We start from the raw sequence: 72,089 nt of genomic DNA, 5'->3' as shown, positions 1-72,089 counted from the left end.
GATTTATACAAGAATGCCAAATGTCCATTATTTCCGACCAAAAGTTATTTTTAATTGAAGTAATATACTTTTTAATAAAATTTGCATCTGCTTCCCAAATCTTATAATGTCCAATTTTCCTAAAAATATTAAAATATAGTATTTTCCACGGGTGAGCACTTTTTTCTTGGGACTTTTTAATCCAAGTTAATTTTAACGCCTTGGAAAATAGTGTTAAATTAGGTAAATTTAAACCACCATATTCAACACCACGACTAAGAGTAGCCCTGGATATTTTAGCTCGCCTACCACTCCAAATAAATTGATTAATAATTGCATTAAGACGATTCATAAGTGCACTAGGAGGGGATGGCAAGGAGGAAAATAAATGGATTAGTTGTGAGATTGCAAGATTTTTAACAATTGTGACTTTACCCAAAAGAGATAGTGATCTACAGCCCCATGAAGCAAACAAGGAAGAAATTTTTCTCAATTTATCTTCATAATTTAAGACCACCATGTTTTCTAAATTAAGGTCGAAGATCAGTCCCAATAATTCAAAATTATTTTCTAACCATATTAAATTAAATGTGGGGCATATTCTGTCACTGCATCCCTTTTTTGACCCAAACCAAACAGCCTTTGTCTTGCCTACATTCAATTTCAAGCCTGAAACTAAAGCAAAATTCTTCAGTACCTGGAAGACAGTACGTAGAGAGGATTCTGAACCATCTAATGTTAAAAATGTGTCATCTGCATACTGACTTAATAATAATGTTTTATTATCAATCTTTATTCCTTTAATATCACGATTGTTTTTCAAAGCCTGGGCCAGAAATTCGACTGCAATAATAAAAATGTATGGAGACAAGGGGTCTCCTTGCCTAACACCCCGGGATACTTTAAACATTTCACTTGCATGTCCGTTATTTATAACACATGAGACAGAATCCTTGTAAAGACATTTAACCCAACTCCTCAAAGAAGCACCAAAATTAAATTTTAAGAGAACCTCATCAATGTAGCTCCATTCAATAGAGTCAAAAGCTTTTTCGAAATCCAACAATAACAACAGACCAGGAATTTTGTTAAGCTCAGTGTACTGCAACACGTCATACAAGTAACGAGTATTTTCACCAATGAACCTATCTTTAATATATCCAGTTTGAGAATCACTAATAATATCTGGAAGAATCGTTTTAAGTCTCTCGGCTATACAGCCTGAAGCCAGCTTGTAATCTGTATTCAATAATGAGATCGGACGCCAATTTTTTAGAATGGATTTGTCCTTATCTTTCTTAGGAATTAAAGTGATAACACCTTGTTTTTGTGTAATCGACATGTAACCAAGAGACAATGAATAATTAATAGACTTTACTAGGAAATAATGAATATCGTTCCAGAAAAACTTATAAAATTCACAAGGAAATCCATCACTACCTGGTGTCTTATTATTTTCCATTTTTTTCAAAACTGATAGAATTTCTGTATAAGTGATCTCACCATTGCACTGTTCTTTTTGAATTTCAGACAAACTGGGGGATAGGACTGAAAAACAATTATCAATCGGTACAGTAGGTTTCGAGGTATAAAGGTTTTCATAAAACAATTTTTCAGTGTACAAAATTTCCTTAGGGTCTGAAATTGACCGGTCATCATCCACTTTCAAATGTGTTATGGTTTTATCAATATAATTCCTTTTTTCTAAGTTTAGAAAAAATTTAGTATTACGCTCACCATGCTCAACCCATTGAACTTTCGACCTCATTATTGCACCCTGGGTTTTAATTTTCTGCATATTTTCCAGCTCTTGCTTCTTATTCTCTAATTTAATAACCAAATCATTTGAGTTTTGTATATTTAATTCTTGTTCCAAGGCGTTAATTTCATTCTCAATTTTTTGAAAATTGTTCACATTTTCTTTTTTCCTATAAGTACTGTAAGCAATCGTCGTACCCCGTACTTTAAGTTTTAACATTTCAAAAAATAGTTGGGGGTTAATAGAGAAATTCCAGTCATTGTCTGACCCTACGGTGTCACCCTCCCCAATTTTGTATTGCTCAACAACCTCTTCGATTGCCGTTTTAACCTTTTGTGTATAAACATTGTCATGCAATAGTGAAGTATTAAATTTCCAGAAACCTCTCCCTCTTTTTTGTAAGTAAAAATTACAAATAATTGTAGTCGTACTGTGATCCGAACGGTACCCGTACGAAATATCTGAATTTTTAACAAAAGAGGAAATGTCTGGGGAGACCAAGAAATAATCCAAACGACTTTGCTTTAGATGCTTTTTTTTGTGCCAAGTGAATCTTCTAGAATCTGGGTGGGTGACTCTCCAAATATCAATCAAATCAAAAGCTTTCTTTAGATTGTCAATTTCCAGGCTTGCTTTTGGGTTATTATAAGATACATACCCACTACAGTCCAAATTAAAATTGGGTGAGACATTCCAGTCCCCACAAATAATTATACTCAAATTCCCGAAGTCATCCAGGATATTCTGTATTTTTTGGTAAAAAATTGGATTGTCCTCATTGGGGCCATAAATGGTACCCAATGTGAACCGTTGTGAATGAAAAGTTAAATCGAGAAATAGAAAATTACCACCAGCGTCGCCTCTACATTTATGTATCGTATATTCATCAACTTTGTTAAAAAAAATTCCCACACCTCGGGAATTACTTCGATACGCACTAAAAAAACACTTCTGCCCCCATTCCGATTCCCATATATCCTCGTCCCCGATTTTGCAGTGTATATCTTGCAAACAATAAATATTAAAATCTTTGTTTTTTAACCAACAGAAAACATCCCTTCGTTTTTCTGGAGTAGAGCACCCCTGAACGTTTAACGACAATACTTTCAAATCACTCATTATAATTTACATATGGTATTTTCCTATAACATAACCCCACACTAAAACTTAAAGCCATCCACTTACAAAAAAAACACAAAAACCACAAAGAAACAAAAAAGTAAAACTGAACAAAGTAAGAAAAGAAAGGGGGAAAACTCTCCCCCTCCACCAAAAAGGCAGATGAAAATAAAAAACCAAGAACAAAAACGCACTGCTGGTTGAAAAAAGGCTCTAATTTAAATAAGAGCAGTATCAAGTTGTTTTGTTGTTGCTAGTCTCACTATGAAAACTTAATCTAATATAAACCTGCGACTAAAATGTTTGATTCGCCAAGTTCACGAGAAGTTTTACTCTGAAAATTTTAAACAAATTTTAGAACGCATTGCGAATCTTTTTCTTTTCTTTTCTTTTGCAGCCAAAGCTGCTTTCCAAACTAAAGCATTTTAAATAGCGTAATTTACGTTTTGCAGTATTAATATTTCCCCTGATAACACATTTTTTTAAAGCATAGAACAATGACATACAATTAACTGTATCACGTGATTCCGTGTAATATTACACCCAGCAGCTATGCTATTTTGTTGTACAAATATGGCATAATACGTATGCAATAAAACAGAAAAGGCGTGTAACTAAAAAGTAACATAAAGTCGGTTAAATAATATATGTATATGTATACTTAATATTACTCAATGAGAAAAAGGATATTAATCTCAATCTTCCAACTACCAGTTGTACCCGATCAACCTTTATCAAGTTCACAAAGCATGTTGGTCAACTGCTGAACTCCATTGTTGTCACCTGCATGAATAAGTGCTGAAAAGAACAGCGTACAGCTGGATATGAAATACGCAAATAGTTTTCTCGCTACACAGATAAAATTATGAAATGTTTTATTCTTTAAATATTTTTAGTTGTCCATCTTCCCGGTACTTTATTATTGCTGGATAGGCGATAAACGGTCGCGAATCTGGTTTTTCACTTTTCAATTTCCGTAGCATCGGCAACACATTTTTGCGAGCGGCCCGAGTAGCAGCACAGAAATCTTCTGATATAAACACACTATTTCCTTTATACGGCTTATTTGACAAACACTTTGCCGCATTACGGCGTACATTCTCCTTAGACTGGAAACGTAGAAATGACACATAAATGGGACGAACTCTATCTCTCCTAGTCGTAAAAGTCGGAGTCCTGTGAGCCCGTTCAATCTGTATGCTCCCGTCTAGCTTCATGTGATTCTTAATAAAATCTTGAATGAATTCTACACAATTTGGTCCTTCTGCCATTTCAGGAATATTGTAGAAGATTAAGTTATTGCGGCGCAGCCTATCATCTAAATCATCTTGACGGGTTCTCAATTTACTACCTTCACTTTTACTAACCTTGTCCATTTTCAAGTCGTTAATCTCAGCATGTGCGTGTTCTAGAGACTTCGTCAAGTCCACCTGTTCTCCACGTAAATTGACTAGTTCACTCTCTATTTCTTCTAATTTCAAGAATTTATCCTCAATTTTATCCAGTCTACATAATATTAAATCCAATTTTTCGGAATCTGTCAGTTTCGGTCTCTCCATACAGCTAGTAGTATGCATGGCAATTTCTTCGTCACTTTCTACACGACGTGCCTTGCGGGGTGCTCCATCCATCTGTGGACTAATGACGTCATCAATATGGCTGTCAATCCCTGTTGACTCACCAACAGGACTGCGGATATCCCTTGGACATTTCTTTCCTGTTTCACGGACATTCCCAGCCAAATTTGGATCTTCACTCCCGGACATCACTAACAATCACTTATTAGCACGTTATTTCGTTATAATTGTCACAGGTATTTAAAAAAAAATAGAACTCGACGAGACTAGCACGGTGTCTGGTGTTACCTAAAACCGGCGCATGCGTTAAAACCACACTTGTCAGGGGGGAAACTCGTCTCGTCTCTATATCTCGTCCCCTTGAGGTACGGGATCGGGAAAGTCACTTTAACTTTACAGTCAAATAAGACACACACAACGAAATACGTTTCAGCTCTCGTCTTAGTCGGTCTGTCGAGCACTCTGTAAGACACAGCGCCCTGGGGAAAAGTCCCCAAGACTCTCACAAGGCTGAACCAAGACTCGCCCAAGACTGGACTGCGTCAAGGCTCGCCCCAAGACTCTCTCGGACTCTCAGACTGCTCTCTCTCTACTGCGTCTATCGTGGAGTATTCGCCAAGACCAACTCAAACTCTCTTTATTCATTTTCAAAACTCTAACCAATTACAAAACAGTAAAAAGACTCTAGGGCGTAACCTTCAATCATAAAGCCAATCACACTAAGTACTGAATACGTCATATCTTTCTTTTGATTAATCGTTCACTACATTAATAACTATGAATGTCAGAATAGCGACGGTATCTTGTAATTAGTTCCAAATCACTGAGCCAAGTTCCGTCCAAAACTTCAAATAGGCCTACACGATGACAGACATAACACAGCAATTCGCTAATAATCAGTTAATTAAGTCGGTTAACAGATACGCAAAAACAAATTCATGACACATCCCTTCACCCAAACTGAGATATGCCTCTCGGCATTACACGTTCATAAATCAAAGATACCATCCTCTACTCATCGTCATACAGGTTAAATACAATACTAATAAAAGGTATAAATCAAAAGAGTAAAACACACTAATTAAGTACAATGATTATAAAGTCTAAATACAATGGTTATAAAGTCTCAAATATCAACGGTTATAAATCAAAAACAAGGGAAAGGCTACCAAACGACTCACTTTTCTCAAACGGGTCGCCGAGGGAAACCCTTCGCTGCACTGTCTCTCGTTACTAAGGTTACAAACTCTATATCAAAAGGTCAAAAAACTAAGGCGTGGCGGTGTAACCAAGCGATCAGCCAATCGCTGCAGTCGACAGCATGATCACGTGATTACCAGGGATGCGTCTCTGGTTAAAGCATTGCAAAGCGGTAACTAATAAACAATGAATAAAAAAGCTATTAATCAAACTCCTGTCATATACGGTTATAAACTTCAACTGAACTCAAAAGTCATTAATCTAAACAAAAGTCATACGGCGTGGAAACAGAATGCAAAGACAAAGCCGCTATCATAACACATTACTTCTCGTAAAACGATAGAAACTACTGAATTACATAAACCTGTCAATCATGAACAAAAGCTTGCGATATCAAACAATACGTATATAAGCGCACCACACTCCCATCTCAAAAAGACATTAAAAAACGTTACAAAGGTACTCTCAACTCAAAAAGCGTCAGAACTATTCCGGAAACAACACATAAACAACAACTCTTAAAACGTCGGTATCTCTGTACTCGACAAATCTCAAAACTCTTAAAAAAACTCATTGGGGCATTACTTTCCCCATCATATTCCGTACTCATAAACTCCTTAAAGCTCCATAAAACTCCACAAAACTCAAAACACTGTGTTGCAAATACTTGTCCACTGAAGCGCGCTTAAATCGTTATAAAGGACCTCGCACGTCACCAAATATCAGTTCGAAACAAAGATCTGGGCACCTACATACATACAATTCGACATCACAAAAAAACGGTAAGAAAAAGATAGAAAAAGCAAACAATACATTACATTACTGAGCAATAGGGTTAGGGTTGTGGAAAAGAGTTCAATGTCCTTGAGTTACACAGTGTCAGTTACAGTGTCCAACGAGCGGTTCTCTAAGCAAATAGCTAAAGTCAAAGTCTATAAGCGTCTCTTCCCTTGTCATCGCGTTAGTCCGGGTCGTTCTTTCATCTTCTTGTCTTTAATGTCGCTCAATTCTTAATTATACAGTCCTATACGATACTCGTCCTTCCAAAGGGGTTCTGAAGTCTTCATCTCTTCAGCGTTGTACATCGGTGCCATACTGTTAACGGTGTTAGTCGTCAAGCGCGGTTTCGTCTCTGCCATCGAGCCAGTTAGTTCGGTTCACAAGAAAGACACATCTTCGCCAATTACTTCTCTTCACAGGATGTCAATGTGCGTAAGACGCAATGCCCAGGGTTCTCACACCACGTATCACGGGGGTAAATCTTCTTCTCTCGGTGGGTCTCCACACTTGTCAGGGGGGAAACTCGTCTCGTCTCTATATCTCGTCCCCTTGAGGTACGGGATCGGGAAAGTCACTTTAACTTTACAGTCAAATAAGACACACACAACGAAATACGTTTCAGCTCTCGTCTTAGTCGGTCTGTCGAGCACTCTGTAAGACACAGCGCCCTGGGGAAAAGTCCCCAAGACTCTCACAAGGCTGAACCAAGACTCGCCCAAGACTGGACTGCGTCAAGGCTCGCCCCAAGACTCTCTCGGACTCTCAGACTGCTCTCTCTCTACTGCGTCTATCGTGGAGTATTCGCCAAGACCAACTCAAACTCTCTTTATTCATTTTCAAAACTCTAACCAATTACAAAACAGTAAAAAGACTCTAGGGCGTAACCTTCAATCATAAAGCCAATCACACTAAGTACTGAATACGTCATATCTTTTGATTAATCGTTCACTACATTAATAACTATGAATGTCAGAATAGCGACGGTATCTTGTAATTAGTTCCAAATCACTGAGCCAAGTTCCGTCCAAAACTTCAAATAGGCCTACACGATGACAGACATAACACAGCAATTCGCTAATAATCAGTTAATTAAGTCGGTTAACAGATACGCAAAAACAAATTCATGACACATCCCTTCACCCAAACTGAGATATGCCTCTCGGCATTACACGTTCATAAATCAAAGATACCATCCTCTACTCATCGTCATACAGGTTAAATACAATACTAATAAAAGGTATAAATCAAAAGAGTAAAACACACTAATTAAGTACAATGATTATAAAGTCTAAATACAATGGTTATAAAGTCTCAAATATCAACGGTTATAAATCAAAAACAAGGGAAAGGCTACCAAACGACTCACTTTTCTCAAACGGGTCGCCGAGGGAAACCCTTCGCTGCACTGTCTCTCGTTACTAAGGTTACAAACTCTATATCAAAAGGTCAAAAAACTAAGGCGTGGCGGTGTAACCAAGCGATCAGCCAATCGCTGCAGTCGACAGCATGATCACGTGATTACCAGGGATGCGTCTCTGGTTAAAGCATTGCAAAGCGGTAACTAATAAACAATGAATAAAAAAGCTATTAATCAAACTCCTGTCATATACGGTTATAAACTTCAACTGAACTCAAAAGTCATTAATCTAAACAAAAGTCATACGGCGTGGAAACAGAATGCAAAGACAAAGCCGCTATCATAACACATTACTTCTCGTAAAACGATAGAAACTACTGAATTACATAAACCTGTCAATCATGAACAAAAGCTTGCGATATCAAACAATACGTATATAAGCGCACCACACTCCCATCTCAAAAAGACATTAAAAAACGTTACAAAGGTACTCTCAACTCAAAAAGCGTCAGAACTATTCCGGAAACAACACATAAACAACAACTCTTAAAACGTCGGTATCTCTGTACTCGACAAATCTCAAAACTCTTAAAAAAAACTCATTGGGGCATTACTTTCCCCATCATATTCCGTACTCATAAACTCCTTAAAGCTCCATAAAACTCCACAAAACTCAAAACACTGTGTTGCAAATACTTGTCCACTGAAGCGCGCTTAAATCGTTATAAAGGACCTCGCACGTCACCAAATATCAGTTCGAAACAAAGATCTGGGCACCTACATACATACAATTCGACATCACAAAAAAACGGTAAGAAAAAGATAGAAAAAGCAAACAATACATTACATTACTGAGCAATAGGGTTAGGGTTGTGGAAAAGAGTTCAATGTCCTTGAGTTACACAGTGTCAGTTACAGTGTCCAACGAGCGGTTCTCTAAGCAAATAGCTAAAGTCAAAGTCTATAAGCGTCTCTTCCCTTGTCATCGCGTTAGTCCGGGTCGTTCTTTCATCTTCTTGTCTTTAATGTCGCTCAATTCTTAATTATACAGTCCTATACGATACTCGTCCTTCCAAAGGGGTTCTGAAGTCTTCATCTCTTCAGCGTTGTACATCGGTGCCATACTGTTAACGGTGTTAGTCGTCAAGCGCGGTTTCGTCTCTGCCATCGAGCCAGTTAGTTCGGTTCACAAGAAAGACACATCTTCGCCAATTACTTCTCTTCACAGGATGTCAATGTGCGTAAGACGCAATGCCCAGGGTTCTCACACCACGTATCACGGGGGTAAATCTTCTTCTCTCGGTGGGTCTCCACACTTGTCAGGGGGGAAACTCGTCTCGTCTCTATATCTCGTCCCCTTGAGGTACGGGATCGGGAAAGTCACTTTAACTTTACAGTCAAATAAGACACACACAACGAAATACGTTTCAGCTCTCGTCTTAGTTGGTCTGTCGAGCACTCTGTAAGACACAGCGCCCTGGGGAAAAGTCCCCAAGACTCTCACAAGGCTGAACCAAGACTCGCCCAAGACTGGACTGCGTCAAGGCTCGCCCCAAGACTCTCTCGGACTCTCAGACTGCTCTCTCTCTACTGCGTCTATCGTGGAGTATTCGCCAAGACCAACTCAAACTCTCTTTATTCATTTTCAAAACTCTAACCAATTACAAAACAGTAAAAAGACTCTAGGGCGTAACCTTCAATCATAAAGCCAATCACACTAAGTACTGAATACGTCATATCTTTTGATTAATCGTTCACTACATTAATAACTATGAATGTCAGAATAGCGACGGTATCTTGTAATTAGTTCCAAATCACTGAGCCAAGTTCCGTCCAAAACTTCAAATAGGCCTACACGATGACAGACATAACACAGCAATTCGCTAATAATCAGTTAATTAAGTCGGTTAACAGATACGCAAAAACAAATTCATGACACAACTGGAATTTACAAAGACGCACCACACACTATTATGTGATAACTGAATAAATGGTATAAACGAAAATGAACGCATATAAGTACTTATTCATAGGATGTAATGTCTACATCCAAATTTAACTAGGCGGATACTGATTAGCGATTGAGGGAGTGTATAAACTCCACACAACCCATCAGAACGATGTGTAATGAGGTGGGATTAGTGTTGGATTGCCCTGTGGTGAGGTAATTCGTGTAGTTTTACGGAGTGGATCATGGTTAAACTACAATACGGGTTACGTTAAATGTAATAGATAATATACCTGAATTACAAAATAGTGTGTATAGGTTTGTCATGCAATTAGTTCAAACGAGTCTAATAAATCTGTACGATTTAGTCATTTCAGAACGATTGAAATGTCATATTCTCGAAACCTGAATAGCTGCCAGGGATAGACGAAGTGTTGCGTGAAAGTACCAAAAGAATCCATGAAATACCATTTCACACAACAATGGTAGTGATAAATCACGAGACATGATGATGATGATGATGATGATGATGATGTCACCCGAGTAGGACGTGGGGTCACAGTGTTCCGCTTTACAAGCCTTTCCGAAGTTTGTAGAACTTGTACACGCTAAAACACAACGATAGTATACTTGTGAATACAACTACTCTGCATAGGTGAGCTACATTGACATTTTTATTGAAATCCAAAAGAAAAAAATCAACCTTTTTGGCTACCGAGTGCCAACTCGGTGTTGGCAAAAAGCAAGATGGCTTCCCAACCCGATGCCGAAGATAGACCAACCCAGTCGCTTGCCGGCCTAACAAGAAAACACACCATTAAGTGCGAATCGATTGATGGGACTAGGATTGAAATTTACTTAGAAGCTATTGCCGGGGTTACTGGACCTAAGAATATTGTAGTGGCATCAAGAGTGAATGGTTCCGTGTTTGTTTTTCTTACCTCGGTCACCTGGGTGAATGACATCTGCACTAGAGGTTTGGAGGTCAGTGGATATTCAATACACATAGAGCCACTAATTAAACCTGCAACAAAGATCATTGTCTCCGGTGTACCACCGTTTATACCTGACGCACTTATTCATAATAAATTATCACGATTTAGTAAAGTTATAAGCACTATTCGATCTATACCACTGGGATGTAAGAACGAGGCCCTAAAACATGTAAAATCTTTCCGGAGATACGCATTTGTACTACTGATTTCTGACTTATGGGGTGAACTATATGGACAAACGGATATACAATTCCAAGAAAAAAGCTACAAAGTTTATTTGTCAGCAAACCCAATGAGATGTTTTAAATGCCAGCAAACAGGTCATATACAACGAAACTGTCCAAACTTACGACAGTCAATTGAAACACCTGACAACAATACAACCATTGACGTCACTGAGCACCCGAACAACAAAACATCTGCCCACGTAGATCAACAGCCAACCAATGACCAACTTCGGAACCCATGAGCAACAATGAGATAACCAACAAAGTAAACACCGAGCCAATCAACAGCAACAAAAGCACACCAAATAATGTAACCGATCAGGCTATTATAACACACGAGCCAAATGAACACAACAAAACCCCGGACGTACACATCGAAAATGACCAACCTGAAACTGATCAACAACCAATGGATACTAGTATTGACACCGAAAGAGCAACCAACAACAACGACAGCACTGATTACAAACAACAATCCACTAGCAACAATACTGATACTCAAAATAACCACCGTGATGATGATGACGAAAGAGATAGGGTAATAACCCCTACTCCAACACCTCCCTCTACACCTTTCCTTTTCGATTCGCCATTGCCTCCATCACTACGGCCCCCTGCCACGCCACCACTGGTAGAGCCTGAGATTGTACCGGACAGTATCGGCAGTACTCCATACTCGCCGATTACGACACAGAACATCGCCACTCTATCGGAGAACACTACCCAGGAAACAGACGACAACGAATCAGTAATATCCGATTTGTCAGAAATATCTCAATCTTGTGAAGCATCTATTACATCGATTAAGGAATTTCTGGAAGACGTCAAACATTCAAAAAAGTTCATAGAAAAATGTATTGAATACAACCCAAACCTCAGAGAACTGTCAAAACAACTAATGAAACACCGATCATCACAGTCACTAATAAAATAACAACAAGCTTGAATCTACAAAATGATCACTAAAATAAGAAGCCACCTGAAATCAACCGGAAGAGCCACCGCAGTTAAGGACAACACGCCACCTTTACAACCAACATGTTAATACACAAAGTTTACTTCATACTTTTAGTCACGTCCATGGCTCTGTCGTGTTTAACCCTTAACGTGCGTGGATGTAGGGACTCACACAAACGTTTCCAAATCTTTGAGGTTTTAAAACATAATAACACTGTAGACGTCTACCTATTACAAGAAACTCACACGAATCCTAGAGATGAGGCAACTTGGCCGTTGATATGAAGGGGAAAATACATTCTATCGCACGCCACTACGTACAGTGCGGGGGCAGCTATTTTATTCGCTCCAAATTCTAACATAGAAATAACCAGCAAATCTGAACCAATCCCCGGACACTTAATACACGCTAATGTAAGGATCAACGATATCCAAACCAACATCATCAACATATACGAACGAAGATCCAATAATTATCGGCGGAGATTTCAACTGCACTATTAAACCAGACCAAGACAGAATTCACAGCACCTAACTCGCATCTCGCACAGCACGATATTTATCCAACCTTATAAGTAAACATAAACTCATGGACAGCTGGCACTATCACCATGGCAACAGCAGAAACTATACCTGGCATAGGGACAATAGCAAAACACTCCTCGATAGAATCTACATAAACACATGAATGAAAACACGCATTAAGACAGTGGCAATTAAAAACTCGTCACTCGCATTCTCCGATCACTCACTTGTTAAACTAGTACTGTCACAAAAGCAAATAAAAACCTGCAGTCCAATCTGGTACATGAATATTCATATCTTGAAACACCAAGATACACAGATATTATTAAACATTTCTGGGCACAATGGCGCAAGGAGGAAGGCAACCATAATTTAATTACGTGGTGGGAAATCGGAAAGTGGAAAATAAACTGCCTACCCAGCAATACTGCACATCTAAGCACACTGACTTAAAGGAGAAAAAACCCGAGCTCGAAGAAGAGATTCAAGAGCTTGAAAAAAACATTCACCTGAATAATGAGATACTTAACGAATATAACGAAAAGAAAAGAACTCTTACACAAATAATCCAAACAGAAAGCAAAAGAGCGGCTGTACGGGCAAGCCATAAACTACATGAGAACAGTGATATTTCCAACAAATTTTTCTTCAACCTCGAACGTATAAGAGCAAAATCAAAATCTATCATTCACCTAAAAGACCCACATGAAATACGCAATATAATATACAACTTTTATCAATCCTTGTACACCCCAGATATCGTTGACGACACATTCCAGACACAACTCTTGACCCAATTACCACAACTCGATCAAACCGACCGTGAAAATCTGGAAAGCGAATTTACGTACGACGAACTTACCAAAGCACTTAGCCAACTCTCAACAGACCGCATCGACGGCTTACCGTGTGAGTTTTACCGAACCTTCTGATGACTATTATTTTGAATTACTACAATGCTGGAACGCTTTAGAAAAAATACGTAAAGACAAACCCAGCAACCTCGTAGCTGCCCTTAATGAACTGCTCTTCCAAAACCCCATGATTTTACACCCAATACGTGGCTGCGCCTTTACTCTAACACATCTAGCCGACGCCAGTATTACCAAAATCAGAGACCTTGTCAACATGGAGGAAAAAAGATGGCTACGTACTGCGGACTTCGTAGGAAAAATAAGAATTAAATCCCTACGTATACTCGACCTTACGCTCAAAACCACCCACAATGCAATACCCATGTGCTTAAAAGCAATTATTAATAACCACTTTAGACGCGAACAACCAATCGACACACCAGGTGAACGGTATACATTTCAATTACACCATCCAATGGACTTAAACCTCCCCTTATACAAACTGGGAAAAGGATCCATATATAGTTACATAACCCTTGTAAATTACGCAAATCGCCTACCCGAAAGATTAGACACTGTAGGGAGAGACTTGCTCAGCTTGCCGGAACTGGGAATTCTTCTTCCTCATCGTACTCCACCAACACTCTATTTTTTTGATTTGAAGTACTCCGTCCATATAAGAAGCTTTTAGATCCAGCAAATGAATCAGTGTGGTTTCACCGCAGAAACATTAGCATTTGTTCAATATACCCATTTACAGTGCCCCTGTCTGCGCGTATTATTCATGGGCACCCTTGTCTAGCCTTTACACTTCTACATGTGCAATGACTTTAGGGTTATTGTTTGTTATATATGCTTCAAGCCATATGATTGATCTGGAAAATCCATTAATGCACCCACTGATACATATTCCATATGGCTTGGGTTTATCGTACCCATCTAGATGCTACAAACATCCGGACCTTTACTAAAATATCGTCTTCGTCACAGCCTATGACGGCTTCTAAAAAGAACACCGACAGGATCCAACAACTTCAGTAGGAGTCTCACTGTTTCCTGGGTCACATCAAGTCCACTTTGTATACACTTTAAATGTATCCATCGGTAGCCTGGTAATTGGTTAGATCCCTGAATTTGTCCCTGAATAAAACTGACCACGTCGTCGATATTGGTGAAATGTTTTCTCCCGAAAAGTCCTAGCATTCGCAACCATCTTTTGAGGAACCAGATACTTAAAATTACATTGTGCCTGTGCGCTAGGTTGACCAATATTTCGTTGTAGTTGAGACTAAGGCGGAAGTAAAATGTAATGAGTTTATCTCTGTCCGCCATTGCTGCAGCATATGACACCAGCTGAGACAACTATAAAATAAATTCGGTATAAAAATTATGAAAGCTCAATGGGGACATTTTGTACACGGAAAAAAAATGATAATAAGTCGAGATCTCGAGATAATAAGTCGAGATATCGAGATAATAAGTCGAAGATCTCCACCATTGAAAGAGGCTAACCTTGTTCGGTCTTGTTTGTAATGTAAGTAACAGTTTTAACTCTGCGAATATTGCTCTACTTTGCAAGTATGTCCAGCAAGTTTCTTGGCAGGCACTCAGTATGCATAACTAACTGCACAGACCGTTTTTAATGTCACGCAAACACGTGTACACGTGTTTCATTCATTGGATTAGTTTTAAGGTAGCGGGACTATTATTTGCATACTTGTTTTCATCTTCTAATTGTGACTAAATGACTACAAATAGACCCGGAAAAGTATATATTTTTAGAATCGCCAGGCTTCAAGATTTTCACAAGTGTATTTTGCATGCCCGTATCTGAATTCTACGACGCGTTACTCAATCAAAGGTGAAAAATTACTTTTTCTGTAAAAAAAAAAATTACGCATTTATGCTGGCGATAAGAAGTATTTTTTTCACTTTTCCTAGTTGTTCAATAGTCTGGTAAATTGAATGTGTCTGGTTAGTTTTATTCAAGCAACGCGTTTTAAAAAATAGTGTCCTGAATTTCAATTACTGTTTTAGTCGCATTGCCCCCAACTCAAACCACAACTCGTTGGTAAATAATCGATGAAATAGTTTGTGTGGACACATTCAAGTTCCTCTCATTGTCACCTTAAAGCTGTGAAAATTTGGTGTTAATCCGACGACAATAAGTATACGTTATTTTTTGTCAAAGACCTTGTATTTTGAAAAACATAAACTCATAGAAAACGTCCATGAAGTATCAGCAAAGATTTTCAAGATTGTTTATCAGCACAATCAATTTGTTTCCCCATCAAGGTCTGTTTTACCATGTGTAGGGACATCCAAATGTGTAAGGCTATTGGAAACCAAAAAAATAAAGGAATGGGATAGCTATAATTGGATAAATTCGGCATATGAAAACACCAAAATCAATGATTTTTTTCAGTGGCTGTGTGACCTTGTGTCTGACACATTCATATGCAAATGACTAATCTGTGAAACAAACAGGGGCGGAGACAAACCACTCAAATGTTTGGAAACACTCATTGTGTGTCAGATAGCTACTGATAACACATCCTAACATTGCTTTGTCTTGAGTTTATCTTTGAAACTTATAGGCACACAGATTAAACCTGTGTTGTTGATTTTGGAAAACACTACTGAGGCTGCCTTGCTTCCCTTCAGAAAATCTACATTTTAACCAACTTACATGACATTCTATGTTATATTGACTTTATCATATGAAAGTTTATAGTGCATTTCATCAATTAATAAATAAATGTGAAAATCGTAATTTTCAACACAAATAATAGTCTCGCTACCTTAAATGATCGGGCGGGGGTAATTAAAACGTGCATGCAGTGAACGCAATGCATACGTTTCGATGGGGAGTATAAGTATATACCCACAAGCGTAAAATGGTTTTGCCAATTGCGGTGCACCAACATATGGAATATGACCGAGATTCCCGTGTGCAAAGCCTATCGCTATCTGTATGACTATTCCACCAGTATTTCAAGAACCACTGGACGGATTTCAATGAAACTTGATACATTGATGCTCTAGGACAGTGCGCAGGCCTGATTAGTTCTGGGTCTGCCCCCTGGGCAAATCTTTGCATAAACAATTTCTAATTTGCATAATAATTGGTCAAATTTTAGCTTTCCGCAGGTGGGGGGGGGTAGCACGAGAGGGCGCAGTCCGATCTGGATGAAACGTTTCGAAATCAGTCGTCTGTAGGCCACCGTCAAAAAGCAAACAACAACGTCCTTTTTACGATTTCTTTACAGAATAATCCTCAGCAAAACTTCGAAACATTTCATAGAAAAATACAGGCTCTAAAAGTATGTCTATTGCAATACAATTCAACCGACAGCCAGTTTAACACTACAATATCTTGCTGGAGCCTGAGTTCAACGCGTGATTTTCACCAATACTCTGATATCTAACATCAAGGCTTGGATGGTTAACAACAAACTACAGCTAAATGATGGTAAAACAGAAATATTGCTAATCCGTTCAAAATGGTATCTCTTGCATGGTATCAACATTGGATCAACACTCGTTAAACCGGTTAAAGCGACTCACAACTTTGGTGTCATCTTTGATGATTCACTTCAGTTCAGTAAACACATCATCAGTACATGCCAGAGCATATACATGCATATCAGACGCATAGGACTCATTCGCCAACATCTATCTGAGCATACCTGTCGTAAACACATTCACTCTATTATAACCGCTAAACTGGATTACGGCAATGCCTCACTCTATGGCTTACCAAAATCACAGATACACCTGCTTCAGAGGGCTCAAAACTGTGCTGCCCGTCTAATTACACGTACCAAAAAAATTGATCATATCACTCCTGTTCTTCGTAAATTACATTGGCTGCCAGTTCACTATAGGATGCACTTCAAAATGTTACTACTCACGTTTAAGTCACTACATGGATTGACACCATCCTACATATCGGACCTTATTCACAAAAATCAAAACCAGAGAACCCTTCGCTCAAGTAAGAAACATACACTTGCCATACCTAGAACTCATCCCAAGAATTATGCTGACCTGTCATTCGCCCATTCCTCGCCATCTTTATGGAATCAATTACCAAATGACATCCTTTCTGCACCAAATGTTAACATCTTCAAAACCAAAATACAAATCTTACCTTTTTTAGCAAGCCTATCTGTGAAACTAAGCGTCATTGAGCATCACTGCGATGGATACTAGGCGATATATAAACTTGTATTTATTATTATTATTATTTTATTGCGTTCAAAATTGTTCCATTTCAAACTGCGCATGCACAAACATTGTGGTTTGTCAAAATGCATACTAATTAGGTAACTTGTCACTGACAAAAGTCATTGAGAACATTTTGAGCAATTTCGAGCAATATTACTCGAGTGAAATATAAACGTGCCTCTGCATTTTCCATAAATTTCGTTACTTGCTATGATAAGGGTAAAGAAACATTTTGCTCGAGTCTTATCAAAACCGTGTCTCCAAAAACACCTTTACATCAGTTTTTCGATTATTATTTTTCAGCTCGTAACAATAGAATCAGTCAATTTAGAACTATCATGTATGCTATCGGAAAGCATTTTACCGAAAAGACGATATTTTTTCATTGCTCATGAGTATTCATTTATGCAAATGAGACAATTATTACGACCAGTCGTGTCATGCACCCCCCTCTCCTGGCTTTCCGTTTATATATCATATACTAATCTTCAAATTACTATGAAACTTGCTAATACATGGATGTCATAGAGCAATGCACATACCTCGCAATTTTTGGGCTAGTATCGTGTATCTTAAATACATGTACCTAATTTGCATACTTAGTGTTTTATTTTTAATTTATATATAAATTAATTAACAACAGAACATAATTACATAACACATGTGGTAAATATGTCTGTACGATATAACTCGTCCATTAATCTGAACTTTCCTTATACGTTTAATACCAGCGGTTTTGCCATATTTTTGACACACTTTTCCAAATAGATTGTAGATTATTTCTATATATTTGTATTAATTTTCCCAAATGTTAATAATATTTACACCTCATTGATGTAGCAAAGCATATTTGTAACATAAGCGAAATACACTTCCACACACCATCACCACATTAACCAATCGAATGAAAAAATACTTGAATATTTATTTTAGAGCTAGTCAAATTTTGCGAAATAGTAATTAGTTAGAATTACCAGGCACGCAATAGACACATTGTAGAATATCGAAATATGGATGATAAACAGCAACATTCAACATAGACGCATAGACATACCTGCAACATAGAGGCGATACAATTTGAAATTTCTGTATATGTACGTCCGACTTTCTTCTCACTAAAAAAACGACAGTGATTGGCCATGATGTGTGCGTATATAACTTTGCCTGTATTATAAATGAATAATTGTTTTCTTTATATTTAATATTTATTCATATAAATAGGCCAATTGGCCAATTGCTCCTCGTCGATGTGTGGTATGTGATTACATCCACTGCAGCATAGTAAATTGTACGCTGATGAATGTATTAAATACCGGGAATCGTTTGGAATATAAATTCTGAATCAAGAATTGTTGGTTATTCTTCGATTGTAATCACACAACGCCCACTGCTGATATTATACACAGGATAGAATAAAGCTAGATGGTCAACTTATTAGTATGAAAATTAAACCACTTTCTTTATTCAGTCATTGAGTATGGTATATACGTGTACGTCCTGTTTACCCACAACTGGGTGAATAAAGAAAATACAGTGTTTCATAATCAAACATTTGTTAAAGCCCGTTTTTCTTTTACATAACTTTAAATGGTTGCACCATATACAATATTTCCCAGTCAATAAAACAGGGGGTGACTAGTACGAGGCTACATTTTTGATTGCATTGTCATGAATTTGTTTTCGCGTATCTCTTGACCGACTTAATTAACTGATTATTAGCGAATTGCTGTGTTATGTCTGTCATCGTTTAGGCCTATTTGAAGTTTTGGACGGAACTTGGCTCAGTGATTTGGAACTAATTACGAGATATCCGTCGCGATTCTGACAGTTTATATTCATAGTTATTAATGTAGTGAACGATTAATCAAAAGATATGACGTATTCAGTACTTAGTGTGATTGGCTTTATGATTGAAGGTTACGCCCTAGAGTCTTTTTTACTGTTTTGTAATTGGTTCGAGTTTTGAAAATGAATAAAAAGAGTTTGAGTTGGTCTTGGGGAGCAGAGCACGATAGACGCAGTCTGAGAGTCGAGAGTCCAGTCTTGGGCGAGTCTTGGTTCAGCCTTGTGAGAGTCTTGGGGACTTTTCCCCAGGGCGCTGTGTCTTATAGAGTGCTCCAAAAGATCAACTAAGACGAGAGTTGAAACGTATTTCGTTGTGTGTGCCTTATTTGACTGTAAAGTTAAAGTGACTTTCCCGATCCCGTACCTCAAGGGGACGAGATAGAGAGACGAGACGAGTTTCCCCCCTGACAAGTGTGGAGAACCCCGAGAAGAGATTTTCCCCCTGATAGCATACTGAGCAGAAAACGGAAATCCGTATACGAGTCAGTCTTAAACCGGTATCCACTGTCGACAAAATGCAACAGCGCGTGTCTGGTGCGCTTAATGATGATGCTGATGATAAAAAAACAACAACTGTCAATAAATTAGTCAGGCAGTCATATTGATTCAATTCTGCTGAGTTATCTTCTGTCAAATGATGTACTATATTCACAACACAACTGGAAGTAAAGAACGAACTGCATATTGAAAAACAAATTTAAAATTGAAATAATTATTCAACTATACAAACACACTATCATACATTTTATTAGCCATCAGGTGTTTACGATTTAACATAAAATAAAGTGAATAACGATTGACAAAAATAAAATTGACAGTCGTATTAGAAGTATTAGAGTTTTTCATAACAAACCAATTGTACAATTATGCAAATATGCACATGAACTGCATAATGCAGGTTGTTTACAAAATAACTTCTCAAATTATGTTTATAAGCAGAAAACAAATAATGTCTAGTGTTTGGTTTAACTCTCCAAGTTTTACACCTAAGTTTATGAGAGAGTAGATGTCGCATGTCTCATATTCACACATTTCGAACCAAAAATCAGCCATACACAACATGGATAAACTAGACAAAAATGACACTGTCCATATCAACCATATAATACAGATTAGAACACGCTATTATTGGTTACAACTAGTGTCTTTGTTATCAATCATATAGAGGCAGTCGGAAGTGAAGAACTGTGTACAGCTGACGGGATATTTAACTGCACTGATGGTTTCTCGTGTATCGAGAAAATCCAAGTCTGTGACTTTTTAGCTCAATGTCAAGACCAGTCAGATGAAGCCCTGTGCCGTAAGTACAATTTATTTTAAACAAAATCGGCCACTGTCTTAAGTGATCAGTGTGAGTATCACCAATGTTGCGAACCTCTTCAGTGTATTAAGTTCTGTAAATAGCATAATCTTTATTCGTAGACTTCTAAAGCCTAAAACGATATTGACGTTTTAAATGTCATTTGTGTCACCCATTTAGATCACACAAGGGCTTCATCACTTGGTGTGCGATTTATAATAAGTTGCACTCCTGTGTACAATAATTTTTCAAAATGAATATTTAAATTTACAGCAAATTCCAATTATTATGAAGTAACACGATACTCCTTTAATAATGCTGCTGCGACAAAATATCTGAAATATTGAGGTATAAGCAAAGCACAGTATGGTGTTTAGGGACATATGTCGCAATTAACTTCAATGAAAAGAATAGTCATAGAAATAACAGACTTGGAACATTAAATAGTAATATCGGTAAGGGAAGAATGTTTTACAAAGTGAACATACTCCTTACCCTAACTAGGTCATGGAATATATATAAATATTTATAATTCCAGAGGAATAACAATCTAACCAAAAAGAAAAAAAAACATGTAGAAATCATGGATATGAGGTTATTACGAACATCAACAGAACTACGCGAAATCAACAGAACTACATGCGATGAAATCAAATTTATTATGTCAGAGACGATCTTGCCAACTCGTACGCGCGCAGAAAATGTTATATATGGTACATAATGGGTGGTCGACATCCAAAACATTAAGAAAAGAATAAGTGAACTTCTTTGTGTGGAGTCCGGTCAAACCCTGGTGGCAGCCATGTTTGTTTTTAATATTAGAGGACGCTTACGGGCGTAATCATTCCATATTTGGAATTCGCATTTCCTTATATGGTAGGATGAAAATACTACGCAAAATTACGGCACGCTTTAACTTATGGCGTTACGCTGACAGATGTATAATAATATGACAGAACCCCACACCCTCCCCGTGGCTTTCGTTGCGTATGGAAGTTATTTTCACGAGTGATGCGGTGTATCCTGCGGCCGTACTTTCACGAGCGAAGCGAGTGAAAGTACAGCAGAATACATCGCATCTCGAGTGAAAATAACTTCCATACGCAACGAAAGCCACGGGGAGGGTGTGGGGTTCTGTTATTATTACATATGTTCCATACTTGATTATTTCGTATAATAAAGAAAGAACGTGCAAACCGGGATGGAATTTAGGTCGGGGAACCCCATTGCCCATTAATATGTTCCAATATAAGTGTTACGCCCTAGCAGCGCGTGTCAGTGTAGAACGCGCCCGGAGAACGCGTGTCACTGTTTGTTTGAAATTAAAATAATCAGACGTCTAATCTGAGTCACTGTCCGAATAAATAACTCGTTGACGTTTAGTTGGGGCCACGGCAGAACCAGAACTTGAACTGGACGACTATGATACACAGTTTATGTTGAAGTTAAAAGTTCCGCCACAGAATTGTGCATTGGCAAACATGCCGTGCAACTGCGGTACTCCACAGACGGGGTGACTTTCGTCGACAGCGGTTGTCGCTTAGCTGCACCACAGTCCTTCGTTGATGGACTGTGGCTGCACGCTACACCTTCGTGTGTGATGTTGCTTGCTGGTCGTGGATTGACTGAGTCTTGATTACCGGTTAAAATGTTGCTCTTTTGGCGTTGGTAATTTTTATTTGGAACTGAGTAACGCCGCAACGTCACCAGCAGAAACCTGGTATCTCGATGCTGATGGTTGCGGCTGCATACTAATCGCTGATTTTACTGCTGGTAGATCTTCTGAGAGCCCTTCAAGGTTTATAAAACTCAGTTTCCAGGTGATCAACATACATTAAGTTCTCCCAATCGTAGTATTCCATGTGATGTACACCTGACATGCCAAAAATGTTGTTGAACGATTTGAACTGGATAAAAAATAGCAGACGAAAATGTGTTTACAAAATAAAAATAGTTCGGTAGCCAATGAAAATACCATGTTCATTTGCATATCGACCGTGAAAATACCGAAAACATTATTGCATGGGTGATATGCAAATTAGTTTGGGCCAAAATAAGTGACTGCCTAAAAGTACCATTACTCTTGTTCAAATTTCATGTCACTCGGCAAGTATATTCATGTACCCCAAGGGGAAAATATCGTACTTCTAAATATTGTTTATTCCGAAAAACTGTACTCCTGAAGGGACTACTTTGTTTGCTCTCGGACCTCATTTGCATATGGTTTGTGGAAATACCGATTTTGATTTCAAGGACGAATCAAAACAAACTGCAGTACATATGTAATAATAGTTATTATTGAAAAGTGGAAATAAACTATTATCTATATATTTGTGAGGTTTATTACCATCTAAAGCGAGAGGAAGTTGATAGTCACCCTAACATTTTAACTTCGGAAGGACTTTACATACAAGACGAGTCTTCGCTGATAAAAAGATTTTGCAAACGAAACTTGTATATGCCAGCAGTAAGGTGGGTGGCTTGTAGGAAGTTGTAGTATTCAGAATTGTAAGTTGTATTTATTGCCGTCTGAATACAAACAGACTGTTGGGGCAGACATCATAAATAGTTTTTTGTTGATGAAACGTATTAAACTTGTATTTTATCCATTAGCAAATATTAAGTTCTTTGAAATAAAACTATTCACCTGATATCATTATTTGTTATGATATATAACATAGGTCACCGCCTATACAACAGCGCAATAACTGTTTGTGATGGTGTTGGTCTGAACAATGTTGGTGATGGAGTGTTTTCGTGATATCATAAATCAATCCGAAAAAATAAATATATCATACCTGATTCGATCTATTAAAACAGGCTTATTGGTTTTCCATTATTTTGTATACCGTCAAAATGGATTGTTGCTTCGTAGCTTAGACACTTTATAAGGTAGTACATACAGTGGTAGAATCAGTCAGCTTGGCTTGAACAAGTGGGTATATTCAATCCACAAAGACCCCACTGTCTGGCTCGAATAAAGCAAAGCAAAGCTATGTATACTTCATTGTTCACCATACGAGTAATGGAGACAATGGGACTATTCACTCTAAATACGATAAAGATATATTCAGCCACAAGTACAATATAATTTAATGCCACCATATTATCTTGTATTCACAGCAAATACATGTGATTTTGAGAATAGTCAATGTGGGTGGTATGAAGATACTATTGGCGATGATTTTGATTGGGTCAGATCACAAGGTAACACAGAAATAGTTCCCAGATATGCCGAAGCATTCAACAACACTAATGGTAAGTACCAAATTTCTAAAAAAAAATATTTATACATAATATGCATGAAATTGTACTTTTGTGTGAATATATGTGTTCTCAGACTACTACTTATCATTCTTAATATGGACCATATATTGAGTTTATATGCTCAAATGGAAGGGACCAATAAATGCTTGGGATACGGGATTGACGCGAAGCTAACAAAACAATCTCCAAGTATTAGATTAAGTGTTAAGTCAAGAAATCTATTTTGCCAAAGAAATATACCTGACATATTATATAATCTGGAACAAAAAGATTTAACAGATCAACCTAGTCGTGTATTTTTGGATTTTAAAAATAAATTGTAGGGGAAAATGAAGAAAACGGTACACTCAGTGGAGGTGAATCATTTACTTGTTATACAAGTACCATAACTCATGTTTTGTATCGTGTATAGCATATTATCTGTGTTCAAAATATATTACTTCAAATACATATGTCTATTATTATAGGGCATTATATGTACCATAGGAAATCCATGGATTCAGGGAGACCGCAAAATCAATCAGGGACAGCTAGTTTAATGGGTCCTATGTTTTCCTCTGCTGCATCCGATTGCAAGGTAAACTTTTGGCTGCACCTTTATATCGTTAATATGAATAGACTGAAAATGTCCATTGTGCGAGGTAATACAACTTCGAACTTATGGGTGCCCCGTTATACAGATCATCAATGGAACAACATTACAGTAGGAATCGGAAGGCAAACCACTCCCTGGCAGGTATTGTACCATATTTAATTCCATGAACAAGGAATCAAATAAATAGGTGACATTTTAAAATAGGTGATATTCTACCTCATATATTGTATTGCATTGGACACAAAAAACAATAAACGACATAACGTTTCACCCTTTATCACTGCGGGCTGAATATTTGTTGGAGTATTTGTCGGCTACATATAGCCGAGGATTATTTCTTCATAATTATCTCTATTAACACATTATCGTGAACTCATTGGTAGTGACAGTCCACATACCAGCTAATTACATATAGTCGTTTTACATGTCTGCGGTCTCGTTCCATTTACTGACATACTTCAACGAGTATTTACAAATATTCACACGATCTATATCTTATCTGGGGAAAATCTACGTCACTTCAAATGTTTTGCGAATAGTGCATCACAAAGATTGCTAATTCCATTTTAGGTCGAGTTCGTCATACGACAGCGTCTTTTTTATAATGAGATAACGGCAATCGATGACGTTAAATTTGTGGACTGTGGGTGGTCAGAGCCAACTCAGTCTTGTGACACTGGTAGTCATTTTTGGTGTACAAATGGTGCTTGCATTGACGAGGATTTATTGTGTGATCTTGTAGATAATTGCGGAGATAACTCAGATGAAGTGAGATGTGGTGAGTAGTATATCAAAAATAGAATAGATATGTGTAACTAAAGATTTAGGTTCTGATATTGTGAATAATTCCGGTGATAACACAGATGGAATGAAATGTGTAATCGATGCAAATTTTTTTTTACGAGAGTCGGAGTTGAAAGAAATAATTTTAATATAATATAATATAATATAATACTGGTCGGGTGAGCACGTCGTCTCCAGGGCTCCGTGCGTTTTCGCCCGGTTTTGGTGTGTTGCTTCTGACTGAGTTATTATTTTCGCTATAGGCGTTCTTTTTGGTGGTTATAGTCACTACGTGAGTAACTTTCTGCTGTATTTATCATTGTTTGGTGTTTTTTGGAGTGTTTTTGCCTTTGCCTTGGCAATGTGGTCGGCAAACAAGATGGCTGCCGCTCACACAAGGCCACCGTCAACACCAACAGGTCACCTTACTAGAAACCATGCGGTACGGTGTGAAAACATTGATGGCATTCCGGTAGAGACTTATGTGGAGTCGGTTGCAGATTTAGTCGGGCCAGTAATATTGTGGCAGCATCCCAAATGAATCGACCAGTTATTGTGTTTTTAAATAAGGTCACATGGGTCGACATGGTTTCTGCCGCTGGCCTTGACATTGGAGACCTCCATGTTTCTGTTGAACCTCTTGTCCGCCCCTCAACAAAATTTGTTCTTTCAAACGTTCCCCCTTTTTTACCTGACAATTCTATTACAGACGCATTAGGTAAATACGGGCGTGTAATGAGCGCGGTGCGAGCGATCTCACTCGGGTGCAACAGACCAGCACTAAAACACGTAAAGTCTTTTCGCCGCCAAGTTTATGTTTATTTAAAAGATCTCAATATTAACGGTTTATTACCTATTACTTTTCAAGGTCAGACATATAATATTTGCGTTTCGTCTGACGAACTGACTTGTTATTCATGTAACATGAAGGGACATACACGTAAAATTTCCCAAACTCTAAAACAATGAATATGCAAATGACAAATGATGAAAACAATAGTGTTCAAAATATTTCTCCAACAGACTCTCAACAGGTGAATGTAGTAACTAATTTAAATTCCCCTGACACATTGCACGACAAAGACGATGACATAACTGATATAATTAACACCCAAGCATCAGATACTGAGATAAACAATCATGAGACCGATGGTACAATAGATAACATTGAACTTGAAACTGAAATGGATACAGATTCATCAACAAATATGAGCAAAAAGCGCACGCGCTCTAAATCACCAGTTCAGAAAGAAGAACAAAACAATGACCAGTTGAATGACGAAAATAAATGTGAACCAAGTTCTAAAAAGCGTAATGATGGAAATAAAATCGAAATTGTTGACAATTGTCCGATTGATGAAGAGAAGGTACGAACCCCTCCTTCCCTTTCCATTGCATCACCATCGCCTCCCCCTCCTCCTTCACCCCACAAACCCCTACCCCACGTCTATGTCAATGTAACAGTGTGTATTCCAAAACCACAGCCCGAGCTTACAGAGTCAATCTCATTTCCACGCAGTTGAACACATCTGATAAATCTCGCATACACAGACTTATCAAAAAAATTAAACAGCAAATCAAAACGGGTAACTTTATCGCTGATTTTTAATTCCCACTTTTATGATGGCAAACACAATAACATGCGGAACATACAACGTCAATGGTTGCCGGGACGCCCTCAAACGGTACAGTGTGTTCAATTATATTAAGCGCGATCATCCCTGTAATTTGTATATGTTACAAGAAACACACTCTCTTGTCTCCGATGAAAATATTTGGAAACTTGTGTGGCGTGGCCTTGGTATTTTTTCTCATGGAACCGTTAATCGTGCGGGGGTGGCGTTTTTGTTTTCTCCAGCAGCAACTGTGAATATTTTATCACAATGTGAAATCATGCCTGGGTATGTGTCGCACGCTCATGTTCAAATTAATGACAATCTTGTTCACATAATTAATGTCTATGCGTCCATTAATGGCACTTAACGCGTGAAATGCTTTACTAAAATAGAGCAATTCGTCATTTCTATAAATAATGACCCAGTAATTATGGGAGGTGATTCAATTGTACCACTGAGCCCGACATTAACCGTAATAGAGGGACTGAACCGGACATGCGCACTGCAAAGCTCCTCAAATCTGTCCTGAATCACCACAAACTGTTAGATGCATGGCGCCAATACCACGGGAACACATTAAACTTTACCTTGGGGCGTGGTGGTACGCTTGTGCGCCTTGACAGGATTTATGTTAGCAAATGCATAAAGTGTAGTGTATGTGGCTATCTTAACTGATTTTTGGGCGAAGTGGCAAACACTTCGAAATAATTATGTAAATATACAGACATGATGGCACACTCAAACAAGATAAATACAAAACCGAAAAACAAGTATTGGAAATGGAAATTAAAGCCATTGAAACACTGAAAAGAAAAATACTTCTCGCATCCCTTGTTCAACGTGAACACAAAGGCAGTGCTACGCGTGCGCGACATCAGTTTTTAAATGAAAGTGATGTTTGCAATTCCTTCTTTTACCAGTTAGAGAAAAAGAAGGGGACCAAAAAAGCGATCTTTGAGTTTCGGCACCAGAATAACACTTTTACTGAAAAATTGAAAAATAAAACTGAAATACGGAAATCATACACACCTTTTACAATAACCTGTATACACCTGATAACATTGACATTGAAGCTCAAAATAGCCTCCTTGAAGGGCTACCGAAACTAAATGAAACAGATCGTGATGACCTTGACAAACCAATCACGTTTGAAGAATTGAGTGCCGCTGTCAAACTACTTCCCCATGGGCGTACTCCCGGTATCGACGGAATACCAAATGAATTTTACCAAACGTTTTGGCACATCATTGGAGGTGATCTATGCGATGTATTTACTGCTGTCACAAACGAAAATGTGCTCCCCCTATAATGCACAAGGGCCGTGGTCACTCTTTTCCCTAAAAATGGTGACGTTACCAACGTAAAACACTGGCGACCTGTGAGTCTGTTATGTAGCGATTACAAAATTTTCACTAAATCGCTTGCATTGCGTTTGCGCAGTGTTTTAGGCAGCATTATTCATCCAGACCAAACTTGCAGCATTCCAAACAGGCATATTCATGACAATATAAATCTACTTCGTGACAGTATTGACTATGCCAACTTAACTAACTCACCCCTGGCTATTGTTGCCATTGACCAGGAAAAGGCATTTGATAGGATACATCACGGATACCTCTTTGATACACTTCGTGCCTTTGGTTTCGTTGACCGTTTTCTTTCTTACATTCGCCTCATGTATACCAATGCCCAGTACCTGGTCCGCTTTAATTGCGCCCTTACTACACCCATCACAGTAGCCCGTGGCATTAGGCAAGGGTGTTCAATGTCCACTGCCCTCTACGTCATTGCCATTGAACCGCTACTTCATAAAATCAGGAATGATGAAAACATTGAAGTGTTATACCTTACAGCATAAACCAACATTCTAAATTCACTGCTTACGCTGGATTTCAACTTACTAAATCGCTGGTTACATGTCTATGAGCTTGCGTCAAACTCCAAAATCAATCTCCAAGGGTTATGGGTAGATAGCTGGCGCAACATCACCTACTTGCCTCTCAATATCAAATGAAACAGCGAGGGGGTTGAAACTGTTGGGTGTTTATCTTGGGAATAATCTAACTTATACGAATCAGAACTGGGCTGAACTTGTTGCAAAAATAAAGAATAAGATCAACTTCTGGAATCACTTTGTTCACAGCATGTCTTACAGAGCGCGCGCTCTTAATATTAAAAATCTGATTTCATCGCAGTTATTGTACCGCTTTAATGGCCTTGTGCCACCATCGGACGTAGTTCTGAAGGTACAGAAAATGGTCCTTGATTTCATTTGGCAAGGCCGACATTGGGTATCTGCCGCAACACTGTACCTCCCCTTGGAAAGAGGTGGACAAAATGTTACACATCTTCCAACACGCATAAGTACCATGCGACTTTCCTATATTGAAAGATATCTATATAATAATCATGGCCACCCATGTTTTTAGTTCACAGACTACTATGCACAGACTATGCACCACTATCAAAGCACCTTTAAATAGTTTGCCATTATTTTATTGTGAACTCCTTCAGTGTTGGAAATCTGTTGATAAAGTGCGTAAGTTCAATGATAATATCGTAACTAATATTCTTAATGAGCCACTGTTTAACAACCGACAACATACATCCCATAAGAAATGAGCCTCTTGCGCTCAGACACTTTGTTGACGCGGCAATAACCAAAGTATGTGATTTAGTCTCAGAAACGAATAAAACTTCGTTGGAGGCCGCTGATATGTCGGATAAAATTAAAATCTATTCGGAGCGTATTCTCCATCTCAGTATCAAGTATCAGTATCATTCACGATTCTATTCCTACCAAATGGAAAGATACTATCAACACTTACTTCAAAGGGAACGGGAAGTGTAATCAACCTCTTTTTACATCATAGCTTTGAACTGCACTTTTCTGATGAACTAAATTTGCCACTATATAAGTTTGAAAAGGGCGCAATCTATAAATATCAAATACGTGTCCTGTCAATAACACAACACCCACAAAATCTTGACACTGTTTGACGTGACATCCTTAGTCTATCTGAAAATGCGAACCCCAACTTCAAGGATTGCTATGAAACACCAGTCATTAACAAATATGGGGATCTACAGTGGCGTATTGTCCATGGTGCCTTTCCAACAGGGAGATTTCTGTTCAAAGCTCGTTTGAACAATTCAGATAAATGTCCCTTTTGTGATGAAGTTGACACACTTCAACACATTTTTTTTATGATTGTCCATCAAATAGCGCCTTACTCCATTATTTTAATAACATCGCGTCGCGACTGCTTCAACCAGATTTTCGCATTCCGATTTGGTGGTTCACTATTTTACCACCCCATCGCTCAAAACACTTTATGTCTCGCAAAGCACAAGGTATATTTTGTTTCTTAGCGTGCATGGCTAAGGTTGCAATTCATGTCAGCCGTCGTAATAAAAGGCAAAACAAAGGCTCGAGTGAGCCTCTGGAATTTTTTATTCAAAACATTAAGTCGAGGCTTGAAACAGAATATGAATGTTCCCGGATCACGAACCAACTGCCTGAATTTGAGATTATGTGGACGGTAGAGGATGCACTATGTAAAATCGAGGATAACACACTTCGCATTCTACTGTAATTGTGGCAGGTATGATCTATTTAAAACAGGAAGTTGCCTTGTCTTGTTGTTAAACATCGATACAAACGAACATCATTGTATTGGCAAACTTAGCACACGCACAGGAGCCAAGAGTTGTGTCCTCTTGGTGGGCTATAATTGCACACACTTGCAGCAGCGCATATATATTTTATGTTACTTGTTCTGTGTTTTAAATGTTCTGATTTTCCCTTGGAATTTGGCAGGGGGGTTGGTACCCCCTTAAGTGCGAACCAGTGTCACCGGCCTGCCTACGGGGTTCCAAGGTGTTTTTGTACTGTTACGTGATCGTCTTTTATTTTATTTTACCCGTGAACCAAAAAGCATAATATACTATAATATACTATAATATACTATAATATAATATAATATAATATAATATAATATGAAATAAGTATATGTGTTATGTTGTGTTATTGAAAAATAAATAGTGGGAGGACACTTATATTGCCTAACGAAAGCTTAAGGAATATAACAAATTCAGTGGCAATTAATGATCAGCAGGCAATATATTAAGATGAAATAAATGTTCAAACAACTGTTATATGTATGATAATACCTGCTCGGGTTTGAAAAATTATTACCCTATTATTTGCCCCATACTGCCAGCCAATACACCACCACAAAAAATAGTAAATATCAATAACAATGTACTGTACTGTATGGAATGCACTACTATATGGAGAACATTTATCGTTTTTTTTTCCAATGATTACGCCTAATGCGATCACTCCATATTATAAATATTAATATTTCTCCTGAATTTGATTTAGGCTATAGGATATAAGCTGTTGAAATATCCGTATAATGTATAGGTAAAAATATTTATCTCCTAAAATTACTAGTTGTATATCAAATGACACAGCATGATATTGGCATGTTTGATCAAAAAGTTTGGCTAAGATGTTTTTGCTGACTGATATCACAAAGTACGCCAGTATTGTCTGCCAACTTTCATTGTACATTATGAACTTTATTACACGTAATTGCGTGTACTTGCACAGTGAAACAAATCATCATTCTCGTAATTTCTCACAGGCAGTTACATTCAATGTGACTTTCAGAATGGGTTTTGTGATTGGACACAAATTAATAACGGCATCGATGAGATGGATTGGATCCGTAAAGATGGCTACGAGTATACTTCGATTCTTACAGACCCTCCATATGACCACACACATGCTAGTATATCAGGTTAGAAAAATATATATATTATTAAGATTATTTCCAATTTGAACAAGTCTTTTAATTTATAATTCTACTAAATACAATACAAATATTGTGTAATTAAATAAAAAAGAAAACTAACGATGGCTGAATAAAGAACAATTTTCATAAATCCAGCTACAAAACAATTCTATAGCATAAATGGGTTACACGAATGCATTGATGATTAGTATTTTAGTTGGATAATTTTAGACGAGGAATATTTCACAACTAAATACAGTGGTCGATTTGAACTTTGCCGTCATCTATATAAGCTATAAGCGTGCCGCCAATGCAAAGCGCAATGTATAGTAATGAAGTGTTATATATTCAGTTGATGTCATGAATATGTTTCATATTAATGTTCTGTTTCGTGAATTATAATGTTTTGTAAGCAGGTTATTATGCATCCATTGAGGCTATGGAAAATCAATATGGTTACAGAGCTCAGCTCATCAGTCCAGTTTTGCAAAGCACAACGTCTGGGTTATGTAAGGTACTGTATATAATTACCTCAATATGTAAAACATCAAATATTATATAAGTACAATTATTTTGAATAAAAGTATTCACTAGGAAATAGACAAATCTGTATTGTTTTGGAAAAGCAACTGAACAAATCTGGCGAAGAAGACAATTGCAAAACACGTAAAACTCAATACAAACAAAAAAGAAACAAAAAACACAATTTTGAGAATTCTGACCTATGTTATATCCTCCTTTTTACATAGATGCGTTTTTACTATTACATGTTTAACCGCTATATTGGTAATTTGAATGTATATACTCGCATCTATAATGGAGAAACACAGGGACAAACTCGTGTATGGCAGAAGAATGGATATAATGGTCCATTCTGGGACAAAGGCAAAATTGTTTTTGATGTCGCTGTCGATTTCCAGGTAGGAAAAATCATAGTTATCAGTATGTATACACAATTCACTAAAATTAATCACTAGTAACAATTTGTAGAACGTTCTATGTTAAAACTCAAAAGCATTTCGATGTAGTTTTGGGCAAATAAAATTTATGCACAAATAAATAAATTTAAAACGCTGTACGGTTGCAATGTAATATTAGTAGTAGTTCTTGTGAACAACTGACATCTCATAATTCCTGTGCAAGTCACCAAAGGATGCAGAACATTTTATTCATGGTCGTCTGCCTTGGTGTTCGTAAAGTCCATATGCATTAAGGTTCTTATTTTACAGTCTATTATATCCATCTATTAATATGTCGTCATAATACTTACACCATATAAATTAGGTTTCCTTTCTTTTATAGGTTTATTTTCATCTATTTTCATTTGGGTTACAAATACAATCACCTCACATTGTATTCGTGATAGTCATGTAAAGGAATCAATTGAAACCATGCATATCGTAAAACAGAATATGTATACTTAACATATGTATCTAGTGAGGACGTTTGCAATTTGCAATTATATATATATACATATCCAACATGTAATACGTATGGATATATTGTTATTGCAGTTCTAATCTCATTTTACATTCATTTAACACATGCTGATATTCTGTGTGTTTAGGTTGTTATTGAAGCAACAACAGGTGACGTTCAAAATGGAAACATAGCTATCGATGATGTAACATTCACTGCTATGTGTGTTTTTAGTTCTATTGGTAAGTTTTAAAACAGTGTTGTGCGACATAGCACAATGCAGTGCTGTACAGTGACACAGTTGTGGCGTGGCGTCGTGGTGTGTCGTAGCGTTGTGTAAAGTAGTGTGGTGCAGTGTGGCTTATGTGTAACTTTGTTTATAATTGTTAATTTGTTTTCTGCAGGCGGATTGCCCAATGCACCAAGAAAATCGCCTCTACCAATTCGTTCACCAATAACTCTCCACCCATCGTGCAATGACAACGAGTTCTACTGTACAGTGGATAACGAATGCATTGCTCCAGAACTGGTGTGCAACTTCCATGATGACTGTTCGAATGGTGAAGAGGAAGCAGCTCGCTGTAGTGAGATTCACCAGAATGAACATTAATCATATATATCCTCAACCATACTAACTATACTAAGTATTCTTTATTGCATAACGCGTTGACTTTACAATTGTTATATTCCTTTTAGTTTGACAACATAATTTTACAATTTATTACAGTGCAGTACATCTGTGATTTTGAAAGTGGTGATTGTGGATGGAATGGCGTATTTGCCTCGTCACGCGAATTTTACGACATTCCACAATTTCGATGGGAAATACAACAAGGTCGTTCAGCTGAGGATTTTCGGCCACGTGTTGACCATACAACGACTACTTCCGATGGTACATACAGTATTCATAATGTCAGAATTCATATATCTAATTAATAATTATAATTAATAGTACTTGAGAAACATTCATCTGTAGACATCAACGTCTTTCACATTAGCATTAACGGACTTTGAAAATCTATTTTATCTTAGGCTTTTACTTATTGGCTGACAACTCCCCCGGAGAATTAAACACAAAAACACAAATAACAACACCAGTGATTGGACAGTCTGGTCCCAATTGCCATCTGGAATTCTGGTACCATGCGGGTAGTAGCACTTCTGGTTTACTGAAAGTATTCACAATTTATGAAAGTGAAATGAAGCTGAAATTTGTATTAATGAATGTAGTTGCGAATGAATGGCAACGCGCATTGGTCTTCATAGGAATCGGAGAACGCTTTCAGGTACTGTGATTTGTACAAAGTAATACTATATTACATAGCACACATATTTAAATACTTGTCGCAATTATTGCTACGATTTTCTTACATAGGTGGTCATACAGGCTACTCGTGGTAAAGACGCGGTATTTGATACATGTATAGATGATGTGGTATTTATAGACTGTGCACCGCCAGGTATGTCATATAGCATACATTTTATTACTACAATATATCTAGTTGTTGTACATTTGACAAGCAGTTTGCTGCTATAACGTGGCATTACAATATATACGATTTACCATGTTCATGTAGCTGTAATAATTATTGTTTCGTTTTTGTTTTTGCGTGAGATTACATATAACTCACTTTGTACTATTTAGTGTACTATTGAGCATGTTCCATTAAATTATGTTACTAATTATGTATTTGGTAATTTCATTCATTCCATAATACTTTTAAAATATATCATATCAAATATCTCTTTTTTCAGTTGTAAGTAACAAGACGTGCACAGATGACGAATTCCGCTGTTCTAATGGGCACTGTATTGACAAAAAGAAAGTGTGTAATTTTGCAGATGACTGTATGGACTCTTCAGATGAACAGTATTGCGGTAATCACTCTCGTATATGGGTTACTAAGTGCTTGCATATAATTATGCCTGATATCAATTCAATACTATAAGGTTAATACGAAGATACCTCAAAGTATGCACGAAGACAGTACAGCGGCAGTATAGACCGACGCGCAGCAGAGGTCGATGCGACAGCGTACTGTATGAGTGCATACGTTGAGGTATCTTCGTAACAACCTTATTATTATACATCTTTTCCCTTCAAGGATACATCATGGAAATGCCGAAATCCAAAAAGTTTAGAACAGAATTAGCGAACTCTTTGTATGCAGTCCGGTCAAGTCCTGGTGGCAGCCATGTTTGTTTTTATTATTAGAGGACGCTTACGCGCGTAATCATTCCATATTTGGAATTCGCATTTCCAAATATGGTAGTATGAAAATACCCCGTAAAATACCGCAAAATTACGGCACGCTGTAACTTATGGCGTTACGGTGACAGATGTATAATAATACATATATATCTGCTAATATATTGAATGGCGAAAATTTGTGTATGCGTTTGATGAGCGATATATATGTATGAACACATTGAACTCAAATATGATAGGTATCGCCGTCACATGGTTTGATACCCTAAGTTAACATGTTTACATTTTCATACCCTAAGCTGATTAAGTGGAATTTGTCCTTCGGAAAATCACAGCCTCACCGTATTAGAAGCGCATGTACAAGAAATGCACATATAAACCCTTACATATCAAATAAGTATTACTTATTTTGATTATATAAGTATTACTTATTTTGACTATAAAAATTAAAAAGAATGCACGCGCTATTAAATGAGCAAATTATTATATACGTTATTTTATTTATTTATTTATTTATTTACAAAAAATAATAACATCAGTTAATATTTCTGTCTAGTTATGTATGACGTACATTGCGTTACAGAGGCTTCAGTTGGTAGATGTGATTTTGAACTAGACCTTTGTGATTGGAAACAAGAATCTGACCAAGAATATAAATGGTTATTCTCTCGTGGAAGTGAGCTTGACCACACCTTAAGAACACTTGATGGTACGTATTTATCAATTTAATTATCATTCAAATAATTGAAAAATTATCTGTTAGTTCAAGTCTTGATTATGCATGTTATTTTTTTATATTTTTTTAAAAAAAATGTAAAATATTTTGATTCTATGACGAAATTGAAAACATAAATTGTGACATGATTGACTGAACATATAGACCCATATTTTATTTTTAAGGCCAGTACTTATACACCGGAAAGCATTACGACGTATACGCACGACTTGCCAGTCCATCAATCAAAGGAATAAGCAATGGATGTAGAGTAAGATTTGTTCTACAAAATCATGGTATACAATAAGATACATATTTAACACAGAAGACAATAATATTAATCAAATCTTAACTGTGTATTCCTGGTGATTTGTTTTTTCCTAGGTTACCTTTTGGTATCGTGTGTCTGGAAGACCTATTATCTCATTGTTAGTGTTACTGCGCACATCTTACCTCGATGGCGATAACAGTATGCAAGTGTTACATAATGAAACTGGGGATAAAGTTGATTATTGGTGGCCACTTGATCTAACTATTGATAGTCAAGGCAAAGATTTTAAGGTTTGCTAGAAGTGTTTGTCAATATGTGTTTGTACCGGAACATGTACGTGTGATACTTTTTTCAGAACACATTTACATATATTATAATAACACTGTTATATATTAATACGAAGTCCTGCTCAATAGCAAGTGAATAGTAATTTCTGTTGAAAATATAGTACGTTATTATGAACTTTGTGTGTTTTGCGCGACAATAAATTAGAAACATTAATTCGATTTATGAGCAGATTGTTATAGAAGGAATGGACCACAATGGATATGACAGTTATGTTGCAATAGATGATGTCAGCTTCAGTTCGGAATGCGTCGGTGGTGGATTGGTGCCTGGTGAAACGTTATCTATAGTTCCAAACTATCCGTCTTGTGATGAAGATGATAGAATGTTATCTTGTCAAGATGGGTCAGGGTGTTTTTATACTTGGCGAAGGTGTAATTTTATTCAAGACTGCACAGACAACTCGGATGAATCAAGCTGTGGTATATTTAATTATATATATATATATATCGATTAGTTAAATAAGATTCTATATTTACCCCTTTATTTATTTGATTATTTATTTGATGAAATAAGTACAGTATACGTCATAGTATAATGAAAATGTATAAATTTGATGAATAAGTTTGTGTTTCACTTTAGGAACATCTTGTGACTTCGAGTCTGGTACATGTGGTTGGCATAACTCAGCTACGCATGACTGGGTAATTATGCAAGGTCGATCACCCAGTCTGTTTGCTGAACAAGTTCCTGATGACATATTTGAAGATGATCTTGGTAATTAAGCACAAACTATTTTGGTTATACCATGCATATTTATGCCAGTTCAATGAATAAACTTATAACAAATCACCTGTCACTACAAGTTGAGTCATAGTGTAATGCACGAAAGATTATCCAATCACGAACCAATTCTGGTATATTGGAGACTGTATCTAGACTGATTTTCAGTAAATTATTATTTAATTTATTCAGGTCATTACATTTATGTGGAATTGGGTTTCAATAAAGACAGAGCTCATTTACAAACACTGTCATACCAACACAGCCACGAAGATTGTCAATTATCTTTTCGGTACTACATTTATGGGATTCGTATTGTGAATCTATCTATCATTATCAAATATGGATACAACCAATCAAAACGACTGTGGCATGCCACAAACGAGAAACAGGAGTGGCGCGATGGGGTTGCTATAATCGGTCGTCAAAAAGAGTTCTCCATAATTATCGAAGGAGGATGTGATTACTGCAGAGAAAGTGGAATCGTCATTAACGATATACAATTTAACAATTGTTCTGATAGTAAGTAACGAAGTAGTAACATAACCGTGAATCTTTCAAGCATAAAGCGGATATATTATATACCAGCTCCAATTTAGCAGTGTAGGTATTCAGATCACTTTTAACAGCTTACGTAAAGTTCGACAATTCTGGAAAATCTATTTTTCGCATACAAATATACGCTTAACATTTGTATATCATAAGATATATCTCATGAATAAGAAATAATAAAATTATTGTAAAATCGACCCCCATCATCTTAGGTCACTAACCTATATCTATGCATTCATTGCCGCTTATTTCGTTCTGTTTCCTATACACTTCTCAGCAAACTACACCAGGCCATGTGATAATTCTAATGAGTTTCAGTGTTTAGAAGGAAGTAGATGTTTATTACTGGACAGATATTGTGACTATAGGCCCGATTGTGATGATTGGTCTGACGAAGATAACTGTGGTAAACAAGAACGCCTTCACGCGGAAAAGTCGCCACCTGCGCATGCATCAGAAGCCATTGCGTGTCGTTGTTTACTCATGAACCTTTGTGTTTTAACGTGTGTTGTTATCATAGCTTGGGACTCAATTCCCACTCATGCGCAGGTGACGATTCTCACGCTTTAAATCTGTATTATTCATTCAATCTAGATTTCCTAAAGTAACCCAATTACTACTATGGTCAACGCCATGCTACAAAAATGCGATTTTCAAACTTTAGATCTTCAAAAAATTGTATAATTCGTTTAATATTTTATGACAGCTTAAAAATCACGTCTTGATTGCGTTAATGCAACATATCCGATTTGTTTTATTTAGTTGTGAAAGATGGTGATTGTCATTTTGATGGATACAAGCCGTACTGTGATTATAAACAGCTAAACGACGACAATTTCAACTGGACAGCAGGTTTTGAGACGCCAAGTAATAATAGCGGTCCTGATTATGACCACACTGCAGCTATCACTACGCATAAAAACAGTAAGTTTCAAAAGTTATAAAACAGAACCGCATGTACCGTACTTTGTACAGGTTATGTTAAAGCGGCAATAGCTGTGATTTCGATCACTGTTTGTTTAAATATAACTACGCAAAGTTAACCAAATATTACCAAAATATTTGCATGGCAAAGTGACCCTACACGAGGCTAATATTGCCCGAATTGCGAACACTATTAGTGGTGTATTCGTCATCGTCATTGAAATTGGAAATTGTGATTTCACTACAATATTTTGTACTCGTACAATATTTTGTAACCATCCGTCAGAGAGAAGATTAGTTTATAAAGATGAAAACATTTTTGACCTGGGTTTGCCTGACTTGCATGCAATCCCGTGCAGCGTTCGAATATAGCGCATATAGTATGCTTTCAGTGCCTACATTTCGCCATTACAAATTGACAATAATGACACGGTAATGTTTTATTGAAAATAAAAATCGTAGAGAAAAGTTACTGCTGCTTTAAGATATGTGAAATGTGTCAGACTGAAAAATTTTCTCCTCAGATCACCTAAACAAATACAATATTAGTCAAAAAGACTTGGGAAAACAATAAATATCTGTTGGATATATTGTTTGCGATAGTCAACTGTATTTTTTGCATGGCTTCTTTTAATTTTGTATTCTTAGGTCTATTTCTATACATCAAGAGTAGTGACCAAAATACTGGAGATATTGCCCGCATAGCTACAAATACCACGTTTCCAGCAAGCAATGACGTCTGTGCCATTAGGTTTTGGTATCACATGTATTCGAAAAGTCAGGTGTCTAGAATGGGTAGCCTAAGGGTAAGTACAATATAATAAATTATATACTAATATATCATTCATGCCATGACATTGTTATTTATCATATATTGTCACGGTTGTCAAACTTGACAACTTTAGTCTATTAGTTGAGACAACAATGAAATTCTTAACACTACTTATAAGGCATCTTTGTTAAGTGACCATGTTATATTAGATTTTAAAACGAGGTTAAAAAATATAATATATTTATGTGATTCTGACGGATTTCGGTTTTTCCACGAGTCTAACCAAGATGGTCGCCAACAAATAAAAATTGCCATGGATTTTTTTTTAAATTATAATTGTTTTTTTTTTATTTATTTTGATATATCGTAGACCGAGGAACTGGATAATGCGATTTAGTTGCTTAGAAATTGTAATTATGAATCTTCATTTGCCATATAAGACAGTTCTCATCGGATCATGGCAATAATTTTCGGATTGGTTTACATGATCAAAGATTTCAAATTCGACCACTTGATCATGTTGAAATTCCAATATGGCCACCAAACCCAACAATTTTCAAAGACTGAACATTTTTAGATATTTTTTTTTACACTGAACACATGTGTTAAATATACAATATTTTCAACCCCTACATTCGTATAAATTCATGACACTTATTTTATCTAACCACAGTAAATATAACCTCAACATGAGCGTGATAACAACCAATTAGCTCAATGTGAAGAATGTGTCTGAATAATAAAAAATGGACTTAGTTTTGTAGATTGTTCTCCGATATTAATTACTAAAACCATGATTTTCAAAGATTTTCAACAATTATTGCGTTACATACAAAGTATGGCAACATGAACAACAAAACTGAAACAAGAATACAAATTAAAATAGTTTTGTGAAGATATGCGAGTTTTAGTTTGTTGTTTTCTAAAGCAGCTTTTGGATATTTATATATATTTATGATGCTAGCTTAATATTAAAATAGTATTAAAATATCAGATTAGAACTGAATATCAACATGTAATATATTAAATTAAAGGATTTAATGTGTAAAATGAGACTGAATCCACGAACCTGTCATATATTTAGTAAATATTCAGAATTTAATGGCAACAACTTTTAGCCTAACATTTAATGTGTTGTTTGCACAGTTATTTAATTGATATAAAATCTCCACACGATTTTAATAACATTGCACAAACTAGGAATGGAATAACCTAAAATATCGAATATTGATAACTGTTTTCATGTACAGCGCAAAAATACTGAACAAAATATATTAAGTTTGGCAGCGGTTTTGTGGTTCGTGCGTGCTTGCTATGCGCCTTAAGCAATTTTTGGCATCTTTGGAGAAGATGTTACAATATCGAGTTAAGTACATCGACCAATATTTATCATCACTAACCCATTGAATATCGGCGTTGCATATCAAACGTATCCAATTATCTATATCACATGGAACAGTCATGATATATAGGACAAACATATGTATAATACCGTAAGCATTGATCAATGACGAGTCGGTAACAAACACAATTGTTCTAAAAACATTGCAAGTCTTTTTTAATATTTCAGATATACACAGAATCGGTTACAGAACAAAGTGAACGTCTATTGATGTGGCAGTACAGTGGTAATTTAGGAAAACTTTGGAATTATGCTAAAGTGGTTATTGGTAATCGATTCAGATATAGAGTCGTTTTTGAAGCTATTGTAGGCGATCCGCATTTTTCTGATATAGCCATTGACGACATAACATTTACACAGTCGTGCCCAAATCCAGGTGAGTGTAACACAATAAATTTACTACAGTATATACTTCAACGAAATGAAATCGATCGTTGTGCATTGATTTAACACAGTATTTACCTTGCAATGTTTACAGTATTGTTTACTTGTTTCACTACGAGTTCACAGGTATTTACTTTAATTACTTTAGTTCAGAATATATTGTATATTTCACGCCTTATTAATGATATGTTTGATTTTAAAAGACAAAACAAATATCGCTGTTTTTAAGATATTTCAATTTATTTTGGGTACTATAAGGTGGTTGATGCACAATTAGTGTATGAATACTAGTACTGGATATTTCTCACTGGATATTTTTTTTTTTTCTATATTAGATATTGGTTTTCCAGACCCATGCCTGCTTAATCAAATATATTGCCCAGGTGACCAAATATGTGTTGATATATCCTGGTTGAATGACGGGGATGTTGATTGTCCAGCTGATTGTTATGACGAAGAAGAATTTAGATTCAACTGTAGTAAGAATCATTCTTACCTTCTATTGTTATAGTAGAATGCTCTTTTGAAGAAGTATTAATATTGTATTCTCTTTCTATGTGGTTGAGAAATTAGGTTAGATGGACTATGATACCAACATAACGTCTATATTAGTCTATGTGCATTCGAGTTCACGACATTCGAGTTTTCCGAAGATTAACACTAAAGGGCGTAACAAAGCACCCGGCTGAAAACAGAGCAAGGGTGGTGGTTTTGCAGGGGGGTTCTTTTAACCCATATCGCGCGAAATGCTGAACTTAAATGCCAAAAATTTTCCGGACCTCCGCCATGGTATAACTAGTATAAATACAAGTAAATCTAAACTCATTGGACTTGCAGAGCTGTCGAACGAATTAATAGCCCGCATTTTAGACTCCGAATCATTGCCGCAATACCGAGCAAACGTCGCTGTACCGCGGCTCAGCCGACTAGTGATGTACCTGTAAAAAGTTCTAGAAAGTGAACCGGACCAGTTAAAATGGAAAAGCCGAAATTAACAGGCGTTGTTCTCTCTAAAACTATAAAATCCAATGTCGACAGTTAGCGTTTATGCAAACAGCTGAATCTCAATTTCGAGAATTGTAGTGGCAAATTTGTGTGTATCACATTCGCACCACACTTAACTTTATTTATTGTTCAATGTTTTAATAGGTACACAGAGTGAACACGACAAAAGTGTGGAGAAACAGATCAGTAAGTATCCAGTATTATTTATCATCTCGCTTGAAGTAACGACAACAATGTGATATCTTTTTCGATCTTTTTTCATCCAAAACAATCATACTGCGTCTTTTTCCCGAAAGCATGTTCATGAAAAAACACGTTAATGTGTATTGATTACTTAAGTATCATGTGAAATGTACAGAGTGCACAACATCTCATTACGTCCAATGAAATGGTGTCTCTATCCTTTATAACACATGTTAGCATATAGGTCTTTAAACAAATCGAAATCGACGTGACACCTTCCCTCCATTCTAATTCTGTTAGGCAGTAATGTGTATAGTGAACAAGTCTGTTCACGGAACATGTACATTTACTAGTAAACATCACGGCATATAGAAAACTATGAGACTTGAGAAATGATGTCTCACTATGTAATGATGAAATAATACCTTTAAGGTCGGTGATATAATGGGATAAGTCAATCTACTATATATGTACTTTTCAGACTATGGCGCAGTAATCGCAGGTATCGGGCTGGCAGCATTTGCAATTTTTGTGATCGTGGTCGTTGTGGTTTGTTACTGTTTGAGGTAGGTAATATCCATATTGAGTATACACAACACGAATCATTGTTTGCTCGTCTCGCATAGCGAAAATAAATCAATCAGTGTACCACGAGGAAAATTTAATGCAGTGTATAATGACTACAATATTTTACCTATTCATTGTAGAAACAAGCGTGGAACGAACTCTTCAACAAATGTCGCTTTTTCTTCAAATGAGGTTTGTTATTTTAAATTACACTAAAATGTGGTTCCATGAAATATGAAAATCCATGAGAACTACTTCAATATGAAATACAAGTCTCGTACTAAATCCTATATACAGATATTTCTATAGTTTACACTACCGATATACTACACTAAACAAAAACATTGTACATAAAGAAACACAAATACTAATAATTAAAATATAGAAATTTATTAATGCGATAAAAACCTTTGTTTTCCCATTTGTGCGCTAACAAGGTCACATGACATTTGTATTTTATATATTTATTTTGTTATTAAAGGTTTCTATGCAGGATTCAAATTACTGGTCCAGGAGCACTATCTTTTATTAAAGGTAATAATGTTTTTGAAACTAATATTACTTGTAGTTTAACCATGTGTGCCTTAATCAACACGCAGAGAGTTATCCATATTTTAACACATATTTACCATTTTTTATAGATATCAACGATTTTAGGTATGAAGAGCTAATGGTTTACAAGGAACTAATATTACTGGACATGTATATATGACTTACGTTCAATAAGTCATATCCAACTTTATTTTTATTTTAACTTATTAACCGTTATTTTTTAAATATAAATATATTTATCGCAATGTTTGTCATTCAGGATAGCTACCATTTTGATTCTCAACTTTGCTTGATTTGTGTATTCGTATGTTGCCAATTATTGTACGTAATAAATGTTCATACAATTCATTGGAAAATGGTTGTGTGTGAAAGTGTGAAAGTGCATTTGGTGTAGTTATATTTGAAACCTCTTGCCCAAGGTAACAATAATATTATCAAAACCATAATAAATACGAGCCCAGATTAATAATTGACAATGTCACTTGCGAGACAATGGTCTCATAATTATACTGTTAATTGGATGTCTCACAATGTACATAAACGACATCTACCGTTATTAAGGTTACTGACCCGTTAAATTAAGATTAAGTGTACATTTGAATGCAATTTAATATTACAGGGAATCCTGGGTCACATTGCCAATTGAATCTACCAACTTTGCAATATCTTTCCACAACTAAGGGCCAGAATCCTGGTATGCATGTACAATAAAAGTCCAGGATTGATCGTTCAGTTATGTAGCGAACCAAAGTGACAGATTTTAACACATAGCCGGGCTATTGAAATTGAATGGTACCCACCCAAAAACACACAGGATCAGTACACGGGCAGGCATGCACAATTAAAGTTGATGATTGATCGTTCTATTACGAAATGAACCAAAGTGAATTCAGACCAATTTTAACACATAGCCAGGGTACTGAACCAATGCATTGCTTGATATTAAAAGTTCAGTAACTAACTTCTTAGAACATAAATATAGGCATTGAGTAATTTTTATGGAAAAAAGTAAATTATTCTTAGTAATATTGACACATGTTGTTCAGTATGATGGATTCCCATGGAGCATAGAAGTTTATAATTAACATTGTTTCCATAGGAAACAGGAAACCATCATAAATGGCCCTATAACAGCCTTTTAATTCATAGTGGGGGGTTGGTTATTTTAACTATTTTCTGACTATCGAGTTTGCCATTCACCATGACTTTTCCATACAAACAAAAGCTCCAGCCGATGTAAAATTTGTCTCCTTGTTCTAAGAAGTGGCACTTGGAAATGAGTGTTGTGACATGTGGCAAAAGTCCAACTGTCTTAGGTAATAAGATTGGCTAAATTTCAACTAGAAAAAGGTAAACCTGTATTCTTGTATGTACGACGCCAGTGAATTTGATTCAAGCCAAAAGACTGCATATATTTATATAAATACACATGGATAGAGAATATTTTCTTGGAGCACAAAATGTAACAATTGCCCTACTGTCTGTGCCGATTTGGTGTGTTAAACCCACCTTAAATATACCACACCAGCCACATAGCGCACGACGGGAGATGGGTAGGTAGGGAAGAAAGCCATTGACTGAAGTATTGCAATGAACTGAATTGATGTCATACATATTGGAATGGTCAAAGGCAGTAGAAAACAAACAAAAAATCACACATGCATATAAATACTAACTTTCTAGGCTCTTTATTTGCTCCAAGTAATCCAGAGATGAATCAACACTATACTCCGCAATCTTTATTTCAATATCAGATGCAACCTTTATTTTAGGGGGGACCATAACTTGAGGGGCGTTAACGCCCATGATTTTAAAAATGCCTTGATCAATAAGGTACAGGGAAGAATTATTTTGATTTGTCAGTGGACCAATAAATGCATTGGACAGTGAATTATAAAAACTATTAAAGCATCAATTAAAACAGCTTGCTGCATTATAAGTTCCCTGTCAAATTAGTGGTTCATGCTTATTTGAATCTGAACATATATATATACATATATATATATATATAACAGGCACATTATGTCACACCTTGAAAGAATCAACCTTCCATCCAATCAGAGCATTCCAAATAAACATGATTCCACACAAATACTAGAGAGGGCTCCGACCAAAAATTGCCATAATTTAAGAACTTTGCAAGCTTGTTTTTCTACATTGTACCTCATGTGAAGACCTGCTAATATAGGCTGTTTTCCTGGCTTTTATTCAATTTTTCCACTTTACAACTGCAGGGTTTGATTTGCCAACACCTAAATTAAAATAAACAAATTCATCTACCAACTTGGCAATCGCTTTGCACAATTTTGCGGTGTATTAACTCGAGATAAGGTGTATTTTGGGGTGGTATTACAGTCAGCTCATGTGAACACATGCATCTTTCAACTACCTTTTTTAAATTTATCGACTTTACAACTGCCCGTTTCTATATATGTCAATAACAAATCTACCAACTTAAAAAAAAATCTTCAGTTCTGCACTATAAATGATTGACATCACAGTAAGAAAAACAGGAATGTTGCATTATATCTTTTACATATCTTTGTGTGATGAAACAAAACAAAAATCAACAGCTCGTTTACTCAGAGAGTCTCCCATGCAAGTACTAACCACGTCCGATGGCGCTTTACTTTCAACATTTGTCGGTCACCTAAACACATGGCACAAGTAACTTCTAGAATTGACCTATGACCTCTATATGGTTGGAACGTTTAACTACGGGATTTGTTAATATGATATCTCATGTAACAATCTTGAATGAAACTACCAACTTTACAATCACTTTTTAACTTTGTAAGCAGTTTGTTGCCGATTTTTCGATTGGATGTTGTGATAATCTACTAATACATTTACCTAATTTTCTTCGAAATTTAACTGCGGGGACGTCATGACTTAGGTTAAATATACAAGGAACTCCGCCAACATGTCCTTCGCTTTTAACAACTTTGCACGCCGTTTTCTAACAGTCAGCTCATGTGAGCATGTATAGGCTGCTTTCAACTGGCTTATATTAAATTTGTCGACTTTACAACTGCGAGTTTCTATATGCCAACAACTTAGATCATATATACAAATACATATACCAACTTTGCAATAACTTTGCACAACTTTTCAATCACTTTAAACAACTTTACACGGTGTGTCAACAGCTTAAATCCCTCTACATGCCGACGGCATCAAGAACTTGTTCTTGGAAATTAGAAGGAATTTAAAAACTTATCATTAATTAAAATAGTTACAAAAATGCAACGATTTGTCACTATATATGATTAACATCACAGTAAGAAAAAAAAAGCAGGAACGTTGCATTACATGTTTTGCATGTGTGTGATGAAACAAAAACAACATTCAACACGTCGTTTACTGAGACAGTTTCCCATTCAAGTACTAACCACGCCCGATAGCGCTTTACTTTCAACATTTGTCGGTCACCTAACCACATAGCTGCATGACTTATTTCAAATTAAGCCGAATTCCCGGCTATTTAATTTTTTGGTATTTCAAAATTGATATCGCTGGCACAAGTAACTTCGAGAATTGACCTATGACCTCTATATGGTTGGAGTAACACTATGGTAATTTAACATCAATTTACGAAATATTTATTCACATTTTCGAACTTTTAACTACGGTGTTACGAACGGGAATACGAGATCCCGCGAACCTGGCCGCCAATATCTCGCACTCCAGAACGCAACACTAAAGGTCAAACAAAGGCACACAGTCAGGATATGTCCAATAATACTAATTTAATAATACAATAAGCATAAACCAATAACAGGAGTGATATAAATCACAAACCGGTCAACAATATACATCACAATAAATATAACATTAATGATAATAGCCCAGCTCGGAATTGCCTACCCTACCTAAGTGCAGAACTCGTACTGCGTAGCTTCAGCGATAGTACAGTTAATCACAGCAACGTCGACGGCGATATCATTTATACAGCTCCAAACTACGAGGTCTCGGGGAATGCAAATTACACGACACTAACCGTAATGTTACGCGACTTCCATACCGTCCGTGTAGAGAAAAAAAACCAATATCAGCAAACCACGCGTTCTGGCGAAACACAGGTCTGTCAGCAGGCCGTTTTGCATCTATCAGTCCCACATGCCGAATTGGTCAGGCATTATCTTGAGACATACGTTGGCTGCCACGTTGACACTGCACCGGAGCCGAGCCGAGCCGAGCCGAGCCGAGCCGAGCCGAGCCGAGCCGAGCCGAGCCGAGCCGAGCCGAGCTGAGCCGAGCTGAGCCGAGCCGAGCTGAGCTGAGCTGAGCTGAGCTGAGCTGAGCTGAACTGCACTGGTCGGGAGCTGGGCGACAACTGACTAACTCGTGTTCACGTTCGTCTTGCACAAGCACGAACAAACGAATATTAATTAGCAATGACAATACATGCTGTCTATTCTAATTCCGCAGCTGGGCAAGCCTCACTGGCTAACTGGGATTATCAAAATGCATTTGTTTTACAGCAAAAATAGAATATCATAACATCTCCCCCATACAAAAAAGAACGCTTTTCTAAAGAAATGCGTTCTTCAAACTACAAATCCAAACTCTTAATGCAATTTTACATAACAATTCTCAAACTCGTGATAAAGCATCAGATAATACATTATCTTTTCCAGCTATATGTACTATTTTCAAAGAGTATGGTTGTAGCATCAAACTCCAGCGAAATAAACGATGACTCTTGGTTTTAAATTTTTCCAAAAACACAAGTGGATTATGATCCGTATAAATGGTGATAGGACCATTGCCATTCGTCACATATATCTCAAAATGTTGGAGAGATAATACCAAGCTAAAAGTTTCCTTCTAAATTGTAGAATACCGTTTTTGGTGTACATTTAATTTTCTTGAAAATAAACTGGTTTCGCAACTCCAAAGTCATCTTCCTGGAGCAACACGCCCCCAACGCCAATATCACTAGCATCAATCGCTAACCAAAAAGACTTGCTGAAATTTGGAGCAGCCAAAATGGGCTCTCTTATTAACACAGCTTTAATCTTTGCGAATGCCTGTTCACATTCATCTGACCAAATAAACTTCACCTTCGTACTTAGCAAATTGGTAAGTGGAGCCACAACCTCACTATAGTTTGCCACAAACTTTCGATAGAAACCAGACATGCCCAAAAATCTAAGGATTTCTCGTTTTGATTTTGGAGCCGGAAAGTTGACAACGGCTTTAACCTTGGCGAGTCGTGGCAACACTTTACCTTGACCTATGACATGACCTAAATAGGTCACCTTAGCTTTAGCAAACTCACTTTTGGTCAAGTTTACAACCAAATTGGCCCATGTGAGCTTCTCGAACAATTTTCTGAGATGGAGCAAATGACTTTCCCAATTTTCGCTATAGATGACCATATCATCAATCTACACAACACAATTTGGTACACCTTGTATTACTCTATCCATTAGGCGCTGGAAGGTTGCTGGAGCGTTTTTCATGCCAAATGGAAGAACTTTACAATGAAACAAACCATCAGGCGTGACAAAGGCTGATATTTCTTTGGCCTTATTAGTCAGAGGAACCTGCCAATAACCTTTAAGTAAATCTACTTTACTGATGTACTTTGCTTTCCCAACTTTGTCAATGCAATCTTCAATTCTGGGAAGAGGATAAGAGTCAGTAACAGTTAAAGCATTTACCGTACGGAATCAATACAAAATCTCAAAGAACCATCAGGTTTGGGGATGAGAACAATGGGAGAACTCCAGCTACTCTGACTGGGTTCGATTATATCATGCTGTAACATGTACTGAACCTCCTTCCTAACCTTGGCCAACTTAACAGGGTTGAGTCTGTATGGCGCCTGCTTAATGGGGATAGCCTTACCGACATCCACATCATGCCAAGCCAAAGTGGTACGACCCAATTCATCAGAACACAAATGTTGAAATTCAAAAATCAACTCGCAAAAACTTTCTCTTTGAGACTCAGGTAAATAGCTCAACAAAGACGACAAGTTGGATAAGGTCTCAGAATTGGATAATACAGCAGTTTGTGGATCCAGTTGTGACATATCAAACTCTCCAGGATCAGGATCATCTTCGCGCTCAAAAGTATGATTACCAGAACCAACTACACCTATCATCTTATGGGGTTCTCCCTTACAATCAAAATACTTCTTTATCATGTTAATATGACAAACTCGTTGATGTTTTCGGCGATCAGGGGTACTAATTAAATAATTGACCTCACTAAGTTTCTTTTTAATCTCATAGGGCCCACTAAACTTAGCAGCTAATTGCTCACCCACTAACGGTAATAATACTAAGACCTTGTCACCTGGGCTAAACTGGCGTGCTTTTGCATTTCTATCAGACTTCTTTTTCGTAACATTCTGGGACACCTTAAGATGTTCAGCAGCTATCTCGCCTGCTTTAAAATAGCGTTCTCGAAACTTGCATATATAATCTAGCATATTGGTCTCTGGCTCAGCAACTAGAAACTTTTCTTTTAGAAGCTTCAGGGGACCCCTGACATTATGACCATACACAAGTTCAAATGGACTAAACCCTGTAGAGTCACTGGGAGTGTCCCTAGTAGCAAACAATACAAGGGGTATTCCCTTATCCCAATCCTCCGGACACTCTGTACAGTATGACCCGAGCATGTTCTTCAAAGTTTGATGATACCTTTCTAATGCTCCCTGAGACTGGGGATGATAAGCAGAGGATTTGAGCTGACTCGCCCCCAGCTGATGCATAACTTCCTGAAATAACCCAGACATAAAGTTTGACCCTTGGTCAGACTGAATTTCTTTAGGAAGACCATACCTTGTAAAAAATGCACCAATGCCTCCACCACTACCTTAGCAGTTATAGTTTTCAAAGGCACTACCTCAGGATACCTAGTGGCCATATCCATGATTGTTATCATAAAACGAAAACCTGTCTTGGTTCTAGGCAATGGGCCAACACAATCAACCAACACCTTACTGAATGGCTCACCAAATGCTGGGATAGGCACCAAAGGGGCAGGCTTAATAGCAGGCTGGGGTTTTCCGACAACCTGACAAGTATGCCACGTTTTGCAGTAGTCAACCACGTCTCTATGTAACTTGGGCCAGTAAAAATGTGCCATTATTCTGGCTTCAGTCTTTCTTATACCCAAGTGCCCAGCCACAGGGATAGAATGAGCTATTCTAAGTATCTCATGCCGATAACAGTGAGGCACCACTATTTGGTGAACTTGCGTCCAGTCCTCATCAGCTTGGGAACTGGGAGGTCGCCACTTCCTCATTAAAACACCATCCTTCATATAACACTTCGGAAGATTTTCAGCCTCATTCTCACTCAATGCAATCGCCATTAGCTCTTTCAAGGTGAAATCTGCTTCTTGCTGCTCTACTAGTGAAGAGTGACTGAAGTCAGTCTTAATCTCACGACCATCCTTCAAATCACCAAAGAAAGTCTCCGCTAACCACACACACCAGAGTCTTCCTTCACTACCTCTGACACCAGCTCATCCTGTCTCTCCTTACTAGTTTGTGACCTAGTAACAACACACGCAGGGAATATACCAGGATATAATTCAAGCAACTCTTCAGTCTTGTCATTAACCCCAGGCTTAGAAGAAACCACGGGGAATACACTCACCTTACCCCCAGCCAGGTCATTACCCAGCAGAAAAGTAACGCCCTCTATCGGCAAGGACTTGACCACACCAACAATCACATCTCCAGTGACCAAATCAGACCTCAACTCGACATTATACAAGGGAACAGACTCATAACCACCTCCAATACCCTGAACCAGCACACTGGCATCTGTATTTACATTATCTAAAGATAATACACCAGCCAACATTAAAGACTGAGCTGCCCCAGTATCTCTGAGTATAACTACAGGCTTACTATAACTAGCCTTACCAAGGGATACCTCACCCTTTGACACGAAGTTTTTATACTCTTCAGGTACATCAAAAATTCCACATCTTTTTCCAGGCATTGCTGAACTCCCGACTACTTTCCTAACAGGGTCTCTAACACTGGCAAATGCTACTGGCTTTCTCCACTGCCTCATTATTCTTCAACTTGAAACACTCTGCCCTCACATGCCCTGGCTTTTTACAATAGTAACAAAGAGGTTTTTCCCATACTCTCTTGTTCTCAGCTGGTTTAGGCGTTACAGACTGACTTTTAGTACTCTCACCACTAGCCCCACCGTCCAATGCACCATTAGCACCACGGGAACGCTTATTATTCCATCTGGGGGAATAGGACTTTACACTCTTCTTATGGGTTAATTCATAATCATCAGCTACAGCAGCTGCATTTCTAATATTTTTCACTTTATGCTCATCAAGGTGGGTTTTAATATCTAGGGGAATGCTATCTTGAATTCCTCCAACAACACTACCTCCCGCAAACTACAAAAATCTTTCTCTGCCTGGAGGGACCTATACCATTTATCAAAAACTAGCTCTTTCTCCCTAGCAAACTCAACAAATGTTTGCCCACCGGTACGCTGCAAATGCCTAAATCTCTGTCTATAAGCTTCGGGCACTAATTCATAGGCTGACTGAACTGCAGCTTTGACAAACTCATAATCTGAATACTGCTCCTCATCAAGGGTGGAACATACTTCGCTAGCTTTTCCAGTAAATACGCTATGCAACAACAAGGTCCAATAACGTTCAGGCCATGCAAGTCGTTCGGCAATTTTCTCAAATGACAAAAATAGGTATCCACGTCCTGCTCATGAAATCTCGGCACTAATTTAATTTCCCGAGCCATAACAAATCCCTGAACTTTACCACCACCATACCTAAACCCAAACTATGACCCACTAGGACCACTTCTATTAAGTTCCTGCTCTAATCTCATCTTTTCCAACTCAAAATTTCTTTCCTTTTCCCTTTCTTGTCTTTCCTTTTCCTTTTCCCTTTCTTGTCTTTCTAATCTCTCTTTTTCCCATGTTATCTTAGCTAGAACTACCTGGCTGTCAAGAGAATCTCATCTTCCTCTTCTTCCTCCTCCCTAACTAGCCGCAAATGTTCACTTAATACTCGCACCATCTTAGATTTCAACATACCTGTCAGTGTTTCACCAATACCTAGGTATTCCCCAAGGGCCTTCAACTCATCTTTGCGCAATGCCTCTACATCTTTAACACATACACTGGCAGATTTCAGAAATCTTTCGGCATTAAACTCTACACTAGAAGTCATGATTGGAGAGGTGTTAGATAAAATATTTTACCATACAAATATTACGCAAATAAGACTCGAATGCACCTTAACCCTAAAACAAAAGGTATCAACACAATATCCAAAATTTACGCAATATAATAGAGTGAACAATTATATACCCACAATATTCATCAAATATATTCAATAGTAAGCAAATTATCAGTATGCTTTGTTTGACCTGTTACAGAACTACGACAGTACGGATTAATACATATCCATGCATAACCAAACAAAATTCAGTACAATTTAAATTCATTAGTACGGCCACCAAACGCAATTCAAGCATTTATATATTAGAATGTACCATAACAATTCGTGTCGTATCCTGGCACGCTCGCCAATTTGTTACGAACGGGAATACGAGATAGTCTCCCGCGAATCTGGCCGCCAATATCTCGCACTCCAGAACGCAACACTAAAGGTCAAACAAAGGCACACAGTCAGGATATGTCCAATAATACTAATTTAATAATACAATAAGCATAAACCAATAACAGGAGTGATATAAATCACAAACCGGTCAACAATATACATCACAATAAATATAACATTAATGATAATAGCCCAGCTCGGAATTGCCTACCCTACCTAAGTGCAGAACTCGTACTGCGTAGCTTCAGCGATAGTACAGTTAATCACAGCAACGTCGACGGCGATATCAGTTATACAGCTCCAAACTACGAGGTCTCGGGGAATGCAAATTACACGACACTAACCGTAATGTTACGCGTCTTCCATACCGTCCGTGTAGAGAAAAAAAACCAATATCAGCAAACCACGCGTTCTGGCGAAACACAGGTCTTTGAATAAAGTTGGTTTTACAGCGCAGAACCACAGCAGACTGTTTTGCATCTATCAGTCCCACATGCCGAATTGGTCAGGCATTATCTTGAGACATACGTTGGCTGCCACGTTGACACTGCACTGGTCGGGAGCTGGGTTCGTCTTGCACAAGCACGAACAAAAGAATATTAATTAGCAATGACAATACATGCTGTCTATTCTAATTCCGCAGCTGGGCAAGCCTCACTAGCTAACTGGGCATTATCAAAATACATTTGTTTTACAGGAAAAATAGAATATCATAACAACGGGATTTCTTAATATGATATCACATGTAACAATCCTGAATGAAACTACCAACTTTACAATCGCTTTGCACAACATTGTAAGCAGTTTGTTGTCGGTTTTTCGGTTGGATGTTGCGATAATCTGCTAATATATGAGGCATTCACGATACATATACTTAGTTTTTTTCGAAATTTAACTGCGGGGACGTCATGACAATGACTTAGGTTAAATATGCAAGAAACTCCGCCAACATGTCCTTCGCTTTTACCAACTCTGCACGCTGTTTTCTAACATTTTACAGTCAGCTCATGTGAGCATGTATAGGCTGCTTTCAACTGGCTTTTATTAAATTTGTCGACTTTACAACTGCGCGTTTCTATATGCCAACAACTTAGCTCATATACACAAATACATATACCAACTTTGCAATAACTTTGCAATCACTTTGAACAACTTTGCACAGTGTGTTAACAGCTTAAATCCCACTACGTGCCGACGGCATCAACATCTTGTTCTTGGAAATTAGAAGGAATTTGAAAACTTATCATTAATTAAAATAGTTACACAAATGCCTTGATTTATCACTATAAATGATTAACATCACAGTAAGAAAAAAACGCAGAAATGTTGCATTATATCCTTTACATGTGTGTGATGAAACAAAAAAAAATTCAACACCTCGTTTACTGATAAAGTTTCCAATGCAAGCTCTAACCACGTCCGATAGCGCTTTACTTTCAACATTTGTCGGTCACCTAACCACATAGCTGCATGACTTATGGGAAATTAAGACGAATTGTTTCAAAATTGATATCGCTGGCACAAGTAACTTCTAGAATTGACCTATGACCTCTATATGGTTGGAGTAACACTACGGTATTTAACATCAATTTACGAAATATTTATTCACATTTTCGAATTTTTAACTACGGGATTTGTTAATATGATATCACATGTAACAATCCCGAATGAAACTAGAAACTTTGCAATCGCTTTGCACAACTTTCAAGGCAGTTTGTTGTCGATTTTTTGGTTGGCTGTTGTGATAAACTGCTTATATATATGAGGCATTCTCGATACATTTACTTTTTGTTTTCGAAATTTAACTGCGGGAACGTCATGATAATGACTTAGGTTAAATATACAAGAAACTCCGCCAACATGTCCTTCGCTTTCCCCAACTTTGCACGCTGTTTTCTATAACAGTTACTTTGCAATAACTTTGAACAACTTTGCACTGTGTGTTAACAGCTTAAAACCCACTACATTTCGACAGCATCAACAACTTGTACTTTCCATTCATTTAGGAAATTACAAAAAATGTATCAATTCTCCACTATAAATGATTGCCATCACAGTAATAAAGAATGTACGAACGTTGCCTTATGTCTTTTCAAGGTGTGGGACGAAACAAAAGAAAAAAATCGAAAAGTTTGTTTAATCAGGGAGTCTCATATGAAAGTGCTAACCACGCCCGATTGTGATTTACATTTCTCACTCTCCTAATTACGCAGACGCTTGGATTAATTGAAATTTAGCCGATTTGGCGGCTATTTCTTGTTTTCGAATGTTTTAAAATCAATGTCGCTTGCCCAAGTACCTTCTAGAATTGACCTATGACCTCTACATGCTTTTAGTAACACTACGGTCATTTAGCAGCTATTTACGAAATATTTATTCACGTTTTTGAACTTTTAACTGTGAGACTATTTGAAATGGTATCACAGGTAACAATCCCGAATGAGACTACCAACTTTGCAATCGCTTTTCACAAGTTTGTAAGCAGTTTGTCATCGGTTTTTTGGTTGGCTGTTGTGATATTCTGGTTATATATGAGGCGTTCCCGAGACTTTTACTTAACATTTTCAAAATTTAACTGCGGGGTTGTCATGAGAATTCCTTAAGTTAACTATACAAGCAACTACGCCAACATGTGAATCGCTTTTTCCAACTTTGCACGCTGTTTTCTAACATTTGACAGTTTGCTTCACGTGAACATCTATATGCTGCTTTCAACCGGCTTTTATTAAATTTGTCGACTTTACCACTGCGCGTTTCTATATGCCAACAACTTAGGTCATACATACCAATACATCAACCAACTTTGTAATAACTTTGCACAATTTTGCAATCACTTTGAACAACTTGGCACGGTGTGTTAACAGCTTAAAACCCGCTACATATCGTCAGCGTCAACAACATGTACTTGGAAATTAAAATTCATGCTTTCGAATGTTTTAAAATCGGCGTCGGTCGGTATTATGGCTATCTCCTCATGCTACATCCCACACATAAAGTGACCCCCATTAACAAACTTTATGGTCGTGCACACAAATCACACTCTTGGCGACCTCATTGCAGACATACTTACCCCCTGAGTAAAAAGCACATCCACACTTTCGTATTGTAGACGGATAGAGTATGAGTAGATAATTATCCAATACCAGCTTCAAAATAATCTGCGCATATTATTAAGCTAATTTGCATATTAAATAATTGTATTCAACATGTTCTGTATCCTAACATTTATGTTCCGTCTCTATTAGTTGAAATTTGCTTCACTGAAGACTGTGCTGGTAAAACATGTAACCAATAGTTACTGTAATTCAATTGTCAAAGATTCAAGTATTTGTATAATATATACATGATACAATGTAAATTTCAGAGTATAGTTATTGATTCAAAGGATTTTCAAAATACTTTATGCTATTGTTTTGCTAAATTAGTCATGCCACATTACATTTTTTATCGGTGATATTGGCAGTACATATATAAAAATGCTGCCATGAAAGGTGCACATCAATAAGCAAATTTACACCTGGCAGAATGTTGAACCATTTCTATATGGATATGTTGATAACTACTAGGGACACACTACTTCTACAACAAATTTGATTAATGTTCATTGGTATGATTTAAAATAGGCCTCCCACAATTAGTTATATTGATAAGGTCACTGGGCCTGTAAATAGTTGCAGTTTTTCTACATGTGTCAAGTGATTCGAAAATATAAAGCCGCAAAAATGTACTTTCGCCCTTCTGTATGGGTTCTGGTTAGCGCATGACCAAGCACACTACACACGTGTATTCATAAATATACTTGGGGTGAGGCACAATAGATTATTACGTAGACCAGTATGTATAAAGATGGAAGGGATATATTCAAATGATAACTGTGTTTGCTGGAAATCGCTAAATATGAACATATGTCAAATGCAAAAAATAAATTAGGCTCAGACTCCTAATGAATATTAATCTCATCGCAAATAACGAATATCCTTGCCTTTGTTTATTCCAGGTATTGACATATTACCGCAAATGATTGATTATGCCAAAACGCATAGCATGATTACTGGAAAAATGGAGTATTTACAAGGAGATATATGCACATTAGTGAAATACCATCCACAGTTAAGTAATCTACAGGGGCACAGTAAAAGTTGCTAGTAATCAGATGACTCCCCATGAAAAATGGAAACACCAACTACAGGTATGAGATTTTATTTATGTTCTCATTGTACTATAACTCGACACATTACTGATATGTGTACCCGATTTGTTGTCTCTTCTTGCTTTTGTTATGTGTGAATTACAGTGCTTTAGGTACACATATAGTTTAATTTTTGCACCCATAAAAATGTCATATGACTGATATAATTTACGCGATAGAAATACTCGGTACGACCCTAAAGAAATAATATTGTTGCAATTCCGACATAGAGATAATTTTGTTGAAGTGGATTACGATATTGATTTCTATCGTTCTGATTATATTTTCTAGATTTTGTTAGACCCTTTCTTGGCCAGCTTAATGTTATACCACCAAACCAACACGAAGACTTCCTTCAAGATAAACTCACATGAAGGTTGTGAGGCCAGGATTTATGATAATTCGTCATTATTTGTTTGGGCATGTGTTCATGCATTTAATACATGTTGGTATACCACTTTTTCTTAATTAAAGGTGATACCCGAACATAAAGATAAATTAGTTTAATAATACCTTTTCACAATACAATTTTTGCTACATTTTTGATAAACAAAACAATCTGTGTTTTATGTATATATCATTACATCTTAGTATGTTGTAAGCAATATTTTGCAAATTAGAATGTTGAATATTGTCAAGCCTATTATTTTCCAAAATTGCAAATTGTATTCAAAAATCCAAAATTCAAAGAATGATAATTCAAAAATATTTATGTTTCAAAACATAAATTTAAAGGAGGCCGTTTCCTTACTAAACAATTCATTTCTTGAATAAAATCATCTTCTTAATATGTTTTTGTACAAACGTTATGTAAAGTGCATTATTAAAGCCAATGTCACAATCCTCAATGTGTACTATGAATAATATGAAGTATACTTTAATATAATGTTGTCACGTATTAATTACGCAATTCTTTGCACTGTATAAATATGCACTATCTAATAACTTTGTCGTCCTTAATTGGAAACAAAAATTATACAAGTAATGAGAAATTTTAGCATATAACAAGTAGTAGGACCCTTAAATATAGTAGTTTTTAGGCCATGACCAGGTTCTGAATTTTCTATTTTTTTAAAACTTGTTTCACGTACATTAAACGTACATTCCCTTCAACTCGCTGGACATGTCTGAATACGAGATGCAGCTTGTTTCTTGTGTTTGCTATCTTTTTATCAAATAAACTGTGGCTCAACAGAACCTCACTATCAGGAGCTTTATATTCAATAATGCACAGCACCAACGAGTATACACTATAAACTACGCAAATTAACATGTCAATTAAAACGTATGAGTTTAAGTGTTACTTAATATTACCTTTAATCTAAGTCGGTATGATGAAACAAGTTCATTTGTTTTTCTCTGCGTGGAGTGGTTGAATCTAAAAATTATGAAATGTTTTTTCTGCTCAAATTTGAATTGGTGTTTGTAGCCGCTTTCGCGTAGAGATTTTCGATAGGGAGGTACCGCAATGTCAAACATACTATATATATATATATATACCTTAATATAAGTATTCTATTAATGCACTGAAGAAAATGATTAACTAGATAAATAAAGAACACATATACAATGAACACGTCAGTACGAAATGCTAAAAACACAATATTATGTTGAATTATGCATAGTCAAGGATTGTGTAAAAAACTTTATTAGATATTTATTCTAAAATTCTTAATAAGGTAAATATTTCGTCAAAAAAGATGTGAACGACATGTAAGCGTGTTATACCGAGTTACTAAGCTGTGGTAAACTGTTTCCTACAAAAAAAAGGCATATCGTTTAATAAGTTCTAGTAAACTAATATTTATACTACAAGACTGTTTCACAATGCAGACTAAACCTGAATAATTCACTGCATGAAAATTTACGTACTAACCGTTTTCCGGATTGACAATGTTTTTTTTAATACGTAAGCGCCGCTAACGTCGTCCTAAGTATGTGTTTGAATTTCTGTTGTATCAACTTCAAAGTTGTCCGATCCGTTCGATACGTTCAGTGTAAACAGCGAAAATTCACAAATTCGAGTCTAAAGATCTGATATACTAATTTGCCTGTTGTATATTTTCAGAGTAAATTGACGAACAACTCAAAGTATGTCGATCACACACCGTGAACTGCGGCGCTGTTGGTTTGACATGATAGATATTCAGGATGGTTCTCAAATAAAAATGGCTTCATTTGGCTGCCTTCGTCATTTTATCATTTTGTGTTTTGTGCAAGTGAGTTTAGAATAGACTCAGTACATACTTGTTATTGTAAACACTATATTTGTAAGGTAACGTACATTTTACCACAACAATTTTCAGTATAGTCGAGTGTTTAGTGTAGCTAATGTGTGGGAAGGCAAATTAGTAACTGCGTTTATGGTTTGAGACTTTTGTACATTATTGTTAGTTCAGTGTAGTTTATCGACAATTTTATTTGTACATCCGTGATACATGAATGATACACTGAAGGATGGTATTCATTTGTTTAGTTACACGTCGTTAGCTAAACAAGGTCACTATCAGTATACCGTTGTGTCAACGAGTCGCACACACACACGCACATGTTTCACCTAAATGCTTTAATATACATGCCCGGGCAATATACGTAAAAACGATTACAATTTTAGACTGATACAATGAGACTAGTCCACACCGCACGAAACACCGAATACCGTGTCATTGAAAACACGAAGCGAACAAGAGATATTACCGGTGATCTTTGACCTTATAAATTTATAAGTAATCTATACTTAATATCCGGCATACTTCAACCGCCACACCTGTTTGTAAGCATTTGTATGACACTGATGAATTTAAGTTGAATTTAGCGTGAAGTAACATAAAGTAAGTCACACCGTATCTCTGCATGATTGTTGAAAGTTTGCTGAAATGCATATTGTTGTGTAATTGTCATTATTGAGCCCGACGCTTTGATTTGGCTGGTGCCTGTCAATAAAACAAAAACGATGTCATAGGGGCCGCCATTTTGAATTCGTAGCACCTATATTTATGTCTTCAATTTATAGTGGTTTTCGATGTTTTAGGGTAACGAATGTGCCTCACAGAGATATTCTCATTGAAAAGGAATGTTGATACTAACACATATTTGAATTCAGCGATAATTGTTTTGATGTGTTAATAAATTTAGTAAATAAGCACTACATATTCGTAACAAGCGAACAATCAACTTGGGGCTCTGAAATTTATTTATTTATTTATTTATTTATTTATTTATTTATTTATTTATTTATTTATTTATTTATTTATTTATTTATTTATTTATTTATTTATTTATTTATTTATTTATCAAATTACCAGATTACTTGTCCAGTTTGCGAAATGTGTTCTGTGTGGTTTCTGTCCGTTTTGGCGCTTTACGGTGTCGCAGTTTCAGTTACAGCCTCGTCTGAGGAAGACCTTTGTGAGTATGCAGAGAAATAGAATGTTCTTTTTTCTAAAAGCCGCGCTTTCTCGGATAGAAGCGCTCATGTGACGTAATTGGGTAATAAGGAGATTAGTCACGTCAAGGATTTTGTTTCGATCACTCGTCGTTCATTTCTAAAAAAATAACAATGTTTTAAGCGATTTACTATTTTCTGAAAATTATTCTACGCCATAGAGGGCGCTGCTCACTGATCAACATTGTCTTGATCGTTTCAAATGCCCGCAACAAGCAACATAAATTAAGTGCAAATATAATACTACTTTTTAGATATCAAATGCCCATCCAATCAATGGTATTCCTATGGCAATTCGTGTTATTACAAGTTGGGCGGTGGTGTCTATAGAAGTTATTTTACCTCAGTTGATGCATGTAAAGACTTGGACGAAAGAGCACACCTAGCTGATTTTAATGAAATCGATGATTACTACAAAGCATATCACCTGACGTCACACGATTCACAACGTGAGTAATATATTATTCAGACAACTCTTGCGTGATAAAATGAGTTAACCTTATTAATTAACATTACATCGTTCTACCAAATGGCCCCCTCTCGTGACATCGTGCTTCTATGATGTCAAAATGAGGTACGAGGCAATGCCACTCAAATGGACAACTGTAAATGGATCTGTAGTCGTTCGTCGGCTAGAATATAGTATAATCTTTTCCATTGATGGAATCTCTTCCATTGATGGGTATTCACAGATCAAAACATATCGACGCTTTGACCGGCTTTCGTGTCACCAAATTACGCTATATAAGCGATTCGTCACAAGACGGCGCGATTTATAGGAAAGGTGTTTTATGAGTTATTGTTTTTGTTTTCTTTTCAGAACAACATGACTCCCCGGGTACATGGATTGGACTGACTAAGAATCAACAAATATGGAGTTGGAGTGATGGGTCACCGCTAGCATATGATGATTTGTGGATGAAAGGCGAGCCTGATGAGGAAGGTGGATGTGGATTTGTTCCTGCACAAAAAGTAGGATTCGCTACCGCCTACTGTGATCAGAAACTTGCAGCACTTTGTGAAATAAGCATGGGTAAGATATGCACTCGGCATGTGGTGAAATAAGCATGAGAAAGATATGCTCTTAGCGTGTGGTGAAATAAGCATGGGTAGGATATGTTCTTGGTTGTGGTGTAATAAGTATTGGGTAAGATATGCACTTGGCATGTGATGAAATAAGCATGGGTAAGATAAGTTCACGGCATGTGATGAATTATGCATGGCAAGATATGCTCTTAGCATGTGGTGAAATAAGCATGGGGAAAATATGCTCTCCAATGTGACGAATTAAGCATGGGTAAGATATGTTCTTGCCATGTGGTAACATAAGCATGGGTAAAATATGCTCTCCAATGTGACGAATTAAGCATGGGCAAGATATGTTCTTGCCATGTGGTAACATAAGCATGGGTAAGATATGCACTCATACGTCGTGAAATAAGAATGGGTAAGATATTCACTTGGCATGCGGTGGAATAAAAATGGAGAATATATGCACTCGGCATGTGATGAATTAAGCATGGGTAAGTTATGCACTCGGCATGTGGTGAAATAAGCATGGATAAGTTAAGAACTCGGCATGTGGTGATATAAACATGGGTAAGTTAAGCACTCGGCATGTGGTGAAATAAGCATGGATAAGTTAAGAACTCGGCATGTGGTGATATAAACATGGATAAGTTAAGAACTCGGCATGTGGTGAAATAAACATGGGTAAGTTCTGCACTCGGCATGTGGTGAAATAAGCATGGGTAAGTTATGCACTCGGCATGTGGTGAAATAAGCATGGGTAAGTTATGCACTCGACATGTGGTGATATAAACATATGTAAGTTGTGCACTCGGCATGTGGTGAAATAAGCATGGGTAAGTTATGCACTCGGCATGTGATGATATAAACATGGTAAGTTATGCACTCGGCATGTGGTGAAATAAGCATGGCTAAGTTATGCACTCGGCATGTGGTGAAATAAGCATGGGTAAGTTATGCACTCGGCATGTGGTGAAATAAGCATGGGTAGTTATGCACTCGGCATGTGGTGAAATAAGCATGGGTAGTTATGCACTCGGCATGTGGTGAAATAAGCATGGGTAAGTTATGCACTCGGCATGTGGTGAAATAAGCATGGGTAAGTTATGCACTCGGCTTGTGGTGATATAATCACGGGCAAGATATGCACTCGGCATGTGGTGAAATAATCATGGGCAAGATATGCACTCGGTATGTGGTGAAATAAGCATGGGTAAGTTATGCACTCGGCATGTGGTGAAATAAGCATGGGTAAGTTATGCACTCGGCATGTGGTGAAATAAACATGGGTAGGTATGCACTAGGCATGTGGTGAAATAAGCATGGGTAAGTTATGCACTCGGCATGTGGTGAAATAAGCATGGGTAAGTTATGCACTCGGCATGTGGTGAAATAAACATGGGTAAGTTATGCACTCGGCATGTGGTGATATAAACATGGGTAAGTTATGCACTCGGCATGTGGTGATATAAACATATGTAAGTTATGCACTCGGCATGTGGTGAAATAAGCATGGGTAAGTTATGCACTCGGCTTGTGGTGATATAATCACGGGCAAGATATGCACTCGGCATGTGGTGAAATAATCATGGGCAAGATATGCACTCGGTATGTGGTGAAATAAGCATGGGTAGTTATGCACTCGGCATGTGGTGAAATAAGCATGGGTAAGTTATGCACTCGGCATGTGGTGAAATAAACATGGGTAAGTTATGCACTCGGCATGTGGTGAAATAAGCATGGGTAGTTATGCACTCGGCATGTGGTGAAATAAGCATGGGTAAGTTATGCACTCGGCATGTGGTGAAATAAACATGGGTAAGTTATGCACTCGGCATGTGGTGAAATAAACATGAGTAAGTTATGCACTCGGCATGTGGTGAAATAAGCATGGGTAGCTATGCACTTGGCATGTGATGAAATAAGCATGGGTAAGATAAGTTCACGGCATGTGATGAATTATGCATGGCAAGATATGCTCTTAGCATGTGGTGAAATAAGCATGGGGAAAATATGCTCTCCAATGTGACGAATTAAGCATGGGTAAGATATGTTCTTGCCATGTGGTAACATAAGCATGGGTAAAATATGCTCTCCAATGTGACGAATTAAGCATGGGCAAGATATGTTCTTGCCATGTGGTAACATAAGCATGGGTAAGATATGCACTCATACGTCGTGAAATAAGAATGGGTAAGATATTCACTTGGCATGCGGTGGAATAAAAATGGAGAATATATGCACTCGGCATGTGATGAATTAAGCATGGGTAAGTTATGCACTCGGCATGTGGTGAAATAAGCATGGATAAGTTAAGAACTCGGCATGTGGTGATATAAACATGGGTAAGTTAAGCACTCGGCATGTGGTGAAATAAGCATGGATAAGTTAAGAACTCGGCATGTGGTGATATAAACATGGATAAGTTAAGAACTCGGCATGTGGTGAAATAAACATGGGTAAGTTCTGCACTCGGCATGTGGTGAAATAAGCATGGGTAAGTTATGCACTCGGCATGTGGTGAAATAAGCATGGGTAAGTTATGCACTCGACATGTGGTGATATAAACATATGTAAGTTGTGCACTCGGCATGTGGTGAAATAAGCATGGGTAAGTTATGCACTCGGCATGTGATGATATAAACATGGTAAGTTATGCACTCGGCATGTGGTGAAATAAGCATGGCTAAGTTATGCACTCGGCATGTGGTGAAATAAGCATGGGTAAGTTATGCACTCGGCATGTGGTGAAATAAGCATGGGTAGTTATGCACTCGGCATGTGGTGAAATAAGCATGGGTAGTTATGCACTCGGCATGTGGTGAAATAAGCATGGGTAAGTTATGCACTCGGCATGTGGTGAAATAAGCATGGGTAAGTTATGCACTCGGCATGTGGTGAAATAAGCATGGGTAAGTTATGCACTCGGCATGTGGTGATATAAACATATGTAAGTTATGCACTCGGCATGTGGTGAAATAAGCATGGGTAAGTTATGCACTCGGCTTGTGGTGATATAATCACGGGCAAGATATGCACTCGGCATGTGGTGAAATAATCATGGGCAAGATATGCACTCGGCATGTGGTGAAATAAGCATGGGTAAGTTATGCACTCGGCATGTGGTGATGTAAACATGGGTAAGTTATGCACTCGGCATGTGGTGAAATAAGCATGGGTAAGTTATGCACTCGGCATGTGGTGAAATGAGCATGGGTAGTTATGCATTCGGCATGTGGTGAAATAAGCATGGGTAAGTTATGCACTCGGCATGTGGTGAAATAAACATGGGTAAGTTATGCACTCGGCATGTGGAGATATAAACATGGGTAAGTTATGCACTCGGCATGTGGTGAAATAAGCATGGGTAAGTTATGCACTCGGCATGTGGTGAAATAAGCATGGGTAAGTTATGCACTCGGCATGTGGTGATATAAACATATGTAAGTTATGCACTCGGCATGTGGTGAAATAAGCATGGGTAAGTTATGCACTCGGCTTGTGGTGATATAATCACGGGCAAGATATGCACTCGGCATGTGGTGAAATAATCATGGGCAAGATATGCACTCGGTATGTGGTGAAATAAGCATGGGTAAGTTATGCACTCGGCATGTGGTGAAATAAGCATGGGTAAGTTATGCACTCGGCATGTGGTGAAATAAACATGGGTAGGTATGCACTAGGCATGTGGTGAAATAAGCATGGGTAAGTTATGCACTCGGCATGTGGTGAAATAAGCATGGGTAAGTTATGCACTCGGCATGTGGTGAAATAAACATGGGTAAGTTATGCACTCGGCAAGTGGTGATATAAACATGGGTAAGTTATGCACTCGGCATGTGGTGATATAAACATATGTAAGTTATGCACTCGGCATGTGGTGAAATAAGCATGGGTAAGTTATGCACTCGGCTTGTGGTGATATAATCACGGGCAAGATATGCACTCGGCATGTGGTGAAATAATCATGGGCAAGATATGCACTCGGTATGTGGTGAAATAAGCATGGGTAGTTATGCACTCGGCATGTGGTGAAATAAGCATGGGTAAGTTATGCACTCGGCATGTGGTGAAATAAACATGGGTAAGTTATGCACTCGGCATGTGGTGAAATAAGCATGGGTAGTTATGCACTCGGCATGTGGTGAAATAAGCATGGGTAAGTTATGCACTCGGCATGTGGTGAAATAAACATGGGTAAGTTATGCACTCGGCATGTGGTGATATAAACATGGGTAAGTTATGCACTCGGCATGTGGTGAAATAAGCATGGGTAAGTTATGCACTCGGCATGTGGTGAAATAAGCATGGGTAAGTTATGCATTCGGCATGTGGTGAAATAAGCATGGGTAAGTTATGCACTCGGTATGTGGTGATATAAACATGGGTAAGTTATGCACTCGGCATGTGGTGAAATAAGCATGGGTAAGTTATGCACTCGGCATGTGGTGAAATAAGCATGGGTAGTTATGCATTCGGCATGTGGTGAAATAAGCATGGGTAAGTTATGCACTCGGCATGTGGTGAAATAAACATGGGTAAGTTATGCACTCGGCATGTGGTGAAATAAGCATGGGTAAGTTATGCACTCGGCATGTGGTGAAATAAGCATGGGTAAGTTATGCACTCGGCATGTGGTGATATAAACATATGTAAGTTATGCACTCGGCATGTGGTGAAATAAGCATGGGTAAGTTATGCACTCGGCTTGTGGTGATATAATCACGGGCAAGATATGCACTCGGCATGTGGTGAAATAATCATGGGCAAGATATGCACTCGGTATGTGGTGAAATAAGCATGGGTAGTTATGCACTCGGCATGTGGTGAAATAAGCATGGGTAAGTTATGCACTCGGCATGTGGTGAAATAAACATGGGTAAGTTATGCACTCGGCATGTGGTGAAATAAGCATGGGTAGTTATGCACTCGGCATGTGGTGAAATAAGCATGGGTAGTTATGCACTCGGCATGTGGTGAAATAAGCATGGGTAAGTTATGCACTCGGCATGTGGTGAAATAAACATGGGTAAGTTATGCACTCGGCATGTGGTGATATAAACATGGGTAAGTTATGCACTCGGCATGTGGTGAAATAAGCATGGGTAAGTTATGCACTCGGCATGTGGTGAAATAAGCATGGGTAAGTTATGCACTCGGCATGTGGTGATATAAACATATGTAAGTTATGCACTCGGCATGTGGTGAAATAAACATGGGTAAGTTATGCACTCGGCATGTGGTGATATAAACATGGGTGAGTTATGCACTCGGCATGTGGTGATATAAACATGGGTATGTTATGCACTCGGCATGTGGTGAAATAAGCATGGGTAAGTTATGCACTCGGCATGTGGTGAAATAAGCATGGGTAAGTTATGCATTCGGCATGTGGTGAAATAAGCATGGGTAAGTTATGCACTCGGCATGTGGTGATATAAACATGGGTAAGTTATGCACTCGGCATGTGGTGATATAAACATGGGTAAGTTATGCACTCGGCATGTGGTGAAATAAGCATGGGTAAGTTATGCACTCGGCTTGTGGTGATATAATCACGGGCAAGATATGCACTCGGCATGTGGTGAAATAATCATGGGCAAGATATGCACTCGGTATGTGGTGAAATAAGCATGGGTAAGTTATGCACTCGGTATGTGGTGAAATAAGCATGGGTAAGTTATGCACTCGGCATGTGGTGAAATAAACATGGGTAGGTATGCACTAGGCATGTGGTGAAATAAGCATGGGTAAGTTATGCACTCGGCATGTGGTGAAATAAGCATGGGTAAGTTATGCACTCGGCATGTGGTGAAATAAACATGGGTAAGTTATGCACTCGGCATGTGGTGATATAAACATGGGTAAGTTATGCACTCGGCATGTGGTGAAATAAGCATGGGTAAGTTATGCACTCGGCATGTGGTGAAATAAGCATGGGTAAGTTATGCACTCGGCATGTGGTGATATAAACATATGTAAGTTATGCACTCGGCATGTGGTGAAATAAGCATGGGTAAGTTATGCACTCGGCTTGTGGTGATATAATCACGGGCAAGATATGCACTCGGCATGTGGTGAAATAATCATGGGCAAGATATGCACTCGGTATGTGGTGAAATAAGCATGGGTAGTTATGCACTCGGCATGTGGTGAAATAAGCATGGGTAAGTTATGCACTCGGCATGTGGTGAAATAAACATGGGTATGTTATGCACTCGGCATGTGGTGAAATAAGCATGGGTAGTTATGCACTCGGCATGTGGTGAAATAAGCATGGGTAGTTATGCACTCGGCATGTGGTGAAATAAGCATGGGTAAGTTATGCACTCGGCATGTGGTGAAATAAACATGGGTAAGTTATGCACTCGGCATGTGGTGATATAAACATGGGTAAGTTATGCATTCGGCATGTGGTGAAATAAGCATGGGTAAGTTATGCACTCGGCATGTGGTGATATAAACATGGGTAAGTTATGCACTCGGCATGTGGTGAAATAAGCATGGGTAAGTTATGCACTCGGCATGTGGTGAAATAAGCATGGGTAGTTATGCATTCGGCATGTGGTGAAATAAGCATGGGTAAGTTATGCACTCGGCATGTGGTGAAATAAACATGGGTAAGTTATGCACTCGGCATGTGGTGATATAAACATTGGTAAGTTATGCACTCGGCATGTGGTGAAATAAGCATGGGTAAGTTATGCACTCGGCATGTGGTGAAATAAGCATGGGTAAGTTATGCACTCGGCATGTGGTGATATAAACATATGTAAGTTATGCACTCGGCATGTGGTGAAATAAGCATGGGTAAGTTATGCACTCGGCTTGTGGTGATATAATCATGGGCAAGATATGCACTCGGTATGTGGTGAAATAAGCATGGGTAGTTATGCACTCGGCATGTGGTGAAATAAGCATGGGTAAGTTATGCACTCGGCATGTGGTGAAATAAACATGGGTAAGTTATGCACTCGGCATGTGGTGAAATAAGCATGGGTAGTTATGCACTCGGCATGTGGTGAAATAAGCATGGGTAGTTATGCACTCGGCATGTGGTGAAATAAGCATGGGTAAGTTATGCACTCGGCATGTGGTGAAATAAACATGGGTAAGTTATGCACTCGGCATGTGGTGATATAAACATGGGTAAGTTATGCACTCGGCATGTGGTGAAATAAGCATGGGTAAGTTATGCACTCGGCATGTGGTGAAATAAGCATGGGTAAGTTATGCACTCGGCATGTGGTGATATAAACATATGTAAGTTATGCACTCGGCATGTGGTGAAATAAGCATGGGTAAGTTATGCACTCGGCTTGTGGTGATATAATCACGGGCAAGATATGCACTCGGCATGTGGTGAAATAATCATGGGCAAGATATGCACTCGGTATGTGGTGAAATAAGCATGGGTAAGTTATGCACTCGGCATGTGGTGAAATAAGCATGGGTAAGTTATGCACTCGGCATGTGGTGAAATAAACATGGGTAGGTATGCACTAGGCATGTGGTGAAATAAGCATGGGTAAGTTATGCACTCGGCATGTGGTGAAATAAACATGGGTAGTTATGCACTCGGCATGTGGTGAAATAAGCATGGGTAAGTTATCCACTCGGCATGTGGTGATATAAACATGGGTAGTTATGCACTCGGCATGTGGTGAAATAAACATGGGTAGTTATGCACTCGGCATGTGGTGAAATAAGCATGGGTAAGTTATGCACTCGGCATGTGGTGAAATAAACATGGGTAGTTATGCACTCGGCATGTGGTGAAATAAGCATGGGTAAGTTATGCACTCGGAATGTGGTGAAATAAGCATGGGTAAGTTATGCACTCGGCATGTGGTGATATAAACATATGTAAGTTATGCACTCGACATGTGGTGAAATAAGCATGGGTAAGTTATGCACTCTGCATGTGGTGATATAAGCATGGGCAAGTTTTGCACTCGGCCATTTGTAAATTAAACATGGGTAAAATATGGATTAGGCAAGTATCCAAATAACATTCATGCGCTTCACCTTTGAACTGATAGTTTACTAATATTTTAACAGCATACAATATGTCTCCATATACTAGTATATGAATTATTGTGAACAGAAAAGCGTCTTTTATTTGGCCTTAGCTTTCAATGAAACAAGTACTTGCAAAAGGGACCTGGCGATCTTTTCGTGTGGTTGGTTGTTGTAGTCAATACATTTCTAGTCATCACGATGCCAGCCTTCAAGTTGTCAAACTGCACATGCGTGCTCTCAATTGGCAGGACAAAGGGCAGGAATGCAAATTATGTATGATTGGGGGCGCTTCATGCATGCCATAAACTGAGGTATCTTGTATCACGATGATTAGAAATGGTCATATTCTGAAATAAATGCGTAGAAATTGGGGGAAAATTATTAATTATATGTAATCGGTTGAAATATTCCAATACTCGAGTATATTATATGCACTCGCGATCTTTTGTATTCTGAGGTATGATTTTCCACAGCCAAAAAAATAAGTACATGTTTTGTTTACTCTCTTGTGTTTGGTATAGTACAGGCTGTTAGATCAGAAACAAGTTAGAAACATTTAGGGGTTGCGAATTAAATTTAATGATACAATTATTAGCAATCTATCATATTGAGGAAGAATAAGTTCATGTACAGGGGCACATAGTGCCCCCCCTCCCGATGTATTGACTTCAGCAAGCAACCGCAAGAATAGATTGGTACATGCGCAGATGGTTCATGAATGGTGAAATGATCTTGAGAATTTGTCAATAAAAACAACAAAAATGGAGATGACCCATCTCCCCATCCCGTAACCCCCGATACAACACTCTCTGTCATAATAAACTCAGGTGGTACCATATACTTTGCAATTCAGTTTTACAGTATGTTATTCGCCGTTCCCTAAATTGAGCAAATTTCAGAAATCTCTCCGTACACCAACACCATGCATGAATATTAATAACAATATTGTTCTCTCTTAGATCGTGACGACATGTATGACGTCAATCACGACGAAATCAAAATATTGAAAAGTAAGTAAAACAGTCTTTTTTGTCACATAAGATTTGTTTTATTAAGCCCAAGTAATTGTCATACTCGTACTATATTTTGTCTTTTTGCAGACGTGTTCTTAGTTTCCTGTGTCCTGGCGCTTGTATTTGCTGCATTTGTAGCAGTGTCTGCGGTCTTTATTGGTAAATATTGTCGTGATAAAGGTGCGAGCGGGAAAGGATACAAGAAACACATACAAGAAGAATCATGGATGTGAAGGCACCGTTGATGGCGATGTCTAAGTTTGTTATTCCCAAGCACGTTAAATCAATTGATTCAACCACTGAACGAATTAAACTTTTGTAGTCATAGTTTGGCAGGCTGTATTACACTATAATTAAACTCATTAATGTAGGTTTGGTATTAGGGTGTATTAAAAGATACTCGAAGTTGTTTTACTTATCAATTGTATATTCGTAATCAGCACTTTTGAAAATTGAACTGATTGCTTAACTGAATGTAAATCAGGGTGAATCATTATTTAAAATTGTTAGGATTCATAAAAGAAAATAATGGTACACAAGTGTACAATTAGTAATTGAGTACAAATGTAATTATTCACCGTCGATCTTAACAAATAGAGTATAAAATACATTTATTCTACTGATGACAATGTGTATTTATACATGCATCTAACATTAACATAATTGAAATTCGTATTATTCATTTTTATACTACAATAATGTTTCTAATGTGTTACGATGCACAGATACATGTGTATTTTCATATATGTTCTCTTAGCATACACTATATTAGTAATGAAATTAGAATTATAGAAGTAATAATACCACTTATTTAGTTTCCTACATTTTTTGTTTATTTTTTCACGTAATTTTTATTAAAAAATAGTCATTTGTAAATTTCACTTGAAATAAAATAAACACAAAAACATGCTTTACGAAATACGTTATATATAACGTGCGTATACACAATAACAAGCGTGTTGTCAAATTTGTTTTTTATCTACAAATTATTAAAACAATTGACCACGATTCGAAACCACATACGCTCAATTTGGCTTCCTAAGTTAGTCAGTAGTGTAACAC

General features: G+C 37.5%; 2 protein-coding genes across 2 annotated transcripts; both read left to right on the top strand.

The window, feature by feature from the left end:
* The first annotated feature begins 31,636 nt into the window (after positions 1 to 31,636).
* On the top strand, positions 31,637 to 43,898 carry LOC146729592 (MAM and LDL-receptor class A domain-containing protein 1-like). The gene is made up of 24 exons (XM_085495411.1): positions 31,637 to 31,721; positions 32,132 to 32,229; positions 32,465 to 32,635; positions 33,283 to 33,376; positions 33,539 to 33,718; positions 33,862 to 34,026; positions 34,167 to 34,420; positions 34,510 to 34,594; positions 34,890 to 35,012; positions 35,927 to 36,052; positions 36,244 to 36,329; positions 36,443 to 36,619; positions 36,847 to 37,096; positions 37,257 to 37,391; positions 37,590 to 37,919; positions 38,227 to 38,355; positions 38,712 to 38,873; positions 39,522 to 39,679; positions 41,216 to 41,423; positions 41,767 to 41,910; positions 42,581 to 42,622; positions 43,101 to 43,185; positions 43,668 to 43,720; positions 43,828 to 43,898. The coding sequence occupies exons 1-24, from the start codon at positions 31,637 to 31,639 to the stop codon at positions 43,896 to 43,898; spliced, it is 3,411 nt and encodes a 1,136-aa protein (XP_085351537.1).
* A 16,350-nt stretch (positions 43,899 to 60,248) lies between these two features.
* On the top strand, positions 60,249 to 71,357 carry LOC100368157 (uncharacterized). Its single transcript, XM_006824456.3, has 6 exons — positions 60,249 to 60,346; positions 60,821 to 60,923; positions 61,215 to 61,409; positions 61,781 to 61,993; positions 70,974 to 71,024; positions 71,115 to 71,357. Exons 2-6 carry the CDS (start codon positions 60,842 to 60,844, stop codon positions 71,258 to 71,260), a joined length of 687 nt encoding a protein of 228 aa, XP_006824519.1. The 5' UTR covers positions 60,249 to 60,346; positions 60,821 to 60,841; the 3' UTR covers positions 71,261 to 71,357.
* The last annotated feature ends 732 nt before the right edge of the window (positions 71,358 to 72,089 follow it).

This window comes from Saccoglossus kowalevskii, chromosome 21 (assembly GCF_978046115.1).
Source record: "Saccoglossus kowalevskii chromosome 21, keSacKowa6.1, whole genome shotgun sequence".
Lineage (NCBI taxonomy): Eukaryota > Metazoa > Hemichordata > Enteropneusta > Harrimaniidae > Saccoglossus > Saccoglossus kowalevskii.
The sequence above is the reverse complement of the archived record's forward strand: the minus strand, read 5'-3'. Positions and strand labels throughout refer to the sequence as shown.

Bases quoted from the DNA above. Each gene is read 5' to 3' on its own strand.
- LOC146729592 (XM_085495411.1), top strand. From the start codon at position 31,637: ATGGATTGGATCCGTAAAGATGGCTACGAGTATACTTCGATTCTTACA. The intron at 34,421-34,509 runs GTACTGTGATTT...TTTCTTACATAG, and splicing joins GAATCGGAGAACGCTTTCAG to GTGGTCATACAGGCTACTCG. The intron at 36,330-36,442 runs GTAAGATTTGTT...GTTTTTTCCTAG, and splicing joins GAATAAGCAATGGATGTAGA to GTTACCTTTTGGTATCGTGT.
- LOC100368157 (XM_006824456.3), top strand. From the start codon at position 60,842: ATGTGTTCTGTGTGGTTTCTGTCCGTTTTGGCGCTTTACGGTGTCGCA. The intron at 61,410-61,780 runs GTGAGTAATATA...TTTTCTTTTCAG, and splicing joins GACGTCACACGATTCACAAC to AACAACATGACTCCCCGGGT. The intron at 71,025-71,114 runs GTAAGTAAAACA...GTCTTTTTGCAG, and splicing joins CGAAATCAAAATATTGAAAA to ACGTGTTCTTAGTTTCCTGT.